Source organism: Neltuma alba, unplaced genomic scaffold (assembly GCF_004799145.2).
Source record: "Neltuma alba isolate B1F8T4 unplaced genomic scaffold, ASM479914v2 tig00011578_pilon, whole genome shotgun sequence".
Lineage (NCBI taxonomy): Eukaryota > Viridiplantae > Streptophyta > Magnoliopsida > Fabales > Fabaceae > Neltuma > Neltuma alba.
In genome coordinates, this window is record NW_021636231.1 from 73,909 (window position 1) to 126,250 (window position 52,342).

At 31.2% G+C, this 52,342-nt stretch overlaps 5 protein-coding genes across 7 annotated transcripts in view; 2 read left to right on the forward strand and 3 right to left on the reverse strand.

Annotated features, from left to right (window-relative positions):
- The window catches only part of LOC114715185 (GDSL esterase/lipase At1g29670-like), a 2,629-nt gene extending 456 nt beyond the window's left edge, over positions 1-2,173 (reverse strand). Inside the window, exons 1-4 of the mRNA XM_028899981.1 lie at positions 1,969-2,173; positions 943-1,064; positions 451-699; positions 1-179 (exon numbers count right to left, since the gene is read on the reverse strand). The exon at positions 1-179 is cut by the window's left edge and continues 56 nt beyond it. Of these exons, the coding sequence (XP_028755814.1) occupies positions 1-179; positions 451-699; positions 943-1,064; positions 1,969-2,173 (755 nt within the window). The remainder of the gene's footprint in view (positions 180-450; positions 700-942; positions 1,065-1,968) is intronic.
- A 1,709-nt stretch (positions 2,174-3,882) lies between these two features.
- Positions 3,883-7,158, reverse strand: LOC114715219 (GDSL esterase/lipase At1g29670). The gene is made up of 5 exons (XM_028900019.1): positions 6,591-7,158; positions 5,924-6,048; positions 5,564-5,809; positions 4,489-4,744; positions 3,883-4,377 (listed from the first exon to the last, which is right to left on the reverse strand). Exons 1-5 carry the CDS (start codon positions 6,868-6,870, stop codon positions 4,154-4,156), a joined length of 1,131 nt encoding a protein of 376 aa, XP_028755852.1. The 5' UTR covers positions 6,871-7,158; the 3' UTR covers positions 3,883-4,153.
- An 8,997-nt stretch (positions 7,159-16,155) lies between these two features.
- Positions 16,156-26,776, forward strand: LOC114715186 (subtilisin-like protease SBT5.6). The gene is made up of 9 exons (XM_028899982.1): positions 16,156-16,254; positions 16,370-16,565; positions 16,651-16,848; positions 17,525-17,636; positions 22,692-23,253; positions 24,502-24,599; positions 24,691-25,048; positions 25,398-25,611; positions 26,099-26,776. The coding sequence occupies exons 1-9, from the start codon at positions 16,156-16,158 to the stop codon at positions 26,647-26,649; spliced, it is 2,388 nt and encodes a 795-aa protein (XP_028755815.1). The 3' UTR covers positions 26,650-26,776.
- A 1,132-nt stretch (positions 26,777-27,908) lies between these two features.
- On the reverse strand, positions 27,909-31,103 carry LOC114715222 (pentatricopeptide repeat-containing protein At4g18975, chloroplastic). Of its 3 annotated transcripts, XM_028900023.1 has the most exons (8): positions 30,918-31,103; positions 30,101-30,277; positions 29,924-30,025; positions 29,728-29,822; positions 29,447-29,543; positions 29,113-29,256; positions 28,261-28,473; positions 27,909-28,133 (listed from the first exon to the last, which is right to left on the reverse strand). In XM_028900023.1, exons 2-8 carry the CDS (start codon positions 30,209-30,211, stop codon positions 27,924-27,926), a joined length of 972 nt encoding a protein of 323 aa, XP_028755856.1. In that variant the 5' UTR covers positions 30,212-30,277; positions 30,918-31,103; the 3' UTR covers positions 27,909-27,923. The 3 variants fall into 3 exon arrangements, with proteins under 3 accessions (XP_028755856.1, XP_028755857.1, XP_028755858.1); XM_028900024.1 differs by lacking the exon at positions 29,924-30,025 and having other exon boundaries at positions 30,918-31,100; XM_028900025.1 differs by lacking the exon at positions 30,918-31,103 and having other exon boundaries at positions 29,924-30,023; positions 30,101-30,179.
- Positions 31,104-38,536: 7,433 nt separating this feature from the next.
- On the forward strand, positions 38,537-39,423 carry LOC114715231 (uncharacterized). The gene has a single exon (XM_028900033.1). It carries the CDS (start codon positions 38,564-38,566, stop codon positions 38,984-38,986), a length of 423 nt encoding a protein of 140 aa, XP_028755866.1. The 5' UTR covers positions 38,537-38,563; the 3' UTR covers positions 38,987-39,423.
- Positions 39,424-52,342: the final 12,919 nt, after the last annotated feature.

Sequence of the window (52,342 nt, forward strand, 5' to 3'; positions counted from 1 at the left end):
GGGAGAGCTTTATTGAAGTGATCAACTTGAGATCTGAGGTTGGCGTTAAAGCGAAAAGCTGCTTTATTAATGTCATCAGTACTACTATTGGTTTTAAGTGTTGTTAGTGCCCTTGGAGTGCTCCCTATGTACCCCACCCCCACCAACACAAACTTCCTTCCTCCAATATCATATAGACTCTGCATCATCATAACACAACACCACACAATCATCATTAATTTTTTTTTCTTTTAAATCAAGGGAGTAGACACAAATGGTTTGAAATTACAAGCAGAATCAAATACATGACCTCCCACTTGGGATTACAAGCAGGATCGAATACATAACCTTTGACTTACAAGCAAGCTATTATACCATTATATTAGGCTATAAGATCATTGGCAATACAATCGTTGTTTTAAAGTAAGAATAAGTGGAGTTAATATAACATGAAAGAATGAAGGTACTTACTTGGACGACTTGAGAATATTGTTGGACAAGATCAGAGGCATACTGTTCAAGGGTGAAGGCGGTGCTGGTAGAGTAGTATTGGGGCAGGAAGTAGTTGTTTAAGAAATCATTGGCACCTATATTCACATAATACAAGCACTTGTTGAGTAGCTGCTCTACTTTCTCTGAACTTTTATTAAACCCAGCACTGATTTGAGATACTGTTGTTCTGTGATTTGTTAGTTGTAATCTCAAGCTTATATCAGATCCCTGCATGCACATATATGCCAACCACCGCTTCATCACTGTATTTCCTTTTCTTCTATACAAATTCACACTTTAATCCGTATAAAGCACATATATTCTCATGATACAAGTTCTACTCAATATCCATGAAATGGGATTTAAACGACTGGGCAAGGATTAGAGGAAAAAAGCCCACTCTTAGTCAAGAACAAGATGTGTGTGTGTGTTTTTAATTAATGGAATAAGACAAGGGAAGAAAGTACTTACGAGATGCTTTCCGGTCTCGTTGCGAATGCCGGCGGCACCGGAGGCGTAGTTGACACCTCTGGATATGTCAGCGATGGTATTTGCGAAGGGAGGGATCAACTGGTCGAATCCCAGAAATTGAGCTGTCCGTAAACAATGTTATATGAAAAAAGTTAATTGAAAATCATACCCTTTTTGGTTCCTGAAAATACACTTCATTCAATTCATTCATTTCCAAGAGGAAAAGAAAAAGAAAAGAAAAAAAATTGCCACTTTACTACCGAAAAGATTAAAAAAAAAAAATGTTTGACGTATCAAAGGATACCTCTCAATTTTGATTCCCACACAATAATTCCTTTTCAATGATTTTAATTGTCTATGTGAAGGATGAAATTGTAAAATTAATCCCTCCACCCCCCCAAAATGTATTTTTAAATTGAAAAATACTACCTGGAACCTTTAATATAAGAGTTAATTAACTAATTCGAGTAGATTAAGAAAATCAGTTAAGTTTATTTATAACAAAGAAGTATTATCTTCCCTAAAATACACTCATTAATCATATGTATTAACTAAAACTATTATTTGATAAAACTTTTAACATGTTACTACTACAAGGATTAGTTTGCAAAATATGGATAAGTATGAGAGACAAAGTGAATTAGAGTCTTATATTTAGAACCAAACTGAAAATCAAATTAGCTTTTATATTAAAGACTGAGGGTGGTAGTTGGCTATTATGCCGGTAAAGGAGAAAACTTATTCCTAATTCAGCATTAATTCAGCAAATAAACCATAAGATAGGGATATCAGCCTTGAAAACACAACGACTAATCCCAAAACAGGAAATAAATGAATCGATTACAATAGAGAGACAGATAGAATCACCATTACAAGCAAGGCTTTAATTTCTACGTCGTTTAAGGAGAACCTTTTGCATCGATTTGTGAAGAATACTTTATAAGAATGCAATTAGTTTGTTCTAAACTTACGTTAATAAAACAAGCAAATGACTCAGAGGGAGATAGAGAGAGAGGTGCTACGTACTAATAAAATCAATGGAAGTGAGGCCATTGGTGAACCTTCCGGTGGGGCGGCTGTCGGGGAAGTCGATGCCGTAAGGGAAGTAGTTAGCTTTGGCAGAAGTACGAAGAAGATGATTGTTTCCATTGTCTGATAAAGAGTCTCCAAATATGAATAGGCATGGCACTTGAGGCTCTCCTTCTACACCTTCAATATTCTGCAACACCATTAATGTTAATATTGCTCCTAACAGCGCAACACTTCGCAAACCCAACCATCCCTTTCTCTCACAACAAGTCATAATCTCTATTTAATTACGGTAATTAATGATGTTGCTGGGTTTTGGGATTCAGGTAAAGAGAAGCTGTGGCACTTATATATAATGTGGAAATAATGTTTCTAATTTTAGGCATATTTATATCAGGAAAGGTGGCTTATTTTGGTGGGAGAAATCAAAGGATTAGGAAAAATTGCTATTCTTCTTACTTTCTCTGTTTTTTTTTTTAAAAATTTTATTGTAATAACTAATAACCCTTTAGGAAAAAAAATAAAACAAAACATGGTTTTTAAATCAATTGTTGCATTTTGTATTATTATATACACTTCAAAATCATGATAGATATTGCTAAAATTATTTCATCACTATATATCATAAAATGTTTTGGGCTGAAAAGTTACATTCATAGATATATATATATATATATGATAAATTATGTTATAATAATATAAAGTGTTAATATAATCTTTAGTCCCTCAAATTTGCCCTCATTTTGGTTTTGATTCTTCAAATTTCAAACTATAGATTTTAGTCCCTTAAAGGGCAAAATGATCTAAATTTTTATTAAATTATAGAGACCAATGTTTCAAATTAAAAAAAAACTTGAGGGATCAAAACTTATTATTTAAAACTTGAGGGTTCAAAATCAAAATAAAGACAAACTTGAAGGACTAAAGTTTGGATTAACCCTAACATAAATAGTTTCGTTTAATGTCCCGTACTATGTTTGCAAATAACACATGGCCAAATATGAGAGGGAGCAGAAACAACGGAGAAGATGAACAGACGATAAGGACAGAAGGCAGAAGCCATAACAGTTGGACTAAGCCCATTTACTCTTGACGGAAATTTTGAATTCAAAAAAGAAAGCCCATTTCACCCAATGTCATTTTAAACCTGTGTTGGTTCTTAATCGAGGCCCATAAATATAAACCAGTTTTGCCACAACAGAACTAGACCCCACAATGGAATGTGTGCTATCTGGGCAAGAAATGGGGCAAGTCAGTTAACAACACCGGGTGGAATATAAACGGGTTACCAGGAATTTGGTGATGCTAGAGAAGAATGTAGGTGAAAGAAAGGTAAAACCTGATTGAAAGGAAAATTCGACAGTGACAGTGGAGGAAGGGCCATAAAGTCTCACAAAACATGTCAAAATCAGCTAAGAATAGGGCAATAGTGATGCGAGGTGAACATGGAATGTATATAGATGCCTGGGGAGAGATGATGCTCCAGAAATTGTGACTTTTAGAGGATAGGCACTAACTGCATTGCATCACAAATGATATCAAATCCACCAACTTTTCAGATCTCATGTCATTTAGTCACAAGATCATTACTCAAGTTTCACAATAAATAAAGTACTTGTTTGAAACTACTCAATACAAATACATTCATGCAGATAGAACTAAACTCTCCTCATGATATGAAATTTTGTTTTAAAATAACCTATCACAGTTCCAAATAAGCACCAAGGAGAGTAGATCCCCTTATTCGCAAAGAGAGGTCTTCCTCTGTTTTTTTCCTCCCCTGCAGTTTGCTTATGGGAAAGGGGTAGTATTTGAATTCCGTGGGACAAAAGAAAAGTCTTGGAACAGTGTGCGTCAAAGTGTAAAAATTACATGGCCACTCACAAAAATTCTGCTAATATATTATTATCGATATTTAATTTAATATTCCAATCATAAAAGCATACGGCAATTACACTTCGAATGAGAATTCCTCAACGATAACCACAAGAAACTTCAAGACAAACATGATACTTAGTACTTATGGACTAACATTAGCAAATCAGAAACATTGCAATTTGGGAAATAATACTCGTAGACGCTTTAATGTAAACTTCTTTTAATATTTGGGGATCCTTAAGGTAATTTTCCCAAAATCTTCTTCAACCCCTCCGGATCCTTCCTTCTTGTTCGCCAAGGTTCTTCAGCTCTGAGCCAAGCGGCGGATATCCATGGGGTAGGCATCGGAGGAAGATTGAGCACTGTAAGCTCTGTTTGCGATAATGGTGTTACCCGCCTCAGTTGGATGAAAAGCGTCCCAAAACAGGTACTCTCTTCTGTTCGGACATGGACGCTGCCCTGGCAGACATGTAATTTGACCGTTGTTCCTTCCTACTCCACAGCAACCCGCATTCGTAACCCTAAATCCTGAATTTCCATTGTTTTATCCGATTATTAGAACAAATTCTATCTTTTTTCGTAGAGAAAGTGGCGGAAATTACGGCGAGAAATGTTCAGAGTAGAGGGTAAATTAGTTACCGAAGGCTGACGGGTTGCTTATTATTTCTTGAAAGACTCCGTAGGTGTTAATGTAGATGAGTTTTGCATCAGTCAGCTCGTTGTTGAGTTGATCAACGAGAGATCTCAATCTGTCGTTGAATAGTCGGTTTGCAGCGTTGATCCTTTCCACACATGTTCTTCCATCTGGGCTATTCTGGGCAAGTTCATTGGGACTGCATCCTATTTGACCAACCCCAAATAACGCCATTTTCCGTGCTCCATTGTTGTACAAACCCTGATACATAAAAGAAGTGTTGTTAAGCCTTTCATTTTTGAACCATATTGATTTGAAGAGATATAATCTCTGCTTACCAGTGGGAATCAGTTTCTGTCAATATGGCTTGGGGAAAAAAATCGACTTGAATTCTTTACATTGACTTTGTTTTTTGGCCAAGGATTCTTTACAGACGAAATCAATGTAGAATGTGCATTTGAAGATAGAGTGAAGAGGATAGAGCGGTGGACTCCATGTCTAATTATGATATGTGGATCCCATATAGGACCACATTTTCTTGTGTCACACATAACGTCCATATTTACATAAACAAGAATAGTTTAGCTTTTCATTTTTGAACCATGATGATTTGAAGAGATGGCATCTCTGATTGCCAGTCCCAATAATTTGCTGCCAACATGACTGGCAAAAAACAAAACGAAAAGAAAGGTAAAGTAGTGGGGTCCACACTTGATTATCAAATACGTGGGTCCTATACGGAACCAAGTTTTTTTTTTTTTTTTGGGTGTCACTCTCTCCCCAAATGGAGGCTGTACTTTACTTTGTGAATGAAGCATCCCAAACCCAAAAGCAATGGAAGGTGGAGTAGGGAAGGAATGAGGTAAATTTAAATCTAACCACGCTTTTGCTAATAACATGTTTGGATCGTGGAAACTGAAAAAATGGAAGGGAAAAAGAACTTAATTGGAGTTAAACCCATAAAATTTAGGTTTTTATTTTTTATGGATTCTTGAAATTCTTCATTTTATAGAAGATAGTTGAAGGCAGTTAAAGACAAGAAAAAGGAGTGGGAAGAGACAAGGAAAGCTAGAGACCAACCCTGACTTGCTGAGCATATTGTTGAATGAGAACATCAGCATACTGTTCTGGTGTGTACTGCCTACTGCTGGAATAAAATGCGGGCATGAAATAGTTGTTGAGGTAATCGTTACTGCCCAATCCAATTGAATATATACACTTGCTCAGGTAATTTGCAGCTTGAGCCTCATCTCCCAGTATGTTCACCACCTGGGACACGGTCCTTTGGTAATTCTGCACCTGCCCACTGAAACTGATTCGCCCTCCCTACAAATAAGCAAGCCAATCAGTGACCATATTCAACCACGGTATTAACCCAATGAGGAAGAGCTTGATGTGCCATAGAAGAAGCAAATATTGTTTAGAAAAGAGAAAAGGTACCAGTTGCTGTCCAGTTTCCTCTCTGATTCCTGCAGCTGCTGATGCATAGTTGACCCCTGTGAGTATGTCTTGTCCTCTGGCTGTTGAATAGGGAGGAATATAATGGTCGAACCCCAGAAGCTCAGCTGTTAAATTTCAACAATAAGTTAAATAAGATTTTGAAAAATAAAATATAAAAAGTCATGTGAATAAAGAATATACACCATAAGAAGAGTGATTCATACAGAGTAAACTTAACCAGAAATCCAGTCCTGTCTTTTTTTTCAGACTATATGATGTCATTTTTGCTGCCCTTTATCTTCATTTTCTTATTAGCTGGTTAGCTGATGAGCATGGGCAATGACATAGGCACACGACATGAGACAACTACAGATGAAATTTTCTATACGCAGATGTAGTTTCGGCAAGTTTCGGACACAAAACAAAACCTTGTCTAAGTGACCGTGCTTCGTAATTACTTAGCTGAAGAGAGGAAAAGGGAATCATACATACAAGTGCAGGCCAAATTGTAAATCTACCTAAAACCCTCAATTCTTTGATAAACAAGTCTAGAATTGTCAGCGTATAATGATATTATCGATGATGATTGGTGCATGCTAGTTAAACTGGTTTAGCACAGTGCGGTTTTGATAAGCTACTTGTGAAAGTGATTGGAAAGCAAGCTCACCAATAACGTCAACAGTAGTTTTCCCATTGGAAAACCTTCCTGTTGCGCCTCCACGGAAGTCAATCCCATAGGGAAAGTAGTTGGCTTTAGCCAAAGACGATAACTGATTGTTGTTGCCATCATCAACCAAAGAATCCCCAAAAACGAAGTAGCACGGTACTTGTGGTGCAGCTCTAACCCCAACCCACAAACCTAGAACCACCAACACTGCCACTAAACTCTTCATCCAATTCCTTAAGAGCTTCTCAGGTTCCATTGAAGCAAAAATGAAGCAAAGCATCAAAAGGGTAGCTAGTGGGGAAGGCAAGATAGGGAGGTAGGTATTTGAGTGAGTGAATGCGTTGAACTTCCTGGATGATTCATGCTATATATAGTAGAAGGAAAAGATAGGCCATGCTTTATTACTTTTACAGTTGGGAGTATTTGTCAGGAGCATTAATTTCACGCGGATATAATGTGAAGCTGTATGAGTAGGCCGGCAATCACCACCAGCTAATTTGGTCTTAACCTCTGATTTGGTCTCCCCTCTGCTCTGCCTCACTAGTACTGGTAGGTCTGTAATTTCCGATGATGTTCTTAATCTCCAGTATTTGTTTTGTTTTATATTTTGTTATCTGAACATACAAGCGTTGCATGTTAAAAATTTGAAATATAAATCATGGATATGGAACTCTTGATATTTTCTGATACTTGTGTTTTATATTTTTGGATGTGTCATTTGTCTAGAGTCTCATTTCATTCACATCATATCAAACTGTGTTAAGTATGGAAAATATCATGTTTCATGTCGGCTATGAGATTCGGCTGCATAGATGGGGTCCTTATGGCTTCCTTCTGCACATGATCGATCATAATTGATCATGCAGTGGTAGCACGTATGATGGAGATTCATTGTGGGACTCACATGTCAGATTGTTAAAAACTTAATCTTGATCACATACAACATTATATGATACTTAAAATATCTCGAATAGCTATTAATGTACGTGAATGTGATGTGTCACCGAAGAGAGTGAAGATGCCAAACGGTAAACAGAGTAATGGGTATCCTCAACTTAATGGCTGCCAATAGGATGATCGAGTGATTAAAATCAGCAGAATCTGGCATTTTGAGTTGAAGTCCTGGGCAATTTTGTGCCGTGCACCATAATTCATGTACCATGGAGCTTTCAGAAAACTGAGCACTGGACCGTGAAATACCTCCCCCCCCCCCCCCGGGGCGGGGGATCAATATCTGGAAAACGTTTAATTTGCATTATTGTCGAGTGACACTAGTCAAAAGTGCAATCCCCTGTGGGAGGTAGTCACTATTTTTTTTTTTTTTGGGGTCATATTGATGCACCTATGATATATTTTACTGAGATTTCGAACACATAATAGAAAGTACTTACTAAATGTTAATGAACATGGACAAATATGATAGGATTAAGGAAGTATGTTTGTTCAAATGTACATATGCATGGTGAATCCGAAGTCAATTGATATATTTATTATGATCCTAAATATAAAATCTAATTTATATTACAAGTATCAAACAATTAGACTGCAAATTAAATTTTATATTTATGACTGAATAATTGTGTTACAGACTAAATTTTATATTTATGACGGAATGTATTATTATTATTATGAGACTCCCATTAACATTGGATAAAAAAAAAGGGGTAATTTTCTAAATACATGGTCTAAATTTTCTTCTATTTTTTATGGCTTCCTTGTATATGTAATAGTGACCTATGTATGATGTGTCTCAATTCACCCTCAAAAGTCAATGTCAATAACAGCTTGCGTACTAACTCAAGTTAATTGCAAACTTGCAAAGCTCCTTTTAAGAGATACTTGTTAGCAAGTGGATTACTATGCTATTAGTCAGAGAGAGTGAATAAAGGAATCATTAATACCATTTAAGTAGGTTTTCTTCTTCTTTTTTTTGTTGAAAAAATGAATCTGATATACAGAATTAATTAACTTTAATTAGTTTTTAATACCAATAAGGTAGTTTTTCCCCTTCATTAAAGATGGGAAGATATACAAAGACACACACCCAGCTAAGCATAATTCACTATTCAACTCTCAAAAGATATATAATTTTATGTTAGCCAAAAAAGTCAAAAGAAATATAAATATACGCTTTATTTTTTGCATTAAGCTCGTATCTTGAATATGACACGGCTATATAACCCTATGAAACCTTATTATATGATTTAAAATATCATTTGCTGATATTGATATGATTATTATTACATTCATATAAAATATTTTAAATCAATTGATCATAGTGTGTATTAATAAATCTTCCCTAGCAAGGAGTAACTATACCCAGAGTTTAGTTCAAGCAATCACCTGAGTTTTCAAAAGTTCAATGTATAATTCAATAAGTTCACACTTTGGGAACAAGAAGCTCAACATGCATTTAGTAGGGCATTAGGCATATGGTACTTGGAGTGGTCCATGCATGAAATCTTCTACTCTTTTCGCATTTATGATTCCTCCCTCTCTATTTATTGCTTTATTGCTGTGCAGAAAAAAAGAGAAAAAGGACGTGTAAACCAATAGTAGGGTGATAAGAAACAATTAATGTGGTCAAAAAATTAAGAAGCAATTAATTATTGATGTAAATACTAAAACCTGTTTAGTTTGAAATCTCTCAGCTCGCAATTAACCCTAGCTCTCAATCACAAGTCGCAACAGAAGGATCAATTAATCCTGAGTTGATATAATTTGTGGTTCATCTTTATTTTGGTTTTGTTCAATTAAATTTTAAATTATAAATTTTGATTTCTCAAGGTTCTTTTTATTCAACACATTGATACTTATAAGTTTATAAAAACTTAGACCATCTTGCTCCGTAAAAGTCAAAACCTGTGGCTTGAAACTAAACTTAAGATACCAAAATCAAAATGAGGACAAATTTGAAAAAACAAAAATTATATTAGCCCATTAATCCTAAACCTCATGTTCTCTAAACAAATTTAGTAGCAACAGCTAAGATAAAGCTTTAAAACACCATTGAAAAAAAAAAAGAAAAGGAAAACTTGGAATCAATGAAGTAATCAACCCATCACCCTAAACCGGAGGGCATGTGAGAATTAGGCAAGTCTGATACTATTGGGGAAGATTTGAAAGTTTCAAAGGGGAGGAACATTTTCATAAATGGGAGTGGGTAGTAGAATTTAATGTGAGATTGCGTTTTGTCAAAGTGAGTAACGTGGTAGATATAAATGACCCCATTGATAATTTTGATACATTTAAGACAGAAAGTCACAGAGCATCGTTCTTTTCTTCCGTAGACACAAAGTCTTCATTATACAAATTAGAATTTGCGGAGTACTTTTCTAGTCTTATTTATATGACACTTTCAATATATTTCACACAGGTTAAAAAAAATTTTAAAATATATTAATTCTTTTTTACAATATAACAAATTTTCTACTTTACTTTATTTAATATATAAATCTTTTAAATAAAAACATCCACGTTATAATAAATAAAGGACAAAATAGTATATTTATATTAAAAATTTAATTAGGTGACTTATAAATAGAACTAAGAAAAACTTTCTATCTCTACCTTATACATAGGACCAAAGGAGTATGTATGTAAGCTGCGAATTATAGTTAGGTCAAGAAAATACTTAATTCCTCTTAAGCAATGTTAAGTGTTTGAACCTTGTGAACAGTAAAAATAATTTAAAAATAAATAAATAAAAGAGCTCCCTCTAATTAGATCTAATAATATTAGAATTTCCGAAGTCAATTAGAAAAGTTAGCTTGGCAGAAACTTATTTGAATTTGAACGATACATTGAAAAGAAAATCTCAGAAGATTGAAATATGATGAAAAATCAGAAACCAAAAACCAGAAGAAAAAACTTGTTTTAGTTTCAACTTAACTTTCAAGTCGAAAACTCTTAATCACAAATATCACTCTTGAATATCAAAAGTAGCTTTTTTTGGTTGAAAATGCCAGTTTGACTCACATTACCCTTAAATTCTAAGAGAGTGCACACTCCTCTGATTCATAATACAAATTGTTAGTTAAGCTTTCTCTCAAATCAAAGAATATTAAATGTGTTAAAGAATGTGATTGAAGCGGATGGAGCATATCAGCATATAGATTGAAAGCTTGCAACATATTATTGATAAGGAGGAGAGACTAGACAGATTTTCATTTGTCAAAGGTTACAGCTTTATTTGTGCATGCAAGTTGTCGTCGGTGTCGATCTTTGTGGATGGCAGCAACGCACCCACGTCTGGATCCCACCTGTGATCCCATCAGCATCTTAAATAGGTCAGCATAATGGATGAATCTCATTGATTGAATATTAAGAGTTGCTTGTTGCTTCGTGTGGATGTTTATCTTAATTACATCTTCTTCATCTTTTTTCTTTTTTTTTTTTCAGGTAACTCTCACTATCCCACCACTACTTTTTCATTGCTTTTATAGCTCAGACTTAGCTTATGGTCACTTTTATTTGACTTTATTGTCCAGTAATTAATATGGAAAGGAACTTTGACATGTAAGGCTTTGTGTGTAAATAGAACATTTCATTTGTATGTGATGAGATAATACAAGGTAAGATAGTACCCATCATGCTATTTCTTAGTTGCTTGGAGGAAAGATTTGATTTCATTACGTGTCACGATCAAATTAAAATGCCCAGATGGAAAGTTCAAAAAAACAAAATTGCCGGTGCGTCAAAGATTTTTTAAAACCGACGTTTGTGGCATGCATAAAATTGATTCAAATTCAAAATATTAAGAATGAAATTGCACTACAAATACAGTTAAGATACCAAATGCAATTGACAAATAACGTTACTACTTCACCCCCTAATATAGGGAGAAAAGGAGGGATGTTTTCATTCATCTAAAAATTTCTGTCCTTCTAATGACTTTAGCCCTTCTGAGAAATTTCCAGAATTTGCGGGGTCTTTTCTTGGTCAAGCTTTGCTTAGAAGACAATGATGACCTCTTGGGTCAAAAAAAAGATAAAAAAGGAGGAAGAGCTAGATGGCCTCTCAACTTCATTGGTTACCAAATGTCTCTGGGCTCCTTTCTCAGTTAAAAACGAAGTTCTAAAGGCCCAAACTTTAAATTGGATCAAATTCTCCTTGGCCCAAGTACGTACGAGACCCAATTGAGGACAACCAAACAAAAACTTAAGTGGATTGGGAAAATCTTTTAAAACTTTTCATTACACTATATGTGATTACGATGCTGCAGAAGGGAGAACCCCCACCTAATGCCAGTCTATTATTTATCCGTATTCAGAAGGTAATGGCGCGTCCATGGGAGCTCAGAATTCGGCATATCCCTCGGGATAAAAACCAACTTGCAGATACCCTTGCTAAGGAGGGATTCTTGAAGTCCTCCATTTTCGCTGCCTGCCCACCTCGACTGCAGGACTTGGCCATGAAGGAATGCTTGGGATTTAGTCCCCCATGATTTAGTTTCTGTTTTTTCTTTTGGGCCTTGCCCTCTTCTGTAACAAAAAAAAAACAGAATATACGAGGTTGGATCTAATGAAGTGAGTTGATTTTTCGCAACATGACGATTGGTGAACACTGAACAAAGTTTAGATCTACACTAGAAAAGGTATCCACATTTAATATTCAATAATGCTTAAACAAAATTATCTTAAATGAGAGAATACCTATAAGTAGTGAAAAAAAACCACATATCTTAGAGATTTAAAAGAGAGAGATCAAATTTTTTTGGGAAATAATAATTTTTAAATATTCTTTTATTTTCTTGTCCAATTGAATCTCCAAAAATTTGCAAACTCCCTTTTCTTTCAATAGTCACTTTTTTTTTTTGTAAAGATATGTTTGGCCACAAACTAAACTAGAAAGAAGGATAGTGTATACCTAGCCTTGGCAGTGTAAGAAAAATTAACTTCAATTGCTGGGAGAAAGTGTAATATTGCCTGAGTTTGGAAGGAATATGCGTATATTAGCTTAATGGGCTTTAGGCTATATAGGATTCTTGAATTAGTTCCAGCTTGGATTTTGAGTGTATAGCCACTAACCATTGCCCCCACACATTCTTGCAATGACACATTGCGAAGCAACCAAAGTCAAAGACATTTATCTCAATGAATAATTACTATAATATGTATACAACATTATCTCGAACTCTTAATATAAAAATTAAATAAATAATTAAAAATATTTTTAAAAAATAGTTAAATTAATTATTTATAATAAATATGTATTGTCTCTTTTAAGATATATTTGTTAATCATTTGTATTGAAAGTACCCTTTTCATAAAAGCCTTTAACATGTGCATTCATTAAAAGAATTATTTTATAGAAAAAATCAATAAATATAAAAAAAAATGTACTTAAGTCTCATATTTAAGACTAAAATTTTAATTAGCTTTTATATTAAAAATGAGAGGTAACTCCATTTTTCTTCCACTACGTGTCTGTAACAATGCCCCAGTTCTCGGTATTGTTAGCTATATATCTTATGGAAACTGGAAGTTGGCATGCCATGAGATCTCATAGGTTGTGTCCTGTACCACTAATTCAGGCAAATGCATTTAATCACACACATTTCAATTGCCTAATTCAATATTGTGTGGGGGTAGAGGTCTTCTTAATATCTATTTCTAAATGATATATTTAATCCTTTTTTTGTATAATATAACATGATATCTTTTATTATCATGTTAGATTTTATTGAGTAATAAGATTCAAGTATTATCCGGTTTAATTAGAATAATTTTCGTAAAGCAATTATTTTTTTACATATTCACAAGGTTTGGAACTCTTTAACTTTATCTAAGAACAGGGGAGTCCAATCTCTTTTTCCTAGCACAACTATTATTATTACTTAAAGAGTTTAATATTATTGATAAATAACAATAGCATTGTGAGATCCATGACTCCGATTTCATTTATAATAATAAGATAAGGCTTGTCATGAAATCGTCTACACTAGTATCTAGTGTGCATGCTGATTTTTATTGGTCCATTTTGATGATAATGCCCCAAAAAACTAAAATATACTCATTTCTATATCTTAGGGAAAACCATATTGAAGGTACCTATACTTTCTCTCAATTTTTAATTTGGTACCTATGTGTTTTTTTCCCTTTAATTAAACATTTAATTTTATCTTTTTAGCAACATTAGCTCTTATAACTATGTTCTATTGATATTTTTAGTCTCTACATAAGGATTAATGATGTTAATAGAGGAAAAATAAAGATTTAGTTAAGAACAAAAAACACATAGGTACCAAATTGAAAATTGAAAAAAAGTATAGGTACCTCCAATATGGTTTTCCCTATTCTATATTACTATCTCCTGTCTTTAATATAAAATCTCATTTAATTTTTATTTTGATCGTCAATATAAAACATCAATTCATTTCGTCTCTTATATTTATTTTTATTTTTTTTTAAGATAGTCTGTTCTAATCAATAAACTTGTTTAACAAGGATATTTTAGAAAAAAAATAACATCTATTTATTACAAATAACTAATATAACATATTTTTTAATCTATTTAAATTAGTCAACTAGCTCTTATATTTAGGACCGGAGGTAGTGTTAATAACACATTCTTTTTGTAGACATGCCCACGTTCTGGTTTTATTGAAAGTAAATCAGAAGTCTTACACAAACTTGTGGGGCAAAATAGTTTGGGGAATTGACATAAAATGTTTCTAAAGAAGCCGAAGCAGATAGAGGCAGAGTTTGGTAGTAAATGAACTGAAGCAGAAACATGAGGCTTTGGAATTAAAAGGCAAGCTTTTCTCTCAAGCTATAGATTGAATTATTCAAAGAACATATCACATTGGAGATAACTCTTGAATTATGTCTCATCGTATTAAAAAAATAATATAAAAAGCAAAGAAGAAAACCAAAAAAAAAGAAGCAAAAAAAGGGAGAAAAATGAGGCCTCCTATCAAAAAATAGCATAAAAATTAGACACAAAAACTTATCTTAATCAAATAGTTTGCATTATTATGGTGAAATGGGCAAGTCCTACATGCTTATTAAAAAAGATCAATGTTAAGTAAAAATATATAATATTCTCTTATAAGAACAAGAAATTACGTTAATTAATTAGCTTAAACTATTTTAAAAGGGAGGAAAATAAAGCATGAGCCTAGCCAATACTCAAGTACACTTTTAAGTCACCTGTCACTATTATTTGTCAAAATCCAAATAATAAATAAAATCAAGGATGAAAGGATTTGGTAAATTGCACATATAATAATGGCCTTCTTTCTATATTTTGATGGATTAATAATGAGAGGAAACACAGTAATTGTAAGGATATTTATTAATTTTCTGGCAAAAAAAGGAAAAGGCACCACATCACAATTAAAGCCCAAAGGTAATGTATAAGATATTAGTGGCCGCATATATTTGACTGCTTCTTGTGGGAATCTAAAAAGGTTCAATATCCCCCGTTCCTCTATTTGAGAATCTGCCATTCCCCTATTCTTTTCACTTAATTGACCTTTTCCCCTCTCCTTTAGATTTTTACCTATTTTATCCCTCTAACCTTATGTTATTATTCTTATTAATTAATATATTAAAAACCAGATCCACCGGTGGTAATTTTGATCTCAAGAGCTACTGATCTGATTATGATTTATTCGTACTTGAACTGATTATTTTTGATAAAAAAATATTAAAAATAATTTCGAATAAGAAAAATAATGAATTAATTGATAAAATGAAGTTATTAAAGATAAAAGGGGAAATATAAAATATAAGAAGCCAATAAATACTTTGTAAGAAAATATTTAAAAGATGAAAAATATTAGAATATCTATTATATATGTGTGCTTATTTAATAAAAAAGTAATTTTAACATATATAAAATACTTTATATTATAAAAATAAATAATTTTCGTTTATTAATATCGTTAGATTTTGCTTAAAAAGCAAGTCTATCAGCTTCGGCTTATAGACTAATTAAGAGGAAAATCTCACGCATAGTGATAATCTAAAGTTATTTATTTTTATAATAAAAAATATTATTAAGAAATATTTTATTTAAAGGAATACTATTTTTAAAATGGAAGAAGTAACAATTATAATTACATTTTGAACCTTATAGATTAAAAACAATTAACGATGGACACTCAAATATTCTGACCCAGTAATTTCAAATATTATATAATTACTTTATCTAATCCTTATTATGAGAACTCTGTAACTAATTAAAACGTACTAATAAAAATAGTTAAAAGCATTAAATTTATTATAAAATTCAGGTGATTTCTAATATTATTCCCATTAACTATACTAAATTTCAACCTCATATTAATTTTTAATCTCTCACTAGCCTTATTAAACATGAGGATATATAAAAAATATATATATTTAATGTCATTAAAACTACCAAACGTTCACAAACATCACCAAAAATTCTTTGTAGAAAGGCTTGTATAATAAGGAGCAGAAGGAGTGTATGTATAAAAGCGTAATCATATTTTCATGTCTCTAGTGTGGAAATGCGTGTATTGATAACTAGAACCTCTCTATAAATACTAATCCTCTTATCAAATTAAGTTTCATGCCTCATTTCCCCTAAACCAATGGCAACGCACAGCAGCAGTGCTTTCCTTACAACTCTCCTCCTCCTTCTCCTCCTCTTCCTTTTTCCCTTTGTCTCAGGCACCAAAAAGAATGAACAGGTTTATTCATCCTCCTCCTCCTCCTCCTCATTGTGTTGCTTTATTCAATTATCTGGGTTTAGTTCTGTGTTCGTTACATCATTACTGAAAGATATATTTTTATTATACATATCAGATCTACATAGTCGACATCAGAGGCGATAGTGGAGACAGAATAAAGATGCAGGATATAGAACATATCCATCGCTCCTATCTTGTTTCTGTGAAAGAAACTGAAGAAGAAGCTCGGGCATCCCTTCTCTACAGCTACAAACACACCATTAATGGCTTCTCTGCTGTGCTTACCCCAGAAGAAGCCAAGAGGCTATCAGGTATAATCGTTTATAACTGATTCATTCAATTAGGTCATTGAATTAATTTATTCGAAGAAATTAAATTAGGAAACGTTTCGGACAGAAATGGAGGGAGTGGTTTCTGTGCGTGAGAGCCAACCAGGAAGGTACTCATTGCAGACCACAAGGTCATGGAAGTTTGTTGGGTTAGAAGAGCCATTGAATCCTTGGAAAGAAGAGGCCATTAAGAAGAAGAAAGGAAAAGACTTGCTCTCAAAAGCTAAATATGGACAAGATATTATTGTTGGAATGATAGATAGTGGTACGTAATATATATTAATCTGTCTTTCATTCTTAACATCGCATATAAATACATCTGCATTTCCATGCCTTTACCGCTATATATCACTTCTCTTCAGACATAAATAATGTGCGTGTGTGTGGCTGTTTAGAGATGAATATAATCAAGAGTATGCGTTTAAGGATAGGACTAGGAAGGGTCATAACTAGTAAGAAGCCGGATAAAGTGCCATGGTTTGTAAGTTCAAAAAACTTTCCTAACTAGTTTTTTGAGATTGGATTTTCTCTTTTTGCTTCATGTTCTTAGTAAAAAAGAGATTGTGAGTTCGATTCCACTTATAATCTCAAGACTTCAGTAGTTATCTCTTTAGTTTAAAAAAGAAAAAAAGAAAAACAGAGTATGCATTTAAAAGGGATAGAACCCTTTGATTTGAAAATAGCCTAAACTCAATTTAATTTAGAACCTTTACACATTTAATGAAATCTATGAACCTTTCAAATTTAGCTCGTACCTTTTTTTATCCCCCCATTTTAATACTTTGAATATATTTTTTTTGAACAAAATAGAATGCAGCATAAATAACATTTTCTAACATGTAAATATTTTGGCGTCAATAATTTTGATTTGATTTTTGATTTAAGAGAGAGATTAATATGTGTGAGTCAGATATTACATATATACAATAATGCATGAGCAGGTGTGTGGCCAGAATCAAAGAGCTTCAGAGATGAAGGTATGGGGCCTCTTCCACAAAGATGGAAAGGGATCTGCCAAAATGGGACTGCCTTCCCTTCCTCCTTGTGTAACAGGTCACTTATTCTTTCTCTCTCCTCCCTTGTTTTTTTCTTCCCCTATTTTTATTTATTTATTTATTTATGTTTTATACTTTGACTGTGTACTGTTATCTTCATTTTGAAGTTACATTACATGAGAGACAACTGAGTCATACACACACATGTGAGTCAATATAGGTGTGAGGTACAGACACACATGACCACCAAGATTTTCTGGTTTTTTGGACAGTTACAGAAGAGGAATTTCTGCCCTTGATAATTAATAATTTACCCTTGCAGCCCCAAGAAAAGTTTCATGTTTAAGGCTGAATCCTTTTCCTGACAAAACTGACTCATTTTACAGATACTTTTTCCTTCTCTTCAATATTGATGAGATAATCATTCATGTTTTTTTTTTTTGGGGGTACTGTATATATACATCTTAAGAATGATAATTATTTTGAAGATTAAGACCTTTAATATAATTTTCATTTAGATTTTGTTAAAAAAAACTTATCCTTTGGATGTAATGAGCATAGAGCTTGAAGCACAGCCAATATAATAAATTAGGGAGTTCTAGTAGCTTTTGACATAATCATTACATAATCTCTGAATTAAAGCTTAAGTGGGTTTAAATTATAATAAAGATGTTATCCAATTGTTTGAACTCTGCCTCTCTTTAATTCTTGTGGGAAACTTTATAATGATGACAAGACAAACACTTTTTGAAACCAAAGTATTTTCTATATTCAACGACTTTAGAACCTTTGAATGCGCAGGTTCCTTCCTCAATCAAGCCACAAATTAATTAGTATACCTTGTTGTCTTTTTCATATATATATAAATTAATTTTAGAGCACAATATATATACACACACACATATATAGAGAGTAGCGGCTTAGATATTACTAAAGCAAAAGCTGTCGATTTGTTTTCCCCTCAATTGCGTAACTTGTTTAGGGTTATGTCATTTTCAGATGTCATAGTCTTTATACATAATCTAACATCAAAGAACACCAAAAGCAACTTAATCTACTTGCATTTATATATAGGATAATGTGCACAGAATAATCCATTACCTTGTTAATTAAGATAGCTTCTTTTTTTTTTTTTGGAATGTCAGTTATTTTCAGAAAGAGTATAAATTAATCAAGTACATATGGATCTCGTGGTCATTTTTAATATTTATTAACTTTGAATCAAATACAAATAACCCCTTTAACTTTCAATAACGAACATACCTAATCTTTCAACTCGGTAAGAATAAACCCAAATATATACCCCTTGAATTATATTTTTGTGTATATATGCCCTCTCGAGTTATATGCATCTAAGTTTTCTAAACTTTAATACACACAGATAATAAGCAATTAACTACACCACTAGTAATTAAGGATTATATGCATAAACCTAAGAAAGTTTAGGGAGATTCATTGTAACGTTTCAAAGCTTAAAGAGCTCATCTATATATAATACCAATCTTTTATGACTTGAATTATTTTTATTTTACGTTATGGCAATGAATCAGAATCTCTCCTTTTTTTTAATTTTAAAAGAAAAAAATATCTTAAAAATATATGTAGACAAGATACCATATTACATCTGACCTGATGCAAGTAAAATTAAAATTTTAATCATAAACTTATCATAGATAGCCTTTAATTATTATCATGTGGACAAGAACGTAAATGATACAACTAAAGTATGGGAAATTACAGATAATTGAAAAGAGCTGCATAAGAAAGCGGGAGCAAAGGATTTCAAAATGACATGAAACAGATTGAAGTTTTCCCATTGCACAGTGCTATATATGTTGCTTTGTTGAACCTGTGAGACACCTTTTTCGAGGAAGAAGAGATTAAGGACAAAATGATAAGAGTCAGAGAAGGCATTTTCAGTGCCATCTTTTGAGAAGCAAGTGGGGCTAAGTCTATATATAACACACTTAGTGGGTGTCCCTCTCAGTCTCCCTAGAGTATATACTACTTTTAATTTTTAATATAAAAGATAGTTAATTAATTTAGATAAATAAAAAAATTATTTAAATTAGTTATTTATAAAAAAATAGATATTATATTTTGTAAAATATTCTTACTAATCAAGCTTAAGTAACTAAAACTACTATTACTATGAGAATTATCTTGAAATAAAAGACAAACTATCTCTTATATTAAGAACCGATATAGTGTGTGCACATATATATATATATATGTATATATATATTATACGTCTAGCTACGTGATTCTTTCTTTGTCTTTTTGACTTAATTTCTTTTTGTCTTCTTTCGTTTTCTCATCTTGTGATCTTCTTTCGCGTTCCACTGTCCTCCTCTTCAACCTCTCTGCCCCTTTTCCATTATTTTATCCTCATCACACTGTCTTGTCCTTTTTCTGGGCCATCCATGTTCCGCACAAGTCTCTTGTGCACACCCTATTCATTATAGTAAGTAAACTGATTCATTGAAAGCATATATTATTAATTCCGTGGTTAATTAATTGGGAAAATCCCAATTAAATCTATCTAAAATAATAAAATTTCAATTAAGGCTTATACTTTTAACGAATTCCTAATTAGGCTAAGAGGCCTTATTAGGGATTTTCAAATATTGCTAAAAGACCGGAATGCCTCTTTGTAATTAAAAAGGAAAATTGAATGTAGGTGTAAATCTAATTTTAGTTTTAATTATTCTAGTAGATTTACTAATGAGGACGTGGTCTTTCTTAGATTTTATGTCAAAGGTGTGTTTTGTAATTGTGAACCTTATGTCAACTCTAGAATTTATAGCCTTTTATTTTTTTATATAATAAAAATTTGATATTGAATAAATGTTGAAGACCGGAAAATTGAAGATGAATTAATGAGTCTCACTGTAAGTTGTGAAATAGTAAAATTAATTTTGATAGATATTCAAGAATTCCATGAATCTTTGATTTGGTCTTTTTCTCACACAAAAAAAAAATCTTTGATCTTGTTAATCTTTTACATTTGAAATGTAAAATTTTTATTAGTTCCCATATTTTTGCAATTCTATAGATATCTAGAAATTATGTATTTTTTTATCTTGAATTTTCAATTATTTTTTATGGGCTATAATCGTTATTTTTCTTTTTTTGTTTTTTATATGATAATGTTTTTGGCCAAATTTTCATGTGATAATGTTTAAAGAAAAAAACATGTTAGTTAAATTCAATTAAAAGAATTAAAACTAAAATTAGGATTTTTAATTATGAAGGGCATTTTGGTCTTTTAGCAACATTTAGAAATCCCCAGTTAGGCCTCTTGGCCTAATTAAGAATTTGTTAAAAGTGTAGACTTAAATTAGAATTTTGCTATTTCAAATGGATTTAATTAGAATTTTTCCTAATTAATTTAGCACGGGTTGATGATATGAATTTTATATTATTGATTGGTAGAATACCAAGTTCATGAAATTAAAAGGCACATGGTATGAGCATCTTGGTCAGAAAATAGTACAAGTGTACTGTTAAAAACATACGTTCTAATTCAATTCGATTAAAGTTTGTTGCAATAATCTTCAATTTAAATTGGTATAGATGGTAAAGATTCTCGTTTTTTTTCACCAAGTAATTGTGGATTAAGTCTTCATATATATATATATGTGGAGATTTATTTCTTGCATTCTCTACTCGATATTATAGTGTCTGTTATTACTAAAAATATTTCTGATATATACCTTTAAAGAAAAAAGTTAAGATTAAAATTGGGGGTTAAGAAACTATAGGCAGTACGTCCAATTAATGAAGAATGTTTGTAACTGTTTGAATTAGCTTAAGATAGATGTTTTTTTTATTTGTTTTACCAGATAAAATTCTTATCACATATTTTTTTGATACAATGAAAATAATTCTTGTCACATAGTTTATCTTTTGTATAACACAATCACTTCTCAAGTGTGCAAGGAAAGCAGTTAATCTGATCTTGAGCACGTGAAAGAGAGAGGCCATTTTAGAATTATGTTTGAAGTTACTTATAAGTACATCTTATGTAAGTCGAACTAAAGCTCTTTTTACATATTTACCTCGCATTCTATAAATTACGATTAAAAAACTATTTATAAATCATTTCAATTAATTTATTATTATTTATTATTATTATTTTGGTTTGAGCGGGCTTGTTTGTTTCTGAGATGTGCTGGAATGTGTGCGGCTGATGAGAAATTGAAAACTGGAGAAAGGTGTTATGGATAAGGTAACTACCTTTTGCAATATGGATGGTCTATGAATTTCCAGGTGTGTTAAACTTTGTGGAGGTATATTTACAAAAAAATAAAATAACGTATAACATTTGGATTTCTCTTATGAATCACGTATCCACTCATTAGTTCTTGCTATTAACATTGGTTAAATTTAAAACCCATATATTTAAATTTCATTCAGAAAGTAAATCTTAAGTAGTATTTTAAGGCAAGTAGTATTTAAGGGGTTTTTTTTCCTTCCTTTTAAAAATTTGTATTTTCTGTTATCTTTCAATTATCATCACTCTATTTGAATTTCTAATTTTTAAATTAATATGAAAATTATTTATTTTTAAATTAAATAAGCATATAAGTTGTCATGATTATATATATTCAATCAGAATTTTCAGTCCATACAATTTTATTATATCTTTTCGCATTTTGTCCACATTTTCTTTTATTTACGCATCTAACTTTTATTTTCATTGGGATTTAGGATATTCTATCTCTGCTCCTAAATACTACCTCTAATTATAAATAAGATCTTATAATTAGAACCAGAGATAGTATAAATAAAACCTAGTTTATACTTTGTAATATAATTTATATTTCAAATTAAGCCTCATATTAACATATTTAGGAAGGAGGTAGTATTTGGATAAAGGACAAATGAGATAGAAACAAAATTCAAATTTAAATTAAAAACGCACTTCATATATAAAATTTTTCCTTGCTTCTAGTGCTCTTAAATCCAATTTCATAATTAAAATGGCTAATTTAATGATTGATTCCTGCATGCAACAATTACATTACATTAATTTTCAGATGAAAAAAAAAACAAAACTAATTTTTTCTTAAATAGGAAATTAATTTGTCGTTCAATTCTTTCTTCACAGGAAGATCATCGGAGCTCGGTACTACCTGCAAGGCTATGAAGCAGTATTTGGCTCTCTGCACGAGAAAGAAGACTACAAATCAGCTCGAGACAAAGACGGCCACGGGTCCCACACAGCCTCCATAGTCGCCGGCCGCACCATCCCGAGCGCGTCGGCCCTCGGTGGATACGCAAATGGCACGGCCTCCGGCGGAGCTCCGTTGGCCCGATTGGCGATATATAAAGCGTGCTGGCCGATCAAAGGGCAATCCAAAGACCTGGGAAACGTGTGTACGGATGTTGACATGCTGAAGGCCATCGACGATGCCATTGAAGACGGTGTCGACGTTCTGAGCATTTCAATTGCATATCCAAAACCTATCTCTTACGGAGACGATGTGATTGCGAGAGCGGCATTGGAGGCTACGAGGAAGAACATTGTGGTGGTTTGTAGTGCAGGCAACTCTGGGCCTTCAAGCCGGACTTTGTCCAACCCGGCTCCGTGGATCATTACAGTTGGGGCAAGCACTCTGGATCGGACCTTTCTTGCCCCAGTTTTGCTCCGTAATGGGACCAGAATTGAGGTAATTAAATTAAGAGTAAAATACTCCAACCTCCTTTACAGTTTGTCTTAATTATATAAATTTTCTCTCTATTTTAAAAATATACATTTAAATCCAAACTGTTAACTCTGTTAAAAATATTTTAAAAAATATTTTTTAATTCAAATTTATATTGAAATATTTTCTATTTGCTAAATTACTTTTCATAATACTAAATCCCAAAATGTTGGTTAAAACTATATCAAAAAATTTAAGATTTTCTCCTTTACCTTAATTTTATTTTTTTATTTTTAAATTTTTTGTTTATTTAATGTTTTTTTCGTATTGGGCCAAAAAATTAAATAATTTAGTTAATGTAAATATAAATTTAAATGATTTATATAAATTTCTAAACTCGCATAATTTATATTATGTGATAAGAAACTAAGCATTTAAAATATTTTCTAGCTATTTAAAAAAAATCCTAAGTTTCAATATTTCATGAGGAACTAAAATTATATAATTCTATAGTATAATTGAAATTAAAAATTTTATAACATATTAAAAATTTTGAAAATACATGTATTATAATTATTTTTTGTTGTACCAAAATTTTTCTATTTAAATGTTTAAATAACATTTATGTTAAAGAGGGATATTTTGGTCAAAATAAAAATTTAAAAGTCAAACTTAACAGTTAACTAACGGTTGGATGGATGGAAATTAAATATTAAAAGTATAAAGGATGTTTGTGTAACATATATTTTAATTTGAAAGGAAGTTTATATACGTTTTCAAAATGGGAGGGAGGTTTCTGTTATTTAAATATAATAGAGAGGTAGTCAATATATTTTACTCTTAAATTAAATGTTTGTTTTTTGCAAGTCTTATTCTAAATATGATATTGTTTATTAAAAAAAATGATATTGTTAAAAATGACCAAAATATGTCCTATTACGTATTAATTTTTTTATAAGTATCTTATTTTCATCCATACAACTAATTAATCTAAATTTAATCATTATTGCGTCTTAAATGGCCAAACATATCTGTTTTTTTTTTTTTCAAAGATTTGTAAGATTCACGGGTAACACGCATGAGTTATGACAGTATGAGTAGCTTTATTTAATAATAAATAAATAAATGTTCAAACAATAAAAACAATTGAAAATTTCAGGTATATTATTTAGTTCATATTAATATGATGCGTTATATGTTTAAAGAATGTGAGTGGGTGCGTGTTCGTGTTTAATTATAATAACATTTATTTTGGTTTTGAACACTCTATAGGGACGATCAATCACACCAATTCAAATGAATCGCAGCTTCCACAAATTGGTATTCGCAGGAAACGTTGAAAATTCAAGCGTTGCCAAAAACGACTCAGGGTGAGTATTGTTAACCATATTCTGCGACATTAAACTAGTGCATCTTAAACTCAAGAAAGCTAATCAAAAAACACAAACAAATGAAACGCAGGTATTGCCTGGAGGGTTCGCTGGAGGCCAAAAAGGTCAAAGGGAAGATAGTTCTGTGCATGAGAGGGAAAGGAGGGAGAGTTGCAAAAGGCTTAGAGGTGAGAAGAGCTCGTGGGGTTGGTTTAATTCTGGGAAACTCTGCAGCATTTGGAAACGACGTACCATGTGATCTTCATTTTGTTTCAGCCACTGGTGTGTCGTACCAGAATGCCCTCAAGCTTCTGCAATATCTGCGTTCATCCAATGATCCCAAGGTTCAACTTCTTCCTGGAACCACCGTGCTGCACACTAAACCTGCTCCTCTCTTGGCCAACTTCTCTAGTCGGGGTCCTAACATTGTCGATCCCTTTGTTCTTAAGGTAATATTTCCTTCATGCACACAGACTTCCAAGCAATTTACAGTTATGAACATAAATCTAAAGTGAGAACCCATCCTAAAAGACTAGCTTATTGGATGGATAAATCCCTCAAACTTATAAACTACACCTGTGAGACTGATAACTGTTACCCTCATTTTGCTTTGGACTAGACCACAAACATAAAATATAAATTTCATTCCATGATTTATTGATGGCATATCAAACAGGTGCTCTATAATCATTATTCCATGACACCACATTCCCTATGACTCTTTGAACCAAACGGGCACTTTTGAGGAGGCTAAGACCAGAAAGTTAACCTCTTTTGTGTGTTTGGGGTGAAATGCAGCCAGACATCACAGCACCAGGAGTAGACATATTGGCAGCATGGACAGAGGCAGATGGGCCAACAAGGTCAAATAAAGACAAGAGAGTAGTGAAGTACAACATATTTTCTGGTACTTCCATGTCTTGTCCTCACATTAGTGCTGCTGCTGCTCTTCTCAAAGCTATACACCCAACTTGGACCTCTGCTGCTATCAGATCTGCCCTCATCACCACAGGTACCTAACCTTCATTTTCAAATTTGATGTGATAACCTGCATGTCAACAGTAATTCACTTTTATACGTTGACAGGGATGATGATCATTCAGATTTGACCCATACAAGAACTGCTTGATTTGTCTCTTGCTTAGGTTGAGTATGGTCATATTTAATTAGACTTTAAAAGAGCTCAAAGGAGAAAACATAATCCAACATGGATAATTTGGGTTTGAGACAAGGTCAAGAGAGAGATGATCTGATATTTGATGAATGATCTACAGAGAAGCTATACACACAAATAAGATAAATCTACAGCATTGGATGCAATTATCTCACATGTAATTACTTAAGCAGAACCTCATGGTTAATAATTTATCCAAAGATTTAATTGTTACCAGAGTTTAATAGCATCATACAATTCATGTAACCGACATCTTCTAATAGGATAAAGCTTATTATTGTGGTCATCCTAGTTAATTACGAGTTAAATAATTGTTTTCTTGCAGCCAGCACAACAGACAACATGGGAGAGCCAATGAAAGAAGAAACAGGAAAACCTGCGACTCCATTTGCATATGGTTCTGGCCACTTCCAACCTCTGAAAGCATCAGACCCTGGGCTAATTTATGATTCTTCCTACACTGACTACATTCTTCACACATGTACCCTTGGAGAAACTCAAGAATTGAAACTCAACTATCGCTGTCCAAATCCATTACCTGACCCTAACAACCTCAACTATCCATCCATCCAAATTCACAGACTCAGTGGTAGCAAGAAGACAGTTGTGAGAGTAGTCACAAACGTTGGTAGCCCCAAGAGTGTCTACAAGTTCAGTGCTCAGTCACCAAAGGAATACACCATCTTAGCCTCTCCGAATGTTCTGGAATTTGAAAATGTTAGGGAGAAAAAGAACTTCACCATCACAGTGATGGCAAAAAGAAGTCAAGTACCAGAAAAGATTGAGTCAGATGGAGATCAGTACTATTTTGGGTGGTATGCTTGGACTTACAAGCAATATGTTGTTAGAAGTACAGTTGCTGTATCTTTTCTATAATGTTTCCGATATTATTATGGTTGTTTCTTAGTGGCTTTTGTCTTTTACATTTGAATTGTACATTAGTCAAATGATGGAAGCATTACAGATAGATATAAAAGAAAAGGCAAAGTAAGATTGGGATTTAGGAAGGACAGTAGGATCATGGCGCTAAGATTGGGGATTGGTTTGTACTCTCTCAGGATCAGCACGATGTAATGTCACCATGGTTTGCTTCCTCAACTTTTTTGTTCTCTGGCGTCTCTGATATTTTAAATCAAGAGGACTCGATTTATGCTTCGAAAATGACCGAGCTTTTTTGCTTTTACGAAAATTGTACTCCTCTGGTCCTTAATATATAACCTAATTATTGAGTTGATTTTAATCCTAAATATAAGACTTTCTCAAATTTATCAATTTTTTCTAAATTATCCCTATGGATACTTCCACAACTATAATCAAGTAGAAGAGGAAAGGAAAATATTAAGAAAGATGATTATGGTGTTTTAGGAAAAATATGTCATTTTTTTATAATTAAGTAACTTATCTAACTTCCTTAATCTAATCAAATTAGTTAAATAGGTTTTATATTAAGGACCAGAAGAGTATTACATATAAGAATTAAGATTGTATATTTAAAACCTAGATCTTCTGAAGTGAAAAATTAACCAAAAATAAAAATGATGGTGTGTTTATTTGTATTTCCTTACTTCAAAAGACCTGCTGTCCCTTAAAAGGCATTTCTCAACTTTAAATCTAAAAGCATGTCATCCGTGAACAAAACAGAATGTATTTTAACCTAAAACACGAGAGAGTTGAGAGTTGCAAGAATTATGTTACTGGCACAAAATTAGATGGGAAATTATGAAAATACAATTATATTTTCAAACACGTCTTAATAATAGCTATCAACAGTTTTCATATTTATAATTTCTTTTCTCTAATTTACATATTTTGGCATACTTTTAAGTTCAATAACACGGTAAGTAAAAACACCCTTGAATTATATCTTACGGCATCCCAATTCATACAAGGACTATATCTTGCTCTATTCCAACGTACTCCTTTTGGTCCAAAAACAAAATTCAAATTCGCTCCTTGAATTAAGCGGTTTCCATATACAGTTATACAGACTTGACATCAGCAGCACCCTTGGGAATTTTCCCTTCCATCTAACTTCATAGAGCAAACTAATGAACTTTTGCATATACAGTTACGTTTACTTACATTAGAATACATTTCTAAGTATCTCGGACCCAGATAAGACTGTTTCCTCGTGGAAACAGAATCCAATTTCAGGTGGTTGATTCATCATCTTCATCCCATGTTGTTGTTCTCACTCTAACCCGTTCACCATTAAAGTGAATATACTTCCACTTAAGCCCATATCTTTTTATAACCAATTTCATCTTTTCTTCTTGACCTAGTTCTCTGAATGCTCGTGCCACTCTGCGAACTGTGTCTTCATCGGGTTTTACACGCAACTCCTCCATGTCTGCAAATACCTGACCATACAGAAAAGAAAGCAATAGAGCTCACTACGTTGAAGCAAACATAATTTAGACACACGTACAAAGAGTCAAACTAGACAACTGCAGAAAAATCCACGTGAAGGTGAGAAAAGAATGGTACCTCTATTATCTTATCAGGCATATAATGATGGTCATACAATGCAATCATCCTTGAAAAAAGTCTCTTTGAGAGAGAGCGTGTATGGGCATGTATAATCATGTTCCACAATGATTCTGCCTCCTCAACCCTCCGATCCCTATCAAATGCCAGAAGAAGAGTGTCATAAGTCCCCATTGTTGTTCCTTGACCTCTGCTTAACATCCACTTTGCCACCTGAGTAGTGTTAAGAATCAGTAACCAGTGATATTTCTTTCCATCGCCATATGTAATCGAAATCAAGTATTGACATAGACAACACACTCAGGGCTAACGAGTGAAAGAGATACCATTCATCAACAGCTTAATTTCGTTTTCTTATGCTCATATGCAAATAGTGACATTCGTAAGAAGGACCAGCACATAACAACATTCATTAATATTAATAGATGGCATTTCTTTTATGTTGATGGAAAAAACAAAAACTTGAAAACTTTTAATATCCAGAACATACATAAGATGTAGATCTATAAGCTCGACAAGAATACAAACTGGACCTTTTCTCAATTGAAGAATAACACTAGCTGGGAATTTGATTTAAGCAGAAGCTACATCAGGGGAATCAGATTTTGATCAGACGAGCTGCAGTAAATATTTATAAGAAACCTTATCTTGTATTCTAAATCTGAATCATCAACTTAACTAATTTCAGCTTTCTTTAACCTATTCAATTATCTAAGGACCTGACAACAAACTATAATTCATTCCCCGGAAAAACAATCTAATGTCAAGTCCCAGATAGCACTCAAGTTAAGCGAACTCATACAATTATTAAAAACCATACAGGAATAACCCTCAAGAATATCAAGGTCATACTTGAATTAGCCGAACCCACTGGCCCCTTTTCCTTAAGATTTTTAAAGCCTTCGCAACTGCAATCAATGGGAACTCTGTCTCCCAAGCTGTCCATTTGTCCAATGCCCCATAAACAGCCTCTTTTTCATTAGGGAGTTCAGACACCTGCCATTTCCCCATTAGCAATGCACAACAAATTAAACTACACAGAAAGACCGACTTCTTTTTTCTGCCACCGTCTGGTTAATTATTTTGTATTTTTGTTCATTACCTGAATTAACACAAAATACTGTTCCTTTTTCTAGGACACCAATTAGAATATTCTTAACGAAATGAAAAGGTTAGAGAAGCATACAATTCTGATAAGACTAAGCGCCTTTTGCCCAGACTTAGCAGAATCTCTTCTTTGCCATAAGTGGTGCTCCTTCTTTCCAACTCGTCCTTTCCCTCTTCTGCATTCCAAGTAAAAAAAGAAATCATGGAAATATGATTCTCAAGACTTGGAATACACCCTATTTGACCTATACAGCTTGTCATGCATTGTAGCATTAAATGGTGAAGCATGAAGTATATGGTACTATACAAAATGGGAAGCAGAAGTGGATAGCAACTTATGGCGAAAATAGGATAACTTACTTTTCCAGCACTCTGGGTCTACCTAGTGCTCTTCCGTTATGGCTGAGAGATGATTGGATCAAAGGAAAAGCTAATGCACTTCTGATATAATTTTTCTGCAATGAAAGCAAGTACAATCAGAATTTTTCAAATCAAAATTTAGTCAAAATGCTACATTGAATATCTCCTGTCTTTTCATTAATGGTCAACACTGTACCTTGTGTGAGACACATGTTAGAGGTTTTGAGATCCTATAACCAAATAGCAGAGCTCCAATATCTGCCTTAGTCTGAAGCAACATTCTACAACCGTCCATACTCTATCAAAAGCATTACGTTATGAAGTGGTTTTTCTGAGCAACTAGAATATAAGATCACACAGTACATGCCATTACCTTAAATTCTACTGAAGAGAGAATCGGACAAGAAATTGTACTTCCACATTGAATAAGTATCATACTTCTGTTACCCTTTAGACTCAGCTCGCTCAATATCTCAGATGACATGAAACAAAGGCTTCGTCATTGTACCCCTTATGAACAGAATTCCTCAACAAACCAAAAAGAACATACCTGTCCATATAACATAATTGAAACGTAAACATCAAAACAATAATATTCTTAATAAAGTACTAATTGCCTGCTACAGTATTCTTCAATAAGTCACTATCCTTAAACCCACATAAAAGCGCTGTTTAACAATTAATTTTTATAGGGAGGATTTTCAAACTGCCACATTAAGAAAACATAAAGCTAGGCAACAATTTTTACATACACCACATGCAAGCATTTTATCAAACCGCTAAACTGCATATCCCTGGGACAACCGAGCAGAATCGCAAGCAATGAACAACGAATATCCATGATGCATAAAGAGATTTTTACATCACCCAGTGCGATTCCTCCTCACAAAAGCCATCACATCTCTCAAGACCTTCTATCTTTTCTTTAGCAGTATCATATCAATGAAGCAATGATACACTAGAGACTAATAATTAATAACAATTCAGGAGGCCCCGCTGAACAAGCAAAATACACAGTTTTTAACAAAGCCACCAAGGATATAGATGCCCCAGAAGGCCAGCAGAGGATTAAAATCTACGTGCTCTAAAATGCAAAGGAAAAACAATTTAACCAGATCTCTATCAATAGAATCCACCTCAACCAGAAATTCTTGGCGAGGCGGAATAAGAACAGGAAGCAGAGACAATACCCAAGCAATGAGCTTTCCTCTCTCTAAAAGCAGGGTGAAACGAGGAAAAGGCAACTTTTTTAGCAGCTACAGCTTGCCCAGAGGTGCCTTACTAGCGGGGCCTCCCTTGTTTCCTCTTGGCAGGTTCGAGCTAGGAGAAGACAAAGGAGGGCAAGGAATCAGCAGGAAAATTCGCAGCTGTAAATTACATATGCTGTAGAGATATTGGCAAGTATTTTATAAAAGCTCACCTTCTCCTTAACCGCGAGATCAGTCGTGACCCCGCTGGGCAATAACGGCCGGCAAAGAACGGTGAAGCGAAGAGCAAACACTGAAGCATGATCATAAAGCCCAATTGAAGCCTCTGGCCCATTTCTCATTAATTGCGTCATGGTGTCATAGTTTGTACGTCTATAATAAGAGAGAGTCCATTCACATTATCAAAAAAAAAAAATTCAGAATTGAGTCTGGTTAGAAGAAGCTATTCTTTCGTAACGTGACAAGCCAAGATTTAAATTCTGATTAGAAGAGTTACCCACATTTAGTATCCGATAATACCTCAAATAAAATTACCTCCAATAGAAATATACCTATGTTTTTGGCCAAAAAAAAAAAGTCCATTCATGATGAAAACATTAGTGGCTAATGTTAGTTTGTAATTCTTATTGTTCAAAGTTGATGAATCGTTAATTTTATAAACAGTGTATTGCAAGATATTAAAAATCAGATTAATCAATGAATTGATCAAGACAACACTTTAAGAACTAATGATTCAAACTAGAGTCAACTCAAAATCGAACTAGCCATTTAGAATAATTTAATTTAATTAAAATATAAAAAGGATATTAACTCTCAGATAAATAAAACACTCACATAAAACACACATAATCCAATAAAAAAGTTAATAAAGCACAGTTATGATGGATTGTTGTTTTTTTTTTTTTCTTTTTTACAACTCAAAAACCCCAAAAGAGGTGCGGTTAAAAGGTACATACAAGCCAACTCACGATACATTTGAAGTCGAAAAGAGGCCGATGAGTGGCTTGGAGGGAGAAAAAGTTGGTGAATCATCCACTTGCTCTTGTTAATTAATTAATTGTAATTTAAGCAACTCCTTCAGATTTTAAAAAAAAAAAAATATTTGTCATCTTCTTTGGAGTACGCCATTGCTAACCATTTCTAATCTCCAAAACCTTCCTTGCCTTTCTATGAAGATGCCTTCCTTATCTTCTTTTGTATGTTCATAAATTATACTTCTGTAGTCTTTAATATAAGATCTATTTAACTAATTTGATTAGATTAAGAAAGTTAAGCAAGTTAGTTAATTATAAGAAATATAATATGTTTTTTCTAAAACAGCATAATCATCTTTCTTAATATCCTCTATCTCTCTGTTCTACTTGATTATAGTTGAGGAAGTATTCATAAAGGTAATTTAGCAAAAATTGATAAATATGATAAATATGTCTTATATTTAGAACCAAAATCAATTCAATAATTAGGTCCTATATTAAGAACCGGAAGAGTAGTATTTTTTTACCCCTCTAGTCCTTAATATAAGACCCATTTAACTAATTTGATTAGATTAAGAAAGTTAGGTAAATTAGTTAATTATAAGAAAAATGACAAATTTTTCCTAAAACATCATAATCATCTTCCTTAATACCCCTTCTCTCTCTTCTACTTGATTATGATTGAGGGAGTATCCATAGGGTTAATTTAGAGAAAATTGATAAATATGAGAAATGGGTTTTATATTTAAGACCAAAACTAACTCAAGAATTGGGTCTTATATTAAGGACCGGAGGAGTATATTCATAAAGTTGTGTATGTAAAACAAGTGATAAGGTGACGAACAGAGATTAATTAGTTTGAGTATAAATGATTTGATTTCCTTTAAATATGAGAAATAACTTTTATATTTAAGATCATAATCAACTCAATAATTAGGTTATATATTGAAGACAGGAGGAGTAGTTTTTTTTTTTTTTAATATTCATAAGGTCGTGTATCTAAAACAAGTGATAAGGTGACGAACAGAGATTAATTAGTTTGAGTATAAATGATTTGCTTTCCTTTAAATAAGACTACGTATTCAAAATCTAAGGGGCGAAAAAGCTCTTTTTCCCCAAAATAAAAAAAAAAAAACTTCAAAACAATATACTTTAAGTTGCGTTCAAACACCAATCCAATCATATTTGTGTAGAACTAAAAGTTGCCATTTGTAGGTAAACCATATTTTGAAATCACGTTACACTGCAACTGTATGCATCTAATTCAGATATTAAATACTAATATTAAAAAAAGAGTCATATGGAAATATAAGATTGTGCCATTTTATCCTTACTTTTTTTTTTCTATTATATTATATACAACCAATTCATGAATATAAAATGTGTGTGTGCCTTCTCTCTTATATAAATCGAATTATCATGAAAGTTGGTTCAACTTGTGCAAACGTGTTTATCAACAACAAGTTTATCCTTGTGACAAGGTTACCTATTACTACCTTCGGTCCTTAATATAAGACCCCGTTTGACTTTTTGTTTGGTCCTAATTATAAGACCCCAATATATTTTGTCTCTCATATTTATGCATTTTTTTCCAAGATAGTCTTTCTAATAATAATAGTTCTAGCCAATACACTTAATTAACAAGGATATTTTAGGAATGACAACACTTATTTATTACAAATAACTAACTTAACTTACTTGCTTAATCTCCTCAAATAAGTCAACCGGGTCTTATAATTAGGATCGAAGGTAGTATATTTGAATGAATTTCTAATTCGAACCTGATGTTGACATGTTTATACGTGCCAATGTAATTAAATTGATTTTGATAAAAAGAAAACTTGTTAATCCTAAAATATTAAGAGCGAAAGAAAAGAATTAATTTAAACAATTTATGGAGCATGGAGTTCCAAATAAATAACAGCAATTCTAGTTGCAAGCAAGGTTTAGGGATGAAGATAATTGCCTCTCACAAAAGTTTAATCTGGGGACTAATTTAATTAATCAAATAAAATAATATTAGCACTATTGAAACCATTTCTTAGCGTGTACTTGTTTATGTATGTGAATTTAAATCAAAAGTTGACATGTAAATCTTTTTGTGGGAAACTATGCTTTTGTATGAGATTTGTATGTATGTAAAATTTACATCTGTCTTTACATTTTCTTTTTTCCAACCACCTCTGTTTTTTTTTTTTTTTTTTTGCATTGCATATAGTTAAATAGATGAGTTTATATATAATATTGTGTACAAGGACATGTGAAGGATGCTGGCAAGAATACATCTACTTGTGATGAAAAATTATATTAAAAATAATCTCTATTTATCATCCATTGTTGTGCCTACTGAACTAATCCAAACGAAATAAGTATTGATTATTCTTAGCCTTTTGTGTGCCATGACTTCATCTCAGGAAATTTCTGCTGCCCTTCCTTGCCTCGTTGCCTAGAATAGAAAAATATCCCACCAACTCCAATGATTGCTTTCCTGTTTTTCATCTTAATTACTACTTCTGGTTTTAAATATAAAGTTTTATTTATAATCTATAAACGAGATTTTATATTTAAGATACGAAGTAATATATAGTAATCCATTTGATATGAGTCAAGTTGGGTATGATGATAAAGATGATGAAGCATTTAAATCTAAATTTCAAAATCACTAGCTAATTAAATTTGTACAAACGCCCACCTATGAAATGACAAATGCTTATTAATGTTATGTAAAGTACTAAAAACTTCGACTTGTCGCTAAATTGCTCGAACTAATGGTTCAAGAATTAATAGTCCAATCGGGATAAAGTTGATTGGGATTAAAATAATATAATTTGGTTAAAATATACAAAAATGTCCATTTATAACCATGAAAAAAATAATATTTCAGTCCTAAATATAAGGGTCTTATATTTAGGACCGGAATAGTAGTTACATAAAAAATATGAATCTATAAGTAAATAGAACAATTATGCATACGCTACACATAATGTAGAAAAAAGAAGTTACCAAAGCATAATTATGATGGAATGCTAATTTTTCTTTAACTCAAAACACGTCATGTTAGACTCAGCAAAGTAGGAAAAATTGTAAGAAATCTAGTCTAAACCCGTCCAAGTAACTAAGGTCAATAAGGTTGATCGGAATCAATTAATTTCTAGTTTATTTGGGTGACAAGTTCACCAATTTCCAGATCAACTTAATCGGTTGAGCTCGAATTTTTATGCACTAATGTTATAACTATCCTTTTTTTTTTTTATAAAATGATATCAATTTATTTGTTTTCCTTTCTCTTTCTCATCTCAATTCTCAAGTACTCTTATGATCCTATTTATAAGACACTTTCAGCATGTTTTATACTAATCAAGAAAAAATTTAAACTTTATTAACTCTCATTTAAAATTTAATAACTTTCTAACTTTATTCCTATTTAATATACAATATACCTCATATAAATAAGATCAACATAATAATAAATAAGAGATAAAATTGTACATTCATACAAAAAATTTCTCTCAGTACCTTATAAATAGAACCAAAAAATATTTTATCTCTCTGTTCTATAAATAGGATTAGAGGAGTACACGTTTTGAAATAATTTAAGAATTGTAAGACATTTTGTGAAGCATTTTCTCTCTCATTTAGATGTGTTTAGATAGAAACCAAATTATAATTTTTAAAATAATTTTATGATATGTGAAAGAATTTTCTTCCTTTTACCAAAATCCATTTACTCATGCTTTGACTCGTTACTGTAAAAATCTTACGTCCTTCTTATTCACTTCCACATTATTACTCCTATTTCGAATTCACACTTGGGATGATATGCCATTTTCATATGCGTCATTCTCAATTCGATCACAGGTTAAAATTAAATCTCAATATGTGTATCTAAATTTTTGAATTGATCTAATTTAATTTTGTAGAATAAATAAAACTCTATATATATATATATATATATGTGAATGTATCTTCAACGTATTCCCTGTGGTAAGATTTCTAATTTAGTCCTACTTAACTTACCAATACAGATAAGTTCAAATTAAAGCGACTCAAAGGTTCTTAAGTTGAAGATTATCTTTTTTTTTTTTGGGGCCAACGACGATTATCTTGTTGGTAATATATATTTTCGCATCCCCCAATGCTCGATCAACGCTTAATTAATCAATACCGTCAGATATCAAATAATTATTTGAGAAAAATAGTCTGCAAGTTCAAATACTAGGATTCATTTAACATACTAAGCTCACATCTTAGCTTTAGCTTCAGCTTCAATGTGGGTCGACAACTAATTGCATATAAGGTTTGGCATTAAAAATTGTATGCCTTCATAAAGGAATACGCCAATTTTATATTTTACTCCATTCTTTGATATAATTAGTAGATCACAGCTAAAATTTAGCAGTCATTCCTACTCAGATTAGGGTGCATTCAGCACCCTAAAGTATGTTTTTTAGGTGCATCATCCAACATTTTAAAGTATTTTGTAGTGTATACAGCACTGTAAAATAGTTTTTAGGTGTGTCTAACGTCATAAAGTATTTTTTTGGTACATCTAACACCTCAAAGTTCACCCGAAAAAAATTTTCTGCATCCAACACTAAGACTAAAAAAATATTTCTGAATACTGAATGCACCTAAAAAATATTTTAAAATATTAAATATATCACAAAATATTTCATAATATTAAATATACCTAAAAAATATTTTTAAATGCTAGATGGACTTTAATTCGCCTTACTCCTTGTCTTTTGTCTTTCCTTAAGTGTTCGTGGAGACCCGTGTTAAGAAATAAAATTAAGGACATCAACGCTGGAAGCTGAGGAGATCCAAATTGAGATGGTAGCACTACAATGTACTTTAAATATAAAATATATAATCTTACTATATAATAAGTAATGTATTGGAAATTGAATAGGATTTTTTTGGCCATCGAACAGCATTCCATTAATTGGAACAATGATTTAAGATCAATGGCTGTTATTTTTTTCCGCCAGCCAGGGATCAAATTCAAACCAATCATAATTATTAAGATAAACCACATACGTATTGTTATGCTTTTTAAAACTTAAAACAACGTTATTTTGCTTTCACCAATTCACTGATCTAATCGAGCCACTCAGATTGAATTTTAACACTGTAATAATAAGAATGGTGAAATTAAGGTCAGAAAAAAAATCAGATTTTATCTGAAATAACTATCTAATATAAAAATACGTCGTCATATATTCTAACAATTTTATTACTGTAACAATAGAATAAATGTATTCTTACTATTTTTTTTAAAAAAATAATTATATGCTAGTATTAATTAATTATGGTTACATAATACTACTTCCGGTCCTTAATATAAGACCCTGTTTGACTTTTATTTTAGTCCTAAATATAAGACCCCAATCCACTTTATCTCTCATATTTATACATTTTTTTTTCAAAGTAACCCTTCTAACAATAATAGTTCTAGTCAATATACTTAATTAATAAAGATATTTTAGGAAAGACAATACATATTTAAGACAAATAACTAACTCAACTTATTTCCTTAATCTCCTCAAATTAGTCAACTGGCTCTTATAATTAGGATCGGAGGTAGTAGTAATTGAAAGTCATAATGATCTTAACTCTCCCCACGCAAGGCATGAACCAAATGATAGAAATTGAGTAAAGCAAAACAGCATCTTGGTTCAGTACTCGTCTAGGTACAATTTTTTAGAAACCTCAAAATAAATATACCTATTAATTGGTTCCCATGTATACTCTGAATGTAGACATGTAAAAAAGAGCACTGGTTAATATCATTAAAAAAAGAAAAAGAAAAAGAAAAAGCACTTGTTCAACATATAAATAATCCAAAACTCAATTAAATAAAGCTGCAAACCAACTAGGTCAAGCAACTATTAATCTACAAGCAACTACATTCCTGATGATACAAGTTAGAATGAAGAATAAATTTTCCAATAAAAAATAGGAAAAATTACAATGAAGCCTTAAAAAAATAAATATTAATAAGTTTTAATAACAAATGAGTAATTTTTCACACTAAAATTTGTCATTATAGATTGTTTTATTGTCAATAAATTTTTTAGCAATTATATCCTTTATTTGAAACTTTATAGCAATTCCCAAATAAAAAAAACACTCGCTTTTAATTCAATTATATCATGCCTCTAATCACCTCACCTAAATTAAAGAGATATGATTAAGTTTGACAATTACGTTCAAAATATTATTAGACATTAAATGTGAAAACTTTTCTTGAGAGGAATTCAATTCAAATCTTAATTAATTATATTATATTTTTTTGGACTGAATAATTAATTATATTATAAGGACTAATCTTTTCTGGTAAATTCATCCTACTATTTTTTCCATGACTTCAAGTAGAGATGATATGGAAGGGAAAATGATTATAAAAATATGTGGGCCATTAGTATAAATGAAATAGAAGTAGGGACCACAGGTGAAAAGTCATTGGTATAATTTCTTGGGCCAATTAAAATTCATAATAATCTGTAATGACGCCATTTCACAACACATTCCAATCAAAGAGTGCTTGCTACGACTCTCCAATTCTGTCATTATAAAAACCCAACCTTCACTGTTCCATTTCCAAAGCTTCAAACTTCAAAAGCCTTTCTCTCTCTTCTCTCTCTCTCTCTCATGGCTGAAGAATTCCAAGAAGCCGACGTCATCTTCTCCGATCACCACCGGCAGAATCCTCCGCGTGCTGCCACCTCGGACGGTGAGGATGACTATCGGAGTGACATTTCGCAGAGAGAGCTGGATTCGCGACGGGTTAAGTTGAAGAGGAGCAAGAAGAAGAAGAAGAAGAAGGAGATGGCAAATTCGATGCCGGTAAATATACCAGAGAGGATCTTCCGGCGAACGGATTCGGATGACGAGCTGCTGGAGGAGGAATGGGAGGACGAAGGAATGGTGCCGCCGTACGTGATCGTGAATCGGAGAATCGCCGGGAAAATGGCGTTCTCGGTGTGTACAGGGAACGGAAGGACCTTGAAGGGACGGGATTTGAGCCAAGTTCGGAATTCAATTCTGAGAATGACTGGATTTTTGGAAGCGTAACTGTTTTCATGTTGCGACCTAAATTGCGTTTGGCGACCGGGAAAATTACGGAGAATGAGATGGAAATTAAACTGTTTCAACAAGTCTCAGCTAGCAGTTAGTTAATGACGTTCTTCTTCTTCTATGGATTACTGAGAATGCTTAGAAGTCTCGCACAGATTGTGACAGGAGAAAAAATACATACAGATACACTGATTTGAGATTAGAGAAGAGGTGAAGTAATCGTTGTTGCTTAATTAGTTCCTTAATCTTGAGGCTTTGCTTTGGTGCAATGGATTTCCCTTTCTTGGATGATTTGCTTAATTAGGATTAGCTTGTGGGTTTGTAGATTGTATTGCAGGTTTGATTAAGCTTGTGGTTTTCTATGGATTTTCCAGCTAAAATCTCTGGAAAGTGGAAACTACCAAAATGCTTCCTCATATTATATACACACACAAACAACCTTCAGTCTTTAATATAAAATCTCATTTGACTTTTATTTTGGTTCTAATTATAAAACTCCTATTCACTGTCTCATATATTTGTGCTTTTTTTTTCAAGATAGTCTATCTAATAATGGTAGTTCTAGACAATAAACTTAATTAATAAGAATATTTTAGGAAAGACAACACCTATTTATTACAAGTAACTAACTTAACTTATTTTTTTAATTTTTTCAAATTAGTCAACTAACTCTTATAATTAGGATTGGAGGTAGTATATATGATTGCATATATTTGGTTATCTTATTCCTAAGTGATCCCAAATTGCTTTTACCATATTGATATATAGGATGTTAAAAATGTAATTAAAAATTAAAAATTATTACTCCTCCGGTCCTTAATATAGGACCCAATTGTTGAGTTGGTTTTGGTCCTAAATATAAGACCCATTTTTCATATTTATCAATTTTTTCTAGATTACCCTTGTAGATACTCCCTTAACCATAATCAAATAAAAGAGGGAGAGGGGTATTAAAAAAGATGATTATGGTGTTTTAGGAAAAATATGTCACATTTTTTATAATTAACTAATTTACCTAACTTCTTTAATATAATAAAATTAGTTAAATGGGTCTTATATTAAGGATCGGAGGAGTATTATGCAAACAAAGTTTTTATGAATGATGGAAATATATGGAGGTTACTTTGCCTAAGGCCAAGTTGCGTATGAAGATTTAAACATAACCAAGTAAACAATCCACCTAAATCCTAATCCTCCAATGTTTGTACCGAGTCTGTTTTTCGCCATTAAAAATTGTATAATTTAAAAAGAAGAGTGAATTTAATTTTATTCTTTTCTACTGCTCTCTCCTATTCTCATTATAAATTTCAAATAACCGATTTACACATAACCAAAAAATTAGTTAAAATTAGTTTAAAGTAATATATAATAAAAAATATTGTTTTATTTTTAAATATATTCTTACAAAAAATGAGAAAAAGGATTAAAAATGTACAAGAAAAATGTAATGAGAAAAAGAGTGAGGCAATAGAGAGAATAATTTAATAATAGAAAAAAAACATTAAATTTGAAACAAATTTAACTTAAAACTTATAAAATAAATCACACACCTCTTCAAATCTAGAGCTCGTAAATAATACAGGGAGAAGTACTATATTTGCTGGACAAAATATTCTCTTTTTATGATGATGAAACTACAGCACAAAACTTAGCCAGGATAAAACATTCTGCCAACACACAGAAAGAAAAAAAAACCCAGGCAGCTAGTTTAGATCCATTTTGTAATAATTACTTTGGGTCCCACTTATAGGGAAAAAATTTAAAGTGCTGTTTATCTTAAATTTAGGGTGAAAATATGGTAATTAAAATTATTTCCAATGTCAGCCCTCCTCAACTTTTGTAACAAGTGGCGTGCTTTAATTTTAATTCTTAATTAGACACCACTTCACTATATGATTTTGATTTTAGTTAAAAGAAAGTTTTGAAAAGTCACATATTTTACTACAAACTTAAGAATAAAAATATTAGCTATTACCTCTTAAAAATAATCAAATTAGTTAATTCTGTCTTATAATTAGGATAGAGTGTAATAATAATAATAATAATAATAATAATAAATACTGTGTTATGTTCTAATCTATAGTATGTGAAGGTAGCTTACTATAAGAAGGAAACGAGACCATAAATTGGAACATGGGTTGTTAGATATGATTAGTTTTGATGATGTCAAAAAATAGAGCAAAAAGTTTATATAAATTATTTACCTCATATTTTGACTAACTATCATACTTAATATCTTTTGTAGTTTCCTCAAGAAAAGAAAAGAGTTTGAACTTTGAGTTGTCGAGAATGATCAAGAGGAAGAAGAAGAAGAGAGATTGAGAAAAGAAGAACTTGCAAGATCAAATGAAAATATCAAGATTCAAGTTCATAGATTTGATGTTAAATGTTGCTATACTCAATCAGAAGTTTGAATGGCTCAGTCGGAAGCGAAAATATACAATCGGGAAGTTATACCATCATATATTGAGTCACCCTTCATATAAACATGGAAAATAAGCTTCAGAGGTGATTTTCATGGGCAATTATCGATCACTTGATCGATCATCCATTTATCGATCAAGTTATCGATAAAATGCATCCTCTGTTATGCTCTGTTCTTCGTTCAGCTCTGACATAGGTTCGGTATTTCTTCAATATCTCTCTAACCACAAATCCTTTTGAGGTGAAACTTGATTCATATGAAACTAGACTCAGAACACGGTTCATGGACACCAAAATCAATTTCAAAGAGTTTCGTATGAGGGAGATATGTTGCTCGAAACATTGCAGTAAGGATTAACGCCTTGATTCCGACCTTCAGTCACTGTGATGAATATAACTTTGCAACCACAACGAATTTTGAGTTGATTCTTGTCGCATTAGAAAGTAGACTCAAAGATATTTCTGGGGATAGGTCATTTGCAAAATTTGGAGTTGAATTGGAAGATTTATGATCACCCAAAGTTGACCTTCGTTTTGCTGGAATCAGACTTCGAATTTATTAAGGCAAAAACCAGAAGTTCTACGTTGATTGATTAAGCTCTCGAACAACATACTACTCAAATATGTTATTGAGTAAAAGCACTAGAAGAAATGAGGAAATGAAAAGCCATTATCAGATGTTACTCGAGCCTGATCAAGCAACTACATATTCGATCATTTTATCAAGTTCCTGGTACTATCTCTTTAATTCTTCTCTTTTATCTTCATATGCATTATTGAGGTTTTATAACCTGTTGGATAAATGGTTTTCGGATAACATTATGGATAAACATATTTATCGATCACTTGATCGATAAACAAAGTTAACGTTATGGATAAATAGGCATTTATCGATAACATGATCGATAAATATATTATCGATGAGAAGACAGATAAATGGTAATGCGTTCTACTCATTCTATGTTTTGCTTTAGTCTCCATTTATCGATTACCTCATCGATCAGTCATTTATCGATAATATGATCGATCATTGCTCTTACATGTCTACCCTGTTTTTCACGTAACGTGATCGATAAATCAGTTCTTTGAATTTACAGGATTAAATCTCCTTGTTTTACTTTATCGATAACTTTATCGATCACTCATTAATCGATCACCTATTCGATCAACCTACATAGCATGTGTTTTCTCCGAATATACTTTTGCTTATTGTTTATCGATAAGGTTATCTATTATTTGTTTATCGATAATGTGTTCGGAAAATCATTACTTAAAATTCTATTCTATAACACTTTGTTTATCGATAACCTTATCCATCATCCATTTATCAATAATTTGTTCGATCATCAATGACTGAAGTTTCATTTCTGTAACACTTGGATTATCGATAATCTGTTCGATCAACAAGTGTTCGATCACTTGTTCGATCATTGTACAAGTTCATTTCATAACAGCATTTCACGATGATTTCGAAATCCTTTATCTTTTTATCTTCAAAGCTTTTCTCAGCCTTCTTTTTACACATAACTCTCTATTAAAAGGATACGAAGGCAAACATAACTTGAAAAGGTTTATTCTTGCATAAATCATTTTTGGGTCACTGTATTCATGCTTCATCATTTATCGATCATTTGTTCGATCATCATATGATCCATAATCTATTCGATAATTGCATCTATCTGCTATATCTTTTCTTCATGTAATTAATCGATAATATAATCGATCAAATCTTTATCGATCAAGACATCGATCAAGTAAGTTCATCTTACTTTCTGAATATCTGAATATCTGATGACTGATTCCATGTTTTTCAACTTATTGTTTCTAAGATTATCGATACTTATCACTTGATCTGAGGAAGATTATTTCAGGTAAAGAGCCACAATGAATTTATGAGGTGAAGAATCGACTTTCGTCAGAAGCTTCCAACGGCTAGTTTCAACGGTCATATTCTTCAAGCCAAACGGGAAGAAAATGCTCAACGGTCAAGTACCCAACATCATCCATAAATAGAAGAGTATTCAAAATAAGAAAAGGGAGAAGAGCTTGAGCTTACAACATCAAGTGCTAAAATGCCGAAGCAACGTATTCTCATTTAGAGCTCCGAAAGAAAACTCCCTATCTCTGTACCTCATAGATTAAAACTTATGTATTCGTAAGATGGAGAGGAGAGTTTCCCAAACGTGCTTAAAGAGTCGTCTATCACTTCTTTGAGAGAAGAAATATTCAATCTTCATTATCATTATTAGATTGTATCCTTACGGTGAGTAAGGGGGAGTATTTACCTCGGTGTGAGGTTGCTGCTGAATAGACTGGTTAATCTAAGAATTGCAAGTGGCGTCACAAGTGCCCGGATCAAACTTGTGATTGTAGTGGTTCTCAAGTACCCGTGTTAAACTTGAGGGAGATAGTTGATTGAAAATCTCAGGGGGAGCCTGGGGACTGGACGTAGGTCAGTGAGGACTGAACCAGGATAAATCACTGTTTGCATCTTCTCTTCCCTTACCTCTTTATATTTCCAGCTAAACCATTTTACTACTGTGATTATGCTTATCTCGATTCATTGTTTTTATACTCAGAATTTCTTATGAATTTCATTACATTGCAAAAAGATTTTTAATTTTAATCAACACTCAATTCACCCCCCCTCTTGGGTGTTCAGCCATTCCAACATGGGTTTGGTTGAATTATGATTAGGCAGTAGTTAGTTATAATAAAATGATACAGATCGGAAGGGACAATATTAAATTAAAGTCTTCATTAATCGAATTCTATATTAGTATTAGCGTAAAACTCAAAATTACACGTCTTCCTCTAATTTACGTTTGGCTTCTTTTGTGGAAAATTGACGTTATTCACTTTTTTATAATTATTATTTTCAGGCTCTGCTTAAGGAACCTCGTCATTTCGGGATCGAACTATTTTTAATTAATTAACTAACGTGTGATGAGAGATTTAAATTTGAAGCTTTCGTGATATATAGTTATGCCATTAGAAAATTTGCCATGCAATCAATGTGTGTTCATTGATAGTATTATTATTAACTACTCGTTATGGTACATGATTATAAGGATCTATTTAATTAATTACATAGACTAAACAAATTGAATTAAAATTAATTAATATTTTAATCAAAGGAAGTTGTTTAGTTCGCTAGAATATTATTTATTTAATGACATTTAGAAAACCTGAGGGTAATAGAAAATATTCTTTAATAAGGACGGAATAATAATTAAATGAAAAAAATTAGGAAAAAGTCACTCATTGAAAATTTTAATGATGAGAATAATCTGATAAAAATTTTATACATACAAAGTACTGATAAATTTTTATACGTAGAAAATATCGATACTTTGCAAATTCTATACATACAGTGTAATAATGTTCTGATTTAAATTCTTCTTGCCAATAAAATTTTTAATGAAAAACTTGTTTTTATCAATTTTTCCTAACTATTAAATTAAATAATGCACAATTACTCAGTCAACTGTGTCCAATATAATATGCAAGCTTGCGCCACATTAACTATGTACTCCTCCGGTCCTTATTATAAGACCCAATTTGACTTTTTATTTGGTCCTAATTATAAGACCCAATCTATTTTGTCTCTTATATTTATACATTTTTTTTCAAGATAATCCTTCTAATAATGATAGTTTTAGCCAATATACTTAATTAGTAAGGATATTTTAGGAATGACAACACTTATTTATTATAAATAACCAACTTAACTTACTTCCTTAATCTCCTCAAATAAGTCAATTGGGTCTTATAATTAGGACCGGAGGAGTAACGTGTTCAAGTTACGCAAGCTCCATCGGTTTACTTGTTCTTGAAATTAAAATAATGAAAGCGAGAGGAGTTATTGTTTGGATCTTATCCAATTTGTCCAGCCAGGATAAATTAAATTTATTTTATTTTATTTTTGTTCAACGACTTATTACAAACAAATTGAATTAATGTCAATAGTAACGTATATGAGTTGAAAACTTTGAATATACGTTAAGTTTTCGAATGTATTTTTTTTAGGTTTATACATATAATTGGCAAACATTTATATGAAGTATCTCTCCGGTCATAAATTTAAGTCAGTTGTGGGGAAAAAAATTAATTTTAAATGTAATTCACTTGTTGTATATTTAATACTTATTTTTTAGTATTATTTTTACTTAATTCTCATGAGAAAGACAAAAAGAAAAGAGATGCCAGTATATCAGAGATATGAAAATAATTTATTAATATATAAGTAATTTGAATAAAGTAAAATTAAATTTTTTTGGTCAATTTAATGCATTCCTTTTGTATACAAAAATGTGTTAAAAGTAATTTATATTAAAAGTCGGAGTGGTATATAGCATTACAATTAAAATATTTTTAAAGTTTACTTTATTAATTTTGCGTGAGCATTTATTAAAGTAGATACTGTATTTTTTTTCTAGTTTTCTCTCTAATTGTCTTTACAAAATTCATAACTTATAAACAACATAGCTTCTATAATATAAATATCCTACTATTAGGGTTATGAATGATCTGTTGTAATATACTCCTCTGGTTCTTAATATAAGACTTATTTAACTAATTTGATTACATTAAAGAAGTTAGATAAGATAGTTAATTATAAGTAATATGACATATATTTTTTAAAACACCATAACATTTTTCTTAATATGCTTCCTCCCTCACTTACTTAATTATGATCCAGAGAGTATAGATAGAGGTAATTTAGAAAAAATTGACAAATATAAGAAATAATTCTTATAGTTATGATCAAAATTAACTTAATAATTAGGTTTTATATTAAAGACTGAAAAAGTAATAGTTATTATTAGAAATCTGTAGACTAGTGTGCTTCTTTGATTCTCTACAATTGATGCAGAATGAGAAAATCTCAATTTTTTTGGTCACTTGAAAAGAAAAAAAGGTTGTTAATTAGAGTCAACTAGATATTATAGTTTACGGAAGTAAACTTTAACTTAATCTCTAAGTTGTATTTTATTCTGATGGCCCAAGTGTGCGGTTGTTGGGATGCAAATTTATTTTAATGTCATTTTCAAAGTTACTCAATTTCTTTCCTTCTTTTTTCCTTTTCACTTTCAATTTCACGATGAAAGCTAGACGTAAAAAGAATAAATTATATTAAATATATTTTAATTCTCGTACTGAATTAGTGCACCTTTGTCACTTAAAAGAAAAAAAAACAGAGACTTTATGCCACCTTGAGTTTGACTCAGTTATTATATAAATATATATACTGTGTTTGAGTTTAATTGAATTAATAACTAATCCTCTAAATTAATCAAGAATTAATTATGGGTATATAATTCTCTCTTAAGAAAACTATTATGTTTCAATTCAACTCTTGCCCAAAATCATATATAAATAGTTTCAATTACTACAGATAATTACGGGTTCCCTAATTTTAATATTATTAGTTTTATCAGAAAAAAATATTGGTATTGAAGTTTTAAATGTCAATATCAATATTTTTAGATATTGACATATTAAGTTTTTTTTATTTTATAATGATCAACACAAAAAATATCATTTGAAATTAATAATATTATGGGTTATAAATAAAAAATACTTTATAAAACTAAGAAATCAAACTAACATATTATGTAAAACTATACAAAAAAACATATTTTTACCAATTTAAGAAAATAGGTGAACAAAAATGGCCCGGCTACAGGCTAGAGCCCTGCTGCTACTGGTCGTTGGTATGAAATTGAAGCACCACTGCTAAAAAGCACTAACTCCATTTTAAAATATACTTATTTTGAATGATATAAAAAAAATTGGAGGGGAAAAAAGATTAGGGAAAATGACAATAAAATACCTTCTGAATTTCAAAATGACAAATAGGGCATCCGAATAAACAAAATGGCAAATAACGCATTAGGTATCAATCTGGAATTTTGATTTTTTGTCTCAAAACATGTTACAAAACTCATTGATAAAGTGGTAACTCTCACTATAAAAGTTGTAAATCCCATTATGTGTTTTGTAAAATTCAGCGTGGAATTGTATTGTTTTTTACAGAAAAGTTGCCCAACCCCCTCAAAACAGGTTACAAAACCTATTGACTAAGTAGTAAATCTCATTATCAAAGTTATAAATCTCATTATGTGTTTGTAAAATTCAGCAAAACTTGTCCAGTCCTTCAAAACAGGTTGCAAAACCCATTGACGAAGTAGTAACTCTCACTATGAAAACTGTAAATCCCATTATGTGTTTTGTCAAATTCAAAATCAAAATTCCAGACCAGTACCTAATGCCTTTTTTATCATTTTTTTTATTCGGATACCTTATTTGTCATTTTGAAATTCAGAAGGTATTTTATTATCATTTTCCCAAAAGGTTAATAACCTAAAGAAAATTAATCGAAATCCTAATCTGTCAATATCCACCCATCCATGTATAATTTCATCTAAGGATCCTAGTTTTTGGCCAAAAAAAAAATCTAAGGATCCTAGTACTCCTCTAAAATTTCTAAAATTTAGCACTCCAATGATATTTCATTGTAATTAATGACCCGGCTAAGCCTATAAATGTTATTTTACCTATAATATACTATCTCCATCCTTGATACAAAAAGTAATTTGACTTTTAATTTGGTTTTAAAATAACATCTTAATTTACTTTGTTTTTAATATTTATTAATTTTTTTAAATAGTCTTTATAGTAATTGTATATATTAAAAATTTTATCATAGTTCTAGCTAAGACACATGATTAACAAGAGTATTTTAGAAAAGACAATACTTATTTTTATAAATAACTAATTTAATAATTTTTATTAATTTATTTAAATTAATAAACTGTCTCTTATATTAAGAATTGACTATTAATGTCTTGTTTGTTTGCCAAGAAATGAGATTCACATTGGGAAATGGGAATAAACAAAATGTTAATAATTTCAAATATAAAAAAAAAAATAGGTGACCGACCTTGAGATATGCGAATGATGATGTTATGAAAGTCTACGATGTGGTATTAGATTTTAAGGTTAATATTTTAATCATATTATTCCCTCATTGACTTCTAAATTATTGGCTGTGAGATATTGAATTATTCATCTGCCCTACCTTCCTTTCAGATTCCTAACTTTGATTTATTGCATGTGGACGTGGGAAAAAAGAATTCATTTGAAATGTCGTCATTGTCATCAGTTATCCTTTATTTACATTTATTATCGCATGCAAAACATTAATAAAATAACATTATTTTTGTGTTTAATCTCATTTATTATTTATTAATCAAATCAATAGCTTAATTATTATGTGGCACAATACACATCATAAAATTGAGATATGTAATACCAATGACTTTGTTGTTTAATGATATGAAAAATTTCTGTAAGTAGGAGGTAGCAAATTTAATTCTTATTATAATCTTCAACTGTTTGTGTTTGTCTCTCTAATTTGGACAAAAAAAAATGATATGTGCAGTGTATAGCAAAACCCCATTATTAGTTAATTTAATTTCTTGAATTGATCTAAATAATTAATCAACGATGCCAGAAATTTTTTTAAAAAATTAAGGAAGTATTACGACGTAATTAAAGAAATGGGAGATTTGCGTACACTGTTTGTGTGAAATGCAATGCGAATCTTAAAAAAAAAAAAACAACTTCATAAATAGGAAATACAAAAATGCAACTCCGTCCAAATTCCATAAGTACAACGTGGACGAAATTTGAATTTTTTTCAAAAGCAGTTTGTGTTTGAAAAGATATTTTTGTATATTTATCTCAAATTTAATACTTCTCTGTCTTAAATATATATATGACATGATTATTGAGTCAATTTTGATTCTAAATATAAGACATATTTTTCATATTTATTAATTTTTTTAAATTATCTTTATGGATACTCCTTCAACTATATCAAGTGAGGGAGGGAGGGAGGATATTAAAAAAGATGATTATGGTGTTTTAAGAAAAACATGTTATATTTCTTATAATTAACTAACTTACCTAATTTTCTTAATCTAATCAAATTAGTTAAATAGATACTACCTCCGATCCTAATTATAATAGCTAGTTGACTAATTTGAGAAAATTAAGAAAATAAGTTAAGTTAGTTATCTGTAATAAGTAGGTGCTGTCTTTCCTAAAATATCCTTACTAATCAAGTATATTGGCTAGAACTATTATTATTAGAATGACTATCTTGAAAAAAATACATAAATATGAGAGACAAAATGGATTAGGGTCTTATAATTAGGATTAAAATAAAAATTAAATGAGATCTTATATTAAAGACCGGAGGTATATTATATTTAGGACAAGAGGAGTACTATCTAAGACTCACTTTATAATAAAAATTGCAATCTTATGTTTAGGACAAAAAAGAGTATTATCGTGTTATATTCAAGCATTGTAAAGGGCTTTGCACGCATACACCGAAGGACAGATTTGAGGGTTGGAATCTTTTTCACTTATATATGTGTGTGTGATGACAATATATATGTACTCTTCTTGTCTTTAATGTAAGACTTAATTAGAGAGTTGATATTGGTCTTATATCACACACACTTTTTATATGTTTATCATTTTTTTTAAAATTAACCATATTGATATTTTTCTAATAACAACCGAGTAAGAAAGAGAGTGAGGGAATTAGGAAAAATGTTTAGGGTGCTTTAAAAAAATCATATTAACAAATTTAATTAAAGAAAATAACAAAAAAAAGTTGAAAATTATTAAATTTCAAATCAGGATTGATAGCAACACTTTATTTAGTGTTAATAATATTGAATTAACAAATAACAACAAATTTTTATTAGTATTTCTTATTTAATATTTAGTACTTTTCAATTTTTTTATCATTTTTTCTTTAACTAATATTTTTAATTCGCCGAAATTAATTAATTAGACGTTATACTGTATGTTTTTCCATTTCAGTTCCATTCAACGTGAGATCTCACGTCATGTCGCATTCAAATGAATCTGTTCACTTATGCGCATTTGCACATGGAACAAGATCTAACTGAAAGGAATTTACCCTTTATACACTATGCATTGAGACTTGAGGGAGATTAAGAGTCTATTTGTTTTTGTTCTTTTTTTTCCCCTCAAAATAATTTTATAAAATTGTTTTAAGAATAAGTTTTGGAAACCAAAAACAAAAAAATTTATTTGGAAAATAATTTAAAAAAATCACATTTAAAGAAATATATATAAAAAATTATACTTTGACAAAGTGGTAGTAATCACCGGTAGTAATAAGTAGTAAGTAATAGAAGAGAAAATAAGAAAATTTCTCTAATTTTTCAAAACAAAAAAATAAAAAACACAAAAACAAAAAAAATATAAAAATTGTTTTGGTTTTTCAGTTTTTTAAAAACATATTTTTTGTTTTTTAAAACAATTAACTAAAAACAAATTGCCAAATAAGGTTTTTTGTTTTTAAAAATAAAAAACTGTTTTCAAAACAAAAAACCAAACAAGTCCTAACTTTTTTTTTTTGGGTTGCCTTCGAGATTAACTTAATTCTTAATTCTTAATTCTTATCAGCACTTAAAATAAGAAAGCAGGATAAAAGTAGGTTGCGGCTCAATTCGTACAAATATTATAAAGTGATAAATCTCAACTTTAGATATGTAATAAAATTAAAGGGATAAAACAGAAATAAAAGTGACTTATCTCACTTTTAAACCATGTAGGTGTAATTAAAATAAGGTCCACCCTCTTTCTCTAACCTCATTCTAAAAGAATTTAGTAATTTGGTATATGCTTTTGTCTTTCCATTTGCTCCATCCAATATCATAAATGAGCCATCTTTTAGGGGGGAAAATTATTGATCCAGTTATAAGTCACTTTGCATAAAAAGATTATTATTTATTACTTCTCTGGTGGTATATAAAGGTCTTATATTTAGGACCGAAAAAATACTTTAATTTAATTCCCCGCTGCTATTTTCTACAAGTAAAACAAGAGGTGACATGCTTATCAAAAAAATAAAAAAGTAAGATGCTGCATGTAAGGGAAAAATGCGTTTAAAGATGATATATTTACTAAGAGTAAATTGATGAGCTTTTTTTTAAATAGACAACATCAATAATTTAACAATATCTCCTTAATTTTGATTAGAAAAATTAGAAGTGACTTATTTGGTTTTTGAGCCTTTCAATATCCAAGCCAACACATTCTACGAATGATTGTCTCATGTGAACGTGGAAGTTTTAATTTGTCTTTACTTATTTGGCATCTTCACTTCGATCCAATCATCTTTTTATTTAATCAGTACATATCAGGTCGGCATAATTTCTTTCTTTTCTTTTTCAATTGTTTTGGGCTATGTATCCTCCCTTTTCCTTTCAGTATAAATGCTTCTTGTATGCTACATGGATTATTTACATTTATAATATATTTATATCCATCACGAAGAAAAAAAATATATCACCTTTTTTTTTAATAGAGATCCCATATTATTAGTTCTTTACATTCACAAAGTTGAGTGTATATCTTCGATTTTAAAATATCAAAATTTAATCTACAGTTTTGAACACGATCAAAAACTATAAAATTTACACAATCATCCATATTAAAATAGATACTTTATTGGTGAAAGTGGCAGAGGGTATTGCCAGTTGAAATAAGATCTAGACTATCAAAATAATTTCAAATTTGATATCAATTTCATTTTAAAACAGAAAAATACAGAATACAAATACTACTACCTCTGGCTTTAATATAATAACTAATTGACTATTTTAAATAGATTAAAAAAATTTGTCAAGTTAATTATTTATAATAAATAAATATTATCTTCCTTAGAATATTTTTGCTAGTAATGTATACTAACTAAAATTACCATTTGATGAAACATTTAACATATACAACTATTTCAATACCTACTTTGAAAAAAATGTATAAATATGAAAAGCAAAATGAATTAAAATTTTATATTTAAGACCAAATTAAATG

Excerpts from the sequence above, each read along its gene's own strand:
- LOC114715231 (XM_028900033.1), top strand. The coding sequence starts at position 38,564 with ATGGCTGAAGAATTCCAAGAAGCCGACGTCATCTTCTCCGATCACCAC.
- LOC114715186 (XM_028899982.1), top strand. The coding sequence starts at position 16,156 with ATGGCAACGCACAGCAGCAGTGCTTTCCTTACAACTCTCCTCCTCCTT. Across the intron at positions 16,255-16,369 it reads GCACCAAAAAGAATGAACAG|ATCTACATAGTCGACATCAG; the intron begins GTTTATTCATCC and ends TATACATATCAG. Across the intron at positions 17,637-22,691 it reads CCTTCCTCCTTGTGTAACAG|GAAGATCATCGGAGCTCGGT; the intron begins GTCACTTATTCT and ends CTTTCTTCACAG.
- LOC114715219 (XM_028900019.1), bottom strand. The coding sequence starts at position 6,870 with ATGCTTTGCTTCATTTTTGCTTCAATGGAACCTGAGAAGCTCTTAAGG. Across the intron at positions 5,810-5,923 it reads AGGAAACTGGACAGCAACTG|GGAGGGCGAATCAGTTTCAG; the intron begins GTACCTTTTCTC and ends GCTTATTTGTAG. Across the intron at positions 4,745-5,563 it reads AATATGCTCAGCAAGTCAGG|GGTTTGTACAACAATGGAGC; the intron begins GTTGGTCTCTAG and ends TTTATGTATCAG.
- LOC114715222 (XM_028900023.1), bottom strand. The coding sequence starts at position 30,211 with ATGTCATCTGAGATATTGAGCGAGCTGAGTCTAAAGGGTAACAGAAGT. Across the intron at positions 30,026-30,100 it reads TCTCTTCAGTAGAATTTAAG|AGTATGGACGGTTGTAGAAT; the intron begins GTAATGGCATGT and ends TGCTTTTGATAG. Across the intron at positions 28,134-28,260 it reads TGCCTGATAAGATAATAGAG|GTATTTGCAGACATGGAGGA; the intron begins GTACCATTCTTT and ends CTGTATGGTCAG.